Source organism: Sorghum bicolor, chromosome 4, assembly GCF_000003195.3.
Source record: "Sorghum bicolor cultivar BTx623 chromosome 4, Sorghum_bicolor_NCBIv3, whole genome shotgun sequence".
NCBI classification, from domain to species: domain Eukaryota; kingdom Viridiplantae; phylum Streptophyta; class Magnoliopsida; order Poales; family Poaceae; genus Sorghum; species Sorghum bicolor.
Genome location: NC_012873.2, coordinates 8586723 through 8656801, shown reverse-complemented (window position 1 = coordinate 8656801; position 70079 = coordinate 8586723). Strand labels below are relative to the sequence as shown.

Here is a 70079-nt window from a genome sequence, read left to right as displayed (position 1 = left end):
ATATTTGTGATATTGCCTAGCCTAGGTTTAAGATACCTCCAAATTGACTTAATTCCGATCTATGTTCAAATTGGTTGGTCCTCTGCATTGATAAGGGTCGAACAAGAGCTATGGCACATATGATTTTACCTGGTCAAGACATCAACATTATACTATTGGTAAACTATCTCTAAATTTAATTAATTAATTCTTTCCCTATACAAAGATATAGACCGTAGTCTACAACAGAAAAAATATATACCTAGGCTAATAGGAATATGTATATATTTACCTCCTTGCTTTACTGAACTCCATTGCAAAATCGTATTTACTGTTGTGCACCTGGTAAATGTAATTTGTAGGAATTATGTACTTTAACTCACAAAATGGATTGCTGCGCAGGATATAGGTTGTTTTCTTCTCAGCATGCACTGAATTTTTTATATCAGTCTATGTAGTAGCGATTCAACTATGTAATATTGTTTTATGAGCTCTTCTGTTCCTTCTATTTTCTTGCCCATCCATCTAAGGTCCGATGGAACATTTCAATCAACAAGGAACTTATTTAATTATGTACCAGTTAGCCTATAATGGAATGGATACATGGATTAGTGCTTCACCTGTGTCAATTGTTCTTATATGAGCTTCTATAGGTTTATTAATTAACTTGCCCAGACATCTACAGGTCTCATGATTGTTCTCCTGCAAATATTGGTGGTCGCATGCTAGCATGGTTATTTTATCATGAAACACTTTAGATCTCCTGGTTCCAGCTGATTTTATTGCAATACTTCGTATAGTTTCAATGATCTTCTCTATTCCTTTTATTTTCTTATCCATCCATCTAAGGTCTGATAAAGTGTTAGTCTGTAATAAAATAAACGCATGGAGTAGTGACTCAGCTATGTCAATTCTCCTTATATGAGCTTATAATCTTATATAAGTTTTTAAATTTACTTTCCCAAACATGTAAAGCTAACACCAACTTCTCTATTTCTTGACTTTTGGCTTATTTAAAGTAATCCAAGTATAGTAAAGTAATCCCACCTCAGCCACCTCAGGCCAGTAAATCTATATAAAAAAAGGATGGTCTCAAGAAGGTGGCCACCTCCGTGCTGGTGCTCAGCCAGTGCAGGCCATCTCCCTGTTGCTGGTTAAGTTGGTAAGACATTCAACACTATATCATGTTGTATATGCTGGTCCTTAAGAAATTAACATATCAACATTTTAGATATATGCTGGTCTCTAAGAACAGCTCTTTGTCATGCAGTGCCCTGAAAATTATATGGTGGTTGGTTTGCCATATAATTATTCATATTTATCATCTTTGAAATCTATGGTTTCTATCCGATGGCTGCACGAAAACACATACAGTTAAGTGTGGGTAGGTACATTCATTTTTTTTTAGAATTGGAGGCCTTTTATTTGCTTGCATACCTCATGATTTTTGTTTACTAACCAAAAATGATGAACATTTTCTTTTGTGAGCCAATTCATATTCTGCAGGCCTCTTTCCTTGTCTCAGGAATGCACTGATTCTGGTAAGTTCACATAGGTGCAGTACATGCATGAGTAGGTACATTCATTTTTTTAGAATTGGAGGCCTTTTATTTGCTTGCATACCTCATGATTTTTGTTTACTATCCAAAAATGATGAATAATCTCTTTTGTGAGCCAATTCACATTCTGCATGCCTCTTTCCTTGTCTCAAGAATGCATTGATACTGGTAAGTTCACATAGGTGCAGTACATGCATCGGGATTTTGGTTTTCAATCTTTGGAACTTAGCTTTTCAAAAACCTTTCCAGACCATAATTTGGTTTTGTCATCTGCCATTTTTATTCTTTTTCCACCCTCTTTCAGCCTATGATGAACATTTTACCCATTGCTAAACAATATGATCTGTTGTTTATTCGTGTATGAGGTACTGGGCTTATATCATACAATTTCTGAGTGTAACTCTGTTGCTGCCATGCCTAGAAGCTCAGAACTAATAAACAAATGATGGTTGGTATGCTTCTGAGGTTTAAAAAACCTATTTTCAATGAAATAATAATAATAACTTTTTTGGTAAGACGACAGATGTCATCTGCCATTTTTTTATTCTCCCTTCCCTTATTCAGCCTATGATGAAAATTTATAACCATTGCAAAAGGATATGGTCTGATGTCCATTCGCTTGTGAGGTACTGGGCATGTCTGTCACTTATTTACTCTTACAAACACAAGATGCTCCCATGTAGGGAAGGTATACACCCCATTGGTCCACCTCAGCACCACCTCGTCTCCTCCCCTCCCGTTGGTCCACCTCAACCACCTCAGGCCAGTAAATATATACTCAGCTTCAGCTTCTCATTAGTAAAAAAATTGTTTCCCATCTCTCTTCGCTTCCTCCCGACGCCAGGGGCAACGCAAGCGCAACGGCCATGACGCTGGCCATGAGCGGTGCAGTGTGGGCGCCCTTCTCCTCCTCCTCCTTCCTCTTAGGGCGGCAGTGTGGCGGGCGACAGCGACGTTTATCTCTACAAGCCCGAAGCTCACCGCCACAGGGGAAGCTATACACGTCACCCCAAAATCTCCCATTGGTCCACCTCAGTGCCGCCTCACCTCTCCTCCTCCCATTGGTCCACCTCAACCAGCATGCCTTTAAGCTCCAAGTTGGTAGACAAATGATGAGTGGTATATTTCTGAGGCTTCAAAATAAATCATATCTTCAATGAAAATATAAAAAGGATAGCTTTTTCATTACGGTACCAAAAAAAATTCTAATTCATCAGCTACAGTTTGGAGATCACTCCACGACTATACTTATTGTGTTCAATACACAATACTGCATTGATACTGCACTTATATGAACAAGTTTGTTGATTCTGTGCTATACACTTTCATTATTGTTTCCCTTCAAGTTCTCGAGCTTATTTCCATGTATATGTTACCAAATCTTGCTGGTTTCATGCCATCGAATGACATTTGCTCGATAGATTTGGGAAGGGAGACCTTATCAAGAACCCATATTTTCGATTTCATCGGTGTTTACTTTATTTCATTTTTGGTAGCTGCATCAGCACTTGATCTGGTAGTAGATTATTCTAATAAAGTAATAAAAGACCTAGTGAGTCAGCCGTTTGGTTCACAGTTGTTTATGTGTTGCTGAGTGATGCAAACTGTCATCTACCTCTTCCATCAAATTGCCCGTAGCCACATTGTACTGCAGCTATCTTTGTTTAGAAAATAACTGGACCAAAGTATGTGCTTGTGTTCTAAAATATAAGAGCAGATGTTGATTAGTCTAATTAATTTAACAGTCCCACTGAGGTCTTCTGCTTATTTTCCAAAATAGCACGCTGTCTGCATAGTGGATCCTTCAATGTTCGATATCCTATAGATTAGTTACTTTCATTTATTCATGCAGTATTGATTTTAATTCGTGTTGCTCAAGTCGTTGTTGATTTCTCCTTACTATGGTTATCTTTACCAATAGTTATAAAGAGACCAAGGGCAGCCAGTGCTTCTATGGAGATGGCAACCTTTAAAGACAATAATGAAAGATAGTGTCCTCTATGAAGCATTATAAGATCTGCATCAAGATGAAAGATCTGCAATGTTCATAGCAGCTAATTATAGTGGATAATACTTTGATGTTTACAAATTTTGGAGGACACACAACCACTGTATCTATAGTTTTGTAGGTGTTGTAAGATTGTGCTAGCAATGACAGATTATAGATAAAACATACTTAAAATGTTCAGACACCTACGATAAAGTATCAGAACATTCCATTCTACAAAGAAAAAAATATTCTGCCTCGGATCAACACGTCAGCACTTGCTATATCCTGACCACACTGACTATCTCATGCTAAGTACCACCATTGGTGCTTAACAAGAAAATTTATCACGCCACGCTTTAGTGTCTGTACTGGTACGATCACTGTCCCCCTAGAACAATAATTCTGCCCGTGTATTTTGCCAAATGGAGTACATGAGAGAAAAAGTTTTGGGAAATCGACCACACACAATGACTATATGACTGAAGCCATGTCATATTGTGTTAGTTATGTAGTTTGGTTAAATTTTGAAGGTTCAAGTAGATTATGATGCATGTCAATTACAAAATAGAAATATACTATATGCATACATTAGTGTCAATTCCTTTGCCACTTTATATTTATGGTTAATATGTGAGGTTAGTACTTTCTAGGTTTTTTCAGTGGATCAAACGATTTTGTATCAGTGTTCAGGCTATAAAAATTTCTTCATATTTGCGCTAATTTGCTAAGGTCATCAGATCCATACCTATGCTTTTAGTGTAGCATATGTGTGCTTTTATCTTACATATCTATCAGGTAAATTTCATCATTGTTTTGTTTCTAATGGTCCACCCAAAAGATTTATTTGTTTCTTATCAGAGCCGCGAGGCTCAGCGTTTGGTTACATGGTGTCGATCTGTTTTGCGGATTTGAGCCTCTAACTTCCTATTCTGAAAATGATGGGTTTCAAATCCCTTCAGGAAATACATTTTGTTTGTCCTCTCATGTTCTCATTTGTGTCATACCTATAGATGCAGTCTCCACATCGGATTGGCTCAGCAAGCTGTCCTTTATAATGTTATCTTTCGGTAAGTACATGCCTATGCCGCCCTCTTATTTTTCTTTGTACTGAATTTTAGCATACCTGTACCCAAATGGCCTTCCATACACACGACAGAAGAGGAACACCCCATGGATACTATATTTAACATGTATACTCCTTATCTGCCTCAAAATGTAATGTAATGTAATATAATATAATATAATATAATATAATACGATACGATACGATACGATACGATACGATACGATACGATATAATATAATATAATATAATATAATATAATATAATATACTATAGTATAATAATATAATGTAATGTAATGTAATTTCGTCACGTACATGACATATAGAAAAAAAGTTAAAAAAAAACAAGTAGTATTAGCGGCCTGCATATGCAAAGCTATATTCATGCTGCCTATGTCCCTGTGCTCCTTCTAGATCCGTGCCTTCGGATATGCTATTTTTCTATTAAATCCACTATTTCTGGCTCAATTTTTTTGTTTCCTTTTTCCCTTTCCCTTCAGAAACATGCGAAACTTTGGTGCTCTGCCTTTTTTCCTACATTAATTTGCTTTTACTCCTCATGACACAAATCTTTTTCTTCATACTGTAACACCTTAATCTGCTTTTACTCCCTATGACACAAACCCTTTTCTTCATAGTGTAACAGATTTGACATGTACCTTGCATGCTCTCTATGCTACTAACCATTTTCCTATGGAGCAGCAAGATCGGTCCTGCATTTGCAATATGAACAAGGCCATACTCGGTGCATAGAACAGCTCATGGTTCAACTTGATAGGTTCAACTGAACTAGACATGCCAGCCTGCTTATGAAATTTCAAAATGCTATTTTCCCAATGTATATTATTTGAAGCACCTATACTCAGCTATGTATAGGAACTGTTATAGGTCCGTCCACAGAGGTCTAAAATCATGGATGTCAACTTCTTTTGTAACCCGAGTTTATCCAGTATTACATAATACATTATTTACTATTTTGATTTCCAATCGGCGCGCAGGGCGCGCCATTCCTACTAGTACCAATTAAGGGTCTATTTGGGGCTCGGCTTCGGTAACAGCTTCTGCAAGGAACCGTACAAAACGCTCTACAAGGAGGATGAGTTATTTTTTGATAAGCAATGGAAGAGTCAGAGTCGTTTCTTGAGCGAAAACCAAAGTTGTAAACAATGACTCCTCTTGAGGAGGAGCACTTGAGGAGTCGTGTCAAACCAGCTCTAACTATTGAATGATTTTGTATGAAGCTGGCTTTTAATTCTTTTAATCCCCCTCCTCCCATATTCCTTTAGGTTCCTTACAACATCACCCTTGTATCATCAATCGATTTATATTACCTCTATTCTAAACTATAGATTATGTTGATATGTTGATAGTTGACTCTATAAATAATACCTCCGTCTACAAACAATACAATTCTAGGTGTTTTTTTAGTTAATATATGTTCAAAGTTAGACCAAATACATAGATAAAAATATTAATGTGATATTATAAAATATTGATATTTTAAGATACTTTAACTTGGTATTATGCTAGAATTACATTTTTCTATCCTAAATAGAGGAGTATATGCTTATGTATCTAAACATAACGAATATTAAAGGTGCATAACAAAAATTATATATACCTAAGCTAAAGCGAACTATTTGAGACAAAAGGGTACGAGTACCACTTCCTAGCTGTCTGTCAATAATAAAATGGGAAAAGGTTTGATTAAAGAAAAATATAGATAGATTTATCTTGCGGTTGAAGATGTTAGACTATCTCCAACAATCGTCACTCAAAATACAAAATTTATTCGTCCTTTGGATAGCGCTAAAAGCAAAAGGTTTAAAATATATTTTTAGTCTTCTCCAACAACAAAAGATAACACTTTCTGCAGATGGGTCTTGAGGAGAGAGAATACTAAAATTTAGGTTATACCTCTTCTGATATTCAGATTTAAGACCTGTTTTGGGTTTGGGTTTGAGTCTTGTGCCTTATGCAAAGTGAAATATCGAGCTACTACACATGGCAATGCAAAACTGAGGTTCTGGGATATGCAGAGCCCCGCGTGACGCGAATGATCACGCACTGCTGTAGTTAGTACATACCAGTACTGTACGTCTGTACTAAATTTTTTTTTTACCGTTCCTTCTCGGGTGAACAACTTACTCGAGTAGGCCTCGTTTAGTTGACCCTGAAAACCAAAAAGTTTTCAAGATTTTTCGTCACATCGAATCTTGTGGCACATGCATGAAATATTAAATATAGACGAAAACAAAAACTAATTACACAGTTTAGCTGTAAATCACGAGACGAATCTTTTGATCCTAGTTAGTCTATGATTGAATAATATTTGTCACAAACAAACGAAAGTGCTACAGTACCGAAAACTTTTCACTTTTCAGAACTAAACAAAGCCTAGGATTTTAACAAGCTTCAAGCGATGGTCACAGAAAGTTTTTGAGATGAACATCTAGTAACCACAATACAAAGGCAGTTGTGGTCAATATGTCAGGTATACAATTCTGAAGTCCACAGTATGCAAAGCTGAAACCTTTCTCTCTCTTTTTTTCAATCGTAAATGTAGTGGAGCAGAACACAACTTTCCTTACCCAAGTTAACTGTAAAATGTGAATGTGAATTCGATTTGGAAAGAATCCAGAGAACCAGTACAGGCTAGAGGCTACTTCCTGTAGATCATAGAGGTAAGGAATCTGAAATTTGCGAGAATCTGACCAAAATCCTAGATGCCGTGTTGTGCAACCCGCAAGAATCCAATAGTGTGGGGAATGCAAGGCATAGATTCTTTGTACTCATTGCAAAAGGGAGACGCATACATGTCGAAACCTGCAGGCTCCAACCTACTGTAAGAAGCTACCTATAGGAGATCCAAAGCATGAACACAAGCAATGTTCGCTCTGAATTCTGACTTTCTCCAAGAGCCTCTCTGTTTGACACAAACTATTCAGCTATATACAGAGTCTGCTGTACAGGGTGGAATTCCACAAAGAACTCGCTAATCCACCTGGAATTCTATTCCTCCTGTTAAATGCCGATGCTTTTCTTGGCATCAACGACTTGCTTATGGCACTTATTGATAATGGTCGAATTTATTTCCTCCAATGCATTGGAGAAGACTAGTAGCTATGGTGATGCAGCTCCAACAAAGAATGCTATGCTACACGCCTTATGAATGGTAAGGCAGAAAGGAGCATCGCATCACATCACCAAGAGAGTTAAGCCTCATTCTAACTGGAGGGGATAGGAGCTGTATTACTTCGTTCATCTGTCAAGACAGCAACAGCAGTATCCTCCCTTGATGGAACTTTTAGCCAGACCTTCATTGAGTCATAAACAGTAAATCCTATGGCTACTGATGGCACCACCTGCGAAAGCAAGTGTAAGATGTATATTTTGACAGTAAGCTCAGCATATTTGTCTTACTAACTTAAAAATGAGATATAAACATTATGTATGCAGTAATCATAAGTCATAAACTATATCATCATATACAGATCATGGGAGCACAGAAGAGAAAGGAAAACATGCAGATATGTCCAAATTAAAATAGCAGTACTAGTAAATAATGACACACACAAGCAGAACCACAGCCCTTGGTAAATAGAACATTCTAAAAACTCCATGGTTCAGCTAAATTAATTAATTGACATAAAAGGGAAAGTTCTTAAATGAAGAAAAGACTTTGGAGACTAATGACAATACACTTCTAACTTGTCCAAAGTCAAGTTCTAAAGTCAAGACAAATGGGAATTGCAGTGTTTTAACAGCTTCTGCTTACCTGCCACCAGTGGCGGAGCTAGACAAACAATGAGGGGGGTGCGGCAGTGTGGGCTTAGGCCTTGTTTACTTCCACCCAAAACCCAAATTTTTTCAAGATTCCCCGTCACATCGAATCTAGACGTATGCATAGAGTATTAAATATAGACAAAAATAAAAACTAATTGCACAGTTTGGTCAAAATTTACGAGACGAATCTTTTAAGCCTAGTTAGTCCATGGTTGGACAATAATTACCACAAACAAACGAAAGTGCTACAGTGTCACGAAATTTTTTCCTTCAACTAAACACGGCCTTATTTCACAGCAAATTACTTAGATGTATACATATATAATGCTTAGGCGATAGTGTAATTTAATAGCACTATGAGTAAGATTTTAGCATCAATAATTGAACAAAAACAATAACGATGAACATCTTTTTTTTTATTATTGAACATGAACACACATAGGAGAGTTGTGCATCTTTTGTATTAGAGCGAAAAAGAGGAGGAAAGAAACCCCATAGAAGACAACCTACTTTCTTTACTTGGAGATATAAAGAAGGTTGCACCTACCAATTAATAACAATGTGCATCAACAATGAAGTAGTGGTAACAGTGATTACCATTTACCAAAATATAGTTAGACGATGCTACAATTACAAACAAGAGATTGTCGAAATTGACAAAAAAGTGCAATCCTCAACCGATTTCTAAACTCATCTAAGCATTCTGATTGATACATTTTAGGATTACCTTTTTCCCTGTGTCGAGCAAAAACATTTCCATGTTTTTTTCTAGAATCCACAAGAATATTTAAATTCTAGTTATTTTCACTGGTCAATTTTCACAAAAAGCAGAGAAAGAATCAAACAGCCTAACCCTAGAATCCAAACAAATAATAAAGGTAAGAACCACAATACTTAGATTTATGGAAAATTGAAAGCACGGAAGGGGCAGGGCCGGGACGCAGGGCGTCACTCTTGTGTCCTCTCTCCTAGTGTTTAAGTGCTTCAGACATTAGCAAGTGGAAGCAGCTGGCCGCCCGGCCAGCATCCAGCAGCGTTGGCGTGCTGTGGGTGCAAACGTTTGGGCCGCGGGGGTGCTAATACGGTAGGAACTTGTATACTATAACATACGTCGCATTTGAGCCTGGGTGCGGCCGCACCCACGTGTGTCCCTATATAGATCCGCCCATGCCTGTCACATTTGTCTAGCAGCCAAAAAAAATCCATTTTAGAAAGAAAAAACAACTAAATGAACTTAAGGAAATATCTCACCTTTAAATAGTTGATAGATAATCCTGAGAATAGTTGTCGCCAACCTTGCTGTTTCGCTATCATAACCAGGCTTTCAAATGTTCCTCTACCTACGAGGCTGGATGATGAAAGGGCTTGAACCTGAAAATAATGTAGCACATATTATTTAGGACATATAAATGCTTTATGGCCACATGCTATGAGCAAAACAATACCTGCATTTGCCGCCTAACAACATCTAGGGGGTATGTTATTGTCTGACCTAGCAAACCTGCAACTGATCCACAACCAAGCTTTGCTATGATATCTTTTCTGTGCTCTTCAGGAACGTGGCTCTTCATCTTCTCGTAGAAGTAGAATTTAAGACCAGAGTAAGGGAAGATTCCATATAGTGAAGGAGCTGAAGAACAATAAATTTTAGTTAATAGCCGGGTGTATATCAGAAACCAGCCTTGAGAAAACAGTGAAATGCAATACATGCATACCCATGCCACGGTATATGCCTTTCAATCCATTTTGTCTGTATATTGTTTTGACACAATCCATGATCCCTTTATAAACCTGTTCAGAGGGCTTAGATTCTCTGAAACCCACATTCACTGCACCTTTTACCTGCAGAGAGGACAACTAATTAGAAAGGTATTGACAATCAAAAGAAATGGAACATATGTTCATAAGTAAATTATGCTAATCAGATCCTTGTTCAGATAATATGTTGACAAACAATACAGAAAATGTGACTTGAAATCCAACAGAAGTGTGGTTTTCCAGTTTGGGGAAGGATGCAAGAAGGATCCGAACCAACCTGATAAGCCAATTTTGTGCGGACTAGATCAAGAGGGTATGTGCATATGACAGCTGTTCCTCCAGCTATTGATCCGGCCACGAGATCAAGAACAGGCCCTTGCTCAACATTAGGAAAGCCAAGAATGATCCACCGGCGGTATTCTTCATAGGCCATATAATGCAAAGCTGCATAAGGAACAATTCGAGCAACACTAGCTCCATTTCCCCTAAGGAAAGACAATTCAGAAGTCAAGCTCAAGAGTGCAACATGTATTAGACTACCATTTATCATGCAAATTAGGAAGAGGCAAACCTGTAAAACCCTAAAAGACCTTCTGTCCGATAGATTGTTCGGAAGGATCCAATCAATCCAGAACCACGAAACTCTGCTCTTCTTGTCTGGAAGCTCCAAAATAGTTTTAAATATTAGAAGGCTACTTAATATTCATAGTGATATAGAGGAACAGGACTCTTTATAAGCGCAGGTTCAAAGCATGACAATAATTAAGTGACTTGGACTACGTCACACGTCCGATCCGGAACCCCCACGTCGAGCTGAACGGGCCAGGAGAGGCCCAGGACAGAGGCCGAGCCAGCCTGAGCCGTCTGGCGCACGACCAGGGGGATGGGCCGCCACCACCCCCTCAATCTCCCAATATCCGGGAGGATCCAGAATAAAAGGAAAGATTAGAATAAAAATAGGAAATAAATAGAAATTTGTTTAGAAAAATAGGAGATTATTTAGGAAATAGGATGGTTTTGCTTGGAAAGGAAGAGAGTCCAGATCTATGACTATGTTCGCTGGTCTGAAAAGTCATGGCTGAAATTACTGTTGGCTGATTTATTGTGCTGGCTGGCAGAAAAAGTACGACTGAAAAGAAAAGCGAACCTATTTCAATCTAAGCAAGAATAGAGCTTTACCCTTTAAAACCCTCTCTCTCTCTCTCTCATGCCGCCGCCGCCCAGCCCCTGTGCCCTCTGCCCTAGCTGCCACCCACGCCACCGCTCCCCACCACAGCCGGCCGCCAGCTAGTCACCACCCAAGCTAGCCGGACACCAGCCAGCCGCTGCCCACGCCACCGGCTCCCCACCACAGCCGGCTGCCAGCTAGCCACCTCCCAAGCTAGCCGGCCACCAGCTAGCCGCCGCACCCGCCCAGCCAGCCGCTGCAGCCGACCCCCCTGAGCAGGACCATGACAGACTATAATTCTTTCAAAGAGTGACAACAAGCAAAATTTCATGATGGCAATTTTTAGCTCCCACTGTTAGTTAAATGTGATGCACATACAAGACACTTCTGAAAGAAGAATTCCAACCATCAGCCAAACTAGCAGACAGTTATAAGTTGATATCAAGGATTCAAGGTTGCTGGAAATGTTTGCTAAGCTGTAAGACATAACTTCCTTCCCAAAAGGAGTTCTTTGCTGCAAGCCTGTAACATAATACTTCACCTGGTACTTCCAATCCCCTCCCCTGCTTTCTTCCCGTGTACATAATACTAGGGCCCTGTTTGGTTCCACCAACTAAATTTTGGCTAGCTAAAATTATTTTAGCTACTCTTAGGTGACTAATGAAACTAAACTATTTTAACTACTTTTAGTCAATGTGTTTGGAACTTTAGCTACTAAAGTGACTAAAGTTTAGCTAACTAAAATTTAGTTGGTGGAACCAAACAGGGCCTAGGTCTGGTTTTATCAATTTATTTAGTAACAAGGTAGCATGTGTATGGGAAATTCGGGATACAGGGAGTTCACCAAAGAGAGAGACAGTAGTCATCTAATATAGAATACCGAGTGGGGATCTCCTTTCATCCAAGCTCAGACTGCTACACATGATGAGCAGCACATCAATCAAGACGCTGCAAATCTTGTTCCAGTTCATATTTTATCAGAGGTTCCTGTTTAAGTTACCGATATGATGGAGCATGTTTCTACCGCATTCAATCTCAAGAACAAAGAAACCAACCACTTTCGTAAACCTGTCATGTCATATCGATCCTCCAAGTCACAATACTGCCCAAGAACAAAGATTGTGTTACGGGTTACAAAGAACCGATCCCCTCAACCTGACACCTCCATCAAACTGTACCTAGATTGTCGCATGACTGTTGAAGTTCACCTACCATTCAAGATTCCATGATCGCGCAACTTGCATCTATCTATAATTACGATAAATACTGCATCACTGTGCGCGAACGAACAAAGAATCCAGCGTCCAAGATCGGGCGAGAACAGCCGCCACACGAAAACGCATCTCAGCTCCCGGTGCCCCCAGAGAGGCAAATTATACCACGGCAACATTGAACCAAGATACATCGCTATCCGTTGCCAAAGACAAACTTGTCGGCCGCGCCAAGGAAGAGGATCGTGTGCGCAACGCACCTGGAACAGGATCTTGACGCGCTCGAGCGGCGCGACGGCGGTCTTGGCGACTCCTCCGGCGACCCCTCCGGCGAGGAGCTCCCGCACGGCGAGCGGCAGCCCGGGGCCGCTGGTCCCTTCCGCGGCCTCCCTGGCCCGCGCGTCCATGCCGCCGCCCCCCGCCCGCTTCCTCCCCCTCCCCTCCCCTCCTGTCGCGCGCGCGGCGGGAGGAGAGCGAGAGGCGGAGGCGGAGGCGACGCGAGTTTAGGTGGACGAAGAGAAGAGGAGAAGGGCGACCGCGGGGAGGAAGGCGGAAGGGAATCAGAAGAAGGCCATGAAGCGGCGCGGGGCCCCACGTGTAAGTGGGAGCGGTGCGGGGCCGCGTGGACGCGGACGCGGCGGCGGAAAGCGAAAGGGAGCCGCCGGTCAGCCGTGGCCGTGGCAGAATAGCATGCAGTTGGCTGGTGGTGGGTGGTGGGCGCGCGTAGCCGCCAAGATGGGAATGCTTTTTTATATATAAAGTGAAAATTAGACACGCATGGTTCATGCTGCCTCGATAGTTTTTGTTGTGCACGTGGTATCTCGTATGCCAACGAAAGATTCTTGTAAATAATAATGTCTAAAAGTAAATCCTAGGGTTGAAATGTTTTTAATCAATTTTAGATTTTTGAGACAAAGATGTCATTTTTAGAGTTTAGAGATAAAGATGGTGTATGTGTTCCTGCCCTTTTGCATCGATGCACATGGGCACGAATGTTTATTGCGAACTACTGTACATTTTACACCGGTGTTTGTAAATAGCGTCTGATTAAACTAGACACACTAATTAATGATGAAGAGCTCAGTGATCATCGCTGTGAATGGAAACGAGCGGGCTCGATCAAGACAAAATCAATATCATATTTTCACTTTTGCATTTTACTGCGAAGACCGTGGATGTGAATGAGAACAAGATTTATGGGATATTGAAAACAAATCAATTCTAACATGAATATGTCGATAACGGTCGAGAGACTTAGAAAGAGGAACACATAGAATCAAGAAATTGACATTAACATACGGGGATCTCTTCGAGGCGGACCCGAGTGCTTCCAATGTTGAAGTGTTGTGCACCTTTTTTTGAGATGTGCAAGAAGCAGTGTCAATGCGAAGGGCATTTCTTGAGTCGAAGTGTCACCTGTGCCTGTGCCTCTTGGTTGTGGCCTTACGCAGCTTCTAAACCTTCTAGGGCGCTTGTCTGACGCACGGTCGTTTGTATGTTTAGGCCTTGTTTAGATTTTGACGCTGTAGCACTTTTATTTTTATTTGATAAATATTATCTAATCATAAAGTGATTAGACTTAAAAAAATTCGTCTCACGATTTATAGTTAAATTGTACAATTAGTTTTTGTTTTCATTTATATTTAATGCTTCATGCATATGTCACACAAAATAATGTAACAGAGAATCTTGAAAAGTTTTTAATTTTTAAGGTGAACTAAATAAGGCCTTAAACTTTTCTAACTTAATTGAAAAAATATGTAATTTTTCCCGAGAATACGTTAACATAAATTCATGGTATATTCCCTTGCATATTCTGAGTAGATGACTTTGCGTTAGGTGCATGGTTGGCATTAGCAAAGTTGAGACAATGGACGTAGATACGTTTCGCATATCAATACGTTTCGCATAATTTCTTCGTTTCCATTGTTTTCCACGAGTCGTCGGATTTTGACCCAAGCCCATTTCTCTATTGCAACCACCGTAGGCCCAAAAAGAAAGACACAATCGACTCAATTAAAAAGGCCCAATGAAAGCTTCTCCAATGCTTGGACGTTGGGTCTATCCATGCCATTTTCAAGCCCACATTTGTAGCTCTTCCTACCATCACTTTTGTCTCGTTTTGCCCGCGTGTCTGATTTTGGTCGATTTTTAAGATGAAAGTTAATTAGGCCTTTTTTAGTTTTCTCAAATTTTTTAAAATTTTTTCGTCATATCAAATCTTTGGACGAATACATGGAACATTAAATATAGATAAAAAATAACTAATTATATAGTTTGTCTAGTCAGTTCATGATTGGACAATAATTTTCAAATACAAACGAATGCTACGCAAGGTTTTCCTTTTCGGTACGAAAAATTTTCAGCACATGCCGATAAATAAGAAATTTTAGAGATTTAGGAAATTTTAGACTAAATTTTAAAAATTCAAATTGAATTTTTTTAAAAAAATTAGTATCATCTTACTAGAAAAATTTCTAATCTATCACTCATCACGATTTATATAATATCAACGAAATAACACAATATATATCATTACGGTTGTATAGCGGGCTGACGCTAGACGAGCTGCATATGCTAGTGCTATGGAATATGTGAGTGAGAAAATTAAATAATTTTGAAAAAATTTAGGGCTTGATGAGACTAGGAAATATGGTGGGTCATTTATTGTGGTTTAGAGTAATTTTGAAGCGAAACATGAATTTAACCGAAAAATTTGACCGATATAAAAAAATTTTCGGACCTCAGCGAAAATGCGAAATTTCGAAAATTTTAGTGAAATACTTTTTAGTGAAATTTTGCCAAAAAAGAAAAGAGAGGCTACGGTAGCCAAACTTAGATTTTTTTCGCCAAGCCTTAGCCTGACGCAACGAATCACTCAGAATCGAGCAGCCCGTTTGCTTTTTTTTACCAGCCGTACGCCTGTACCTTTTCTGCCAGCAGTGTTTTTCTCTTATAATAAATTAGCCAATATTAATTTCAGCAATGACTTTTCATGGTTGGTTGGATAGTAGTACTAATATATACTTTATCATGATACATACTAGCACACTGAAGAAACCAGCAATTTAAGTGGCTTTCAGTTTCAGGCAGAGTTTCCAGCATGATGATCCAGTCGTCAGCACTCAGCACAAATCCATGGATCCTGGAGTAGTTATTACTAATACTTGTACTAATTTTGGCGCGCATTGTCCAAGCATCCACCTGTAACAGAACACGATCAGTTGGGCACGCGGACGGCCTGGGGCATGAGCGCCTCCTGACGCGGCGCGCGGCAGTCCGCCGGCACGACGACGACGGCGCCCACGCCCACACCCGCGCCAGCGCCAGCGTCTTCTTCTTCAGCGGCGGCGGCGGCGCGGGCGATCTCGCCGTCGACGATGCCGAGGAGCACCCTGGCGAGGTCCTCGAAGCCGGCCCACCCGCGGACGGCGGCGGCAGGCGGCGAGGCCGCGATGAGGTCGCACACGGGGTGCCCCGCCCGCGGCATCACGTAGTCACCCTCCCGTAGCTTCAGGGACGGGCAGTAGTCGCCCCGGCCGTCGCCCAGGTACACCACGGCCCTCCTCCTCCGCCGCCTCTTCTCGGTGCCGGCCGCCGCCGAGACGGCTTCTTCTTCTTCTTCTTCTTCTTCTTGGCGGAGGATCCTCTCCATCACCTTGCCCTAATTAAGTGACACGAAATCAATCGGCGGCGTCAAGAGCGAGCCCTGCCATGCCAGGTCCGGCAACTGATCGGAGATGCATGTTGCATGTCCCACCTTGCACATGTTGGGCGGGCAGGTCGGGAGGGTGCATCCGTGGCCGGCGGCGCCGAAGTCGTGGTAGGGGCGGATCCTGAGGCGGCCGGCGGCGTCGACGTGGGCAGGGTTGGTGTCGGTGCCGGAGAAGTAGGCGGCGAGGCCGTGGTGCGCGAGGATGGTGTCGATGAAGAAGGCGTTGGCGTCGCTGAGGACGCGGAGCTCGCACCCGAGGGCGTAGGCGGCTTTGATGGCGGCGGCGACGTGCGGCGACAGCGGCGCCGTTCTGAGGCTGCCCCTGATGTCCTCCGCCGTCTTGCCGTCCGAGTGCAGCTCGCCCATCATCGCATCCTGCATCCAGCCAGGGATGGAGATCCATCATCGATGGGTGAAATCTTGAGAGCATGCAGGAATGTGCAGCCACTGTAGCGGCATGCAGGCACTTACGATGGCGTGGTTCCAGGGGAGGTGGCGGAGGAGGTCGTCGAACCGGCGGGTGGCGCCGAGGGCGTCGACGACCCAGTTGTCGCTGTCGCAGTCGACGATGGTCTTGTCGAAATCGAACACCACAAGGGGGGCGCCGTTGCCGGTGCCGTTGCCGTTGGTCGCCGCCATTTGATTGTTGAGAGCGAGCAGAGGAGGAAAACGATGCAGAGCAGAGACTGAGACTGAGACTGAGACGAGAGGGAGCTTTGCTCTGAGCTAGGCTGAACGCGGATCCGTTGGACCGCCATTGGCGATGCATTTATAGGGAAGCTATGGCCACACCCATGGGCCATGGCAGGCAGAGGCAGCTCTCATGGCCAGGCCATGAACGACGAGACGACGAAGCGCGGCCGGAATTGGCGGATGCAATGCAACACGTATGCAGTACGTATTACGCAGGGGAGAGTGAGACGGCACTAATGCGCTCTGATGGCGTCTGCATTATTGCGTTGCGTCCACAAACTAATTCTGCTTTTTGGCCATGGGAATGATGGCCTGGGTGCACCAAAAATTCAGGTATCCATCGACTGCATTGCATTGTTCCTGTTCTTGGGAATATTCCGATCGAGAGCCATGAGCCCACGAGGCCTTTTGTTTAGTTTGTTTTCTTGCTCCATTGCTTCAGTGCAATTGCTTTTGATTTCTTGCTACGTTAACCTTTCCCGCCACCGCGCGCTCTGTTGCAGCAGGCGGTTACAACGGCCCGTGCGTACGTGTGCGTGGCAGACATGACTGGCCGGCAGTCCCAGCATTCAGGGGAAGGGGCTGTCGTGCCGTGGGGACCGGCGGAATCCAAGAATTTCCCAGGAAATTCGTTACGAAATTCCGGTCAATCAGATAAAATTGTATAATTTATGATGCTATATACGTACAATATTGCAAAAAAGTATATTTCTATATGGGACTTGCTAGCGCCCGGACATCCGATCCGGGACGCTAGCATCGGACACAGTACCCTGCTGAACCTGTCTCGGTCCACTTCGCTCCGACTCACACACATGCACGCACCCGCCCTCGATGCTGCACCCGCACTTCCTCGTGTCCGAACGCCCCCACCTCACACACGCACCTGGCCTGTCATTGCGCCCCGCTCCTTCCCCTGATCCACCTCTCTCTCTCTCTCTCTGAGTGGGCGAGACTCGGCAACCGCTCCCTAGCTTATTGTGTCCCCATCCGTCGACCCTGAGCTCGCCGTGCCCCATCCCCCGACGCTGGGCCGTGCGTTCACATCACTCAGCATACCCCATGAAATAATTGGATTCAAAATTCATCTCACGGACGAAACATTTAAAACACACTGTTGCAACATAGTGGAAAAACATTTGCAACATCCACATAAAACAATTACAACTTGCAACACGAAAGTACTTCTCGTAACATAAGACTGAAACAGTTGAAACATTTCGAACATACTCGTGCAATATATGTGTGAAACATATACAACATCCAGATTAAAACGCTTGCAACATACTCTAAACGGTTGAAATATTTTAAACAAACTTTTGCAAGCAACACGCCTCCAAAACACTTGCAAACATACTGATCTACTTTTACAACATACCTCTGAAAACATTTGAAACAGTCAAAATATACGATTGCAATGTATGTTTTTTGTCCTTCTTCCGTGCGATGCAGAGCAAGGTAGGAAACAATTGGGTCCGCCCAGCCGGTGGCAGAGGATTGTGGTGCACCCTGGTAGAGCCTAGCTGCGCCTATGCCTTCGCTTGGGTCCAGCGACGGCCCCTCTCAGCTCTCATGGCCGCTTGGCCTGGGCGTGGCGGAGGACAAGGCATGGCATGCATGGCGTGGTGCGGGGCGGAGGTGCCGGGGGGAGGGGGCGTCAGAGGGGATTGAGGTAGTGGCGCATTAGAATGGGGCGCGACGCTAGATGGAGGCGCTATTAGGGATGGCGGCGGCGGCGCAACGGAGTCGGGGTAGGCAGACGCAAGCCGCGACGGCATGCTCTAGTAAGCGAGTAGAGAGATGGGGGAAATCATATACGGGAGTAGGCCAGTTGCCTGTTGGGCCGGGCCGCTTCATGGGCTTCGGGATGTGGCATCTGGACAGTCGGACGCCCGTTCCTCAGAATTACCGTTTCTACATACATAAGTAGCTTATTTTCCCCACAAGTTCAAAGGTTTGACTCGTAATAATAAGAGGACATAGTTTTGCATCGGATCTTTAGGTTTTCTTTGGCAAACGGTTGTTCTTCAGCGCTACTTTAATATTATTTTTGTAGAATTTTTTTTATACAACAAATCAACATCGACGTCAGCGTAAGTCAAACTTAAGTGAAATGAACAGTAGTTGGAGGACCCGCTATCAGTGTAGCTAAAAGTGATATCTTGTCACAAAGTGTCTACAGTTTTTTTATACACATAATTTTGTTGGAAAATTGAACCTGGATGGCAATGCTACCATTACGAAACTGTGCCGGTAGTACTTTATTTTGGGCTATGAATTAACAACATAACGAGGTAGTGTTTTCATGGCCGAATGCTTAATTTGGTAAACTTTGGCTATGGAGCTAGCGTGATTTAATTTTGTACCCACACATCCAGACATCACCTTACGTAGCAAATTCAGTATAAAACATAGTTTGTGGCTGCTAATGGCTCAATCCTATATTCCTATATATACATACTCGATCGAGATGACCCAAATGGCATCCTCTCCTTGCTAGATCCGCCTCTCAAGTCTCAAGGAAAGGGGGAATATTGACAATTGGCATTGTCATTAGACACACTCACACACTCGAGACCAACTTTTCTATCCCATATAAATGGGGTGCTTAGAAAAGTATAACAGCCTAGCTTCTTCGCCTGCCTTAAGCACAGAAGCAAACTTGAGCACATCCTCTCCTCTCTCTAAAAAAAACTTGGCCTACGATGGTAAGACTAAGGGCCTGTTTGGTTCCTCTTGCTAAATTTTAGCTAGCTAAAATTATTTTAGCTACTTTTGGATGACTAATGAAACTAAACTATTTTAGCTTCTTTTAGTCAATGTGTTTGGAACTTTAGCTACTAAAGTGACTAAAGTTTAGCTAGCTAAAATTTAGTAGAGGAAACCAAACAACGCCTAAGAGGGGAGTCGAACTCATATCATAACTTGGGAAATGCTACTCAGACTACCTAACCAACTTAGCTAGAGGCTCTTTCACCCTCTCTCTCTCTCTCTCCACCAACATTATACAGCTTGGCAAAAGTAAACTAGTGTTTTAAAGTAAGTACCTCCCTAAGCAAAGTGAAAAAACAGTCGCAAGCACAACCTAAAGCTATTGACAGAGGCATCAACGATTTGATGGACAGTTTGGCTCATAAAGAACAATTTATGTTTGTAGTATTGTCACTACAATTTCTTTACATGCTAATCTTAGGGGAATACACATTGGCTACGGTGATATTTGGATGACTGCTACTACTAAAAAAAATATTTTGACAATAGCATTTTTTTCACCGTAGGTTTGTTAAAAACCATAGGGCCGTGAAGGAAGGGGAGGATGCCATCGTCAATCAATGAAGATGTAGGATTGGATGGGCTCGGATGGCTTCTTCAAAGGTCCTGGTGGGCTTCCTCTGGGGTTCACCGAGTTTTCAAAAACAATTATTACCACAAACTCATGATATTATTGGTGATGTAGCCGACTTTCACTGCTGGCTACAAATCACTTGCGCTAATGACTCTATAGTAGTGTGCAAGAAGCATTTCTCATATAGGTGTGTTGGTTTTTAGAGATAACAACAACTCTTTCCATATGAAAAGAATACAATTGTAGCATAGTATCAAGTTAAAGTATCTTGAGTTTAATTAATTATATAAAAAATATTATGATATTAAATAAATATAATTAGATTTGCCGTGGATATGTTTTTAAAGTATACCAACCGCGTGTGCTATTTTTAGTATAGAAAAAAGCTAGTCTAGGATAGCGGTTGCACGCGAAGATGGATTTGCATTGGCAGTTGCACATGCACATATAGGAATGGTGGTGGCCTGGTAGTAGCGTGGAGAGATAAAAATGATCAGAAATGGTCGATAGGAGGCCAAATTATTTTCATTTTTATATTTTTTTGGAAATGAAATCGATATGATATTGTCGGAAACGAATACAACGCTGATATTCTGATAATTTCAAAAAAGATAGTAGTCAATTGCAAAATGCATCAATAACAATCGGAATCCATAAGAACGATATCTAAAAAATAATAAACACTCCAACCGTAAAAAAAGAAGAGACATATAACTCGACCTATCTCATATGACAATAATAAATAAAACCATAGTTGACAAGACCACAAGTTAAAACCATAATTTACACCATCTTAGATCTGAAATAAGCTAAACTCCAGAGTGAGTTTATGTTCGTGGTTACTAGCTAGAGTCACGGATACAGTATGTGATTGGATGAATGCTTTCTTGTTCCTATGCGGATAAAATACTTGTCGTATAGTTTTTTTTCAAAAAGAAAAAACATTTGTCTTACGTGCTTGTGTGTGCAGATAGGATTTTTGCATTATATAGTCTCTAGGATTTAAGGTTTTTGAATTGGTAACTACCGACGGTACCGGCTAAATATGATAATGTTCGAAAACGGTCGGAACAGGACAAAAATATTTTCATTTTCGTTTCCAATATTTTTATCGTTATTGCTTTTGATTTTTCAGTACCACTACCATTTTCGTTTAGACCTAAAAATTTAAAAAAAAACTTAGAAATGATTTCCAAAAATTGAAAATCATTATTTTCATTTTCATCCCTAGTATGTGCTACCTAAGCTTTGACGTCTCCGACAACAAGGAGCTCTCCGGCGGGCACCTGCCGGCCGCGCGCCACGCTTGCGTCTGCAGTCATGCATGGCTTCGCCGATGTGTCGTCCTCCGGCGGCACGAGGCACAAGGCACGGATGCTCCTGCGCAGCAGAACCATCAAAACTCTGGAAACAACTGCATGCGACGACCATACAATCAGTACGTCTTTTGTCAGTCGTAATCAGCACGTCTGTGGGAAGCATAAATGCTAATGTTTGGATCGTCGTCTCAATGACTCAATCCCTTGTGTTGTAATGTCCTCGATTGCATGAGATGATTCATGAGGAACTGATGCCATTATACCGCGGAGCCGATCCATCGTCAGGTGGGTTTTCATCAGAGTTTCTGATTCGGTTCATCATTAACCAAATGTCAAAATTGAAGCTGTAGTGCCGTAGTGGAGTGGGATTACAGTACGTTTCAAGAGGATACAAGAGCCACGCCAGGCAACTAGTAGCTAGCCCCGTTATTTGAGTAGGAACAAAGGGATGTTGTGTGGCAATGTAATAACAACCCACAAGTAGAATAGTTGGAACAACAAAGGAAATATGGACAAATTCCCTATATATGTAGCCCTCTCGTATGCATAAAAAATGCTACCTGGTTTATTACACGAGAAAATCTATGACACCATTGATGTATACCATGCCTTGCATAAATTGTTGGACTACCCATGTAGGCATCTACTCCTTCCATTTAGAATTATAAGATGTTTTAGCATTTCTAGATTCATAACTTTTGTCATATATATATATATATATATATATATATATATATATATATATATATATATATATATATATATATATATATATATATATATATATATATATATATAGGCTTTGTTTGACAAAGCTCTGGTCCCTGATTCTTTAGCTTTGCTCCATGATTCTCCGAAAGAGTGGGTCCACTGGATTTCTAGGAGGGGAGTACGGTGGGGGGCTAGAGAGAATTGATCTCTGCTTATTCTCACTAGAATATAACAGGGAGCAGGGTGAAATAGTTTTTTAGCTCCCAGCTCCTAGTGTAAATGAAGAAGTGGTTCTCTCTTAACCTCACTTAAATATAATATCAGGGTTTGGGTGGTTGGGAGTTATTCTCTTCAGAGAAGTTGAAACTAGAGCTCTCGTAAACATCCTCTAAGAGCAATGTATCTAGAAAGCCACGTCTTATAATTTAGAACGGATAGTGTAGTTTATGCATTGTTTGGTTTGTGGATTATGGAGTTAGATATTTCTAGTTGTCATCTGTGGATGTGGAGCTATTGGTAACCTGGCCGAGTTATTTGAACTATTTCCTTTCTTGTGGACAAAAAAGTAGTCTAATAGTTCTTCTTAATTTTAACATACTAGCTCCAAATCAAAGGTGAAACTAGAGCTTGGGTTGTGTTAAACTGGACCTTATTACTTGTAGTGCATGTGTTTGATCATACACTTGGGCCAGCCGCCACTCCCGTTGAACATCTTTACAAGATCCATAAAATCCTCCCACACATTTGTAGGCTATCAATCAAGATCTAAAGGGGAGAAAAATGTTTGTTGGTATTGATATGCTAATTTAACATAATAATGCTCTTCCAGTGAGGTCCGACGCGCAAATAAAGCAAATCCTATTTTGCTTTTGGACCACTCTCTTGCAATTGGAAGATGTTTATTTCATTTTCCCCATCCATAAACTGACAATTAAATCAGGCTACCTTTGCATCCTCCGTTAGTGTCACTCTTTCCAGAGACAGTGACCATATGTATGTTGGGAGACGTTATTCACTTTATATGTCATTCTGATTTCATGACCTGACCTAGGGTATACAATAATAATAAGGGCATGATGTTGAGTGCATTAGGGGTGGTTACTATAGCATTCTTTTATAGGTTTCAATCAGCCACCACAAAGTTAATATAAATAAATAAATAAATAAATAAATAAATAATGAAACGAGGCCAAGATTAGTATTTTTAGACCATCAAAATCACTATTTTTGCATCATTTGATAAAGTATAATATTTATATCTGATAATTGGAGATCCTTTATGGAGTTCTGCCTTTCAAATTAATTAATACTAAAATAATATAATTTGTAGCTAATTTACATGTCATGTGGCAACTTGATCGATGATATCATGCATGCATCATACTGAGGGGGTGTTTGGGACTGCTCTGCTCTACGTTTTTCCAGCTCCACTCCATGTTTTTTAGCCAAACGGTTTCAGCTCCACGCACTCGGTTCGAGGAAAAAGGGTGGAGTTGTGAAAGCACCTAAAGAGGTACTCTACAAACTCCAGTTTTTTATGGAGCTGCTCTATAGTGTAGTTTGTGGAGCAGTCTCAAACACCCCCTGAGTGTGCATATATGTATTGTGAACGTATACGTTGTATTGTATAATTCTAAAAAAATATTATCATAATACAAATACCACAAAATGAATAGCTCATCCATTACATATATTATTATTACGTCTCACTTTGCTATCCTTGATATTTTAAACTCCCATCTTTGTTACATCTCATTCAAACAAACAGTTAACTAAAGATGTGAGCACCATGGATACAGGCCCATGTAGTGAAGCAATAGCAAGTGGAACAAAGATTTGGTGTTTCCTTTTCGCCCATGATCATGAAGAGGCAATCTATCGTTATGGACCTGCTTTATTTACAATCTTTTTAACAACGCCACGCACGGACGCACCATGCATGGTCATTCGCCTCGTTTATGACCTGGTCAATGTTCTCCTTTAATTTTCCGGTGTGACAATGCAATGGTGATGCTGGGGTGCTGCCGGTTACCAAACCAGTGAGGTGGTGACAATGCATTGCCTGAGTTGTTGGTGACGACGATGACAGGGGACGCCAAAGGTAATATATAGACTCATAGCAGTCGGAGCTAGAATCTTGACTCAAAGTGACGAGGAGATCTTTACATATTTTGATCTGCATGTACACTTGGAACACAACATCATCAACATATAATTAGCGAAAAAAGCTAGGGAATCAATTAAGTAAAGTTAGATATGGGCGATGTGTCGGTTGACAATGAGATGCTTCTAGTAATTTCATCAATCTAAAGATCTGTGGTCTCAACATGTGTGCATGTGTTTATGTATGTGAGCGCTGTGTTTATACTGTGATTTGCAAAAAAAAAAGTTAGGACAACCATAGGCAGTCCAAGAAAGGAAAAAGGTTCGTAGGTGCAAAATAATTACTAGTCCTACACACACACACACCATAAAAATAGACATAGTAAAAGTTCAACTCCAATGGAAACTTAAGAAACTCCAACCATAATTAAGGAAACATGTTTTGTTCGCCTCAAATTGGTATTTATTTGGGGGAGAATGCAGCATTGAGGTGTATTAGCTTGGTCGCTTAAGCTTATGTTTGGGGGGAATCTGTCAACCATTTAGCTATGTTTTTTTGTCACAACAAATCAGCGAACAGTACTTTCTGTCATCGCTTATCAGCCAAACGAACATGTCTAAGCTTTAATTTTCTCCATAAAAACTTAGACAAAATTAACATTAATATTTTTCCTAGTCATAGAAAAATGTTCATATTTGTTTTTTTCCACAAAAGTTCACCCCCAAATTAAACTTGCGAAACTCCAATCGTAATTTAGAAGCATGCTTTGTTCACCTAATTAATTTGGTATGTATTTGGGGAGAATACAACAATGGTTTATGGAGGGTGCATGCCATAGTTATATCTTCTCTTATTCTTCTCTACACTTGGATAAAAATGTTTGTGAAATGCTAACACACATGCACAATGGTGGTGGTCAGTTGGTGGTGTTAGCACATTTGCAAAGGATCCGGTGGAGTTCCTAGGGTAGAGAGGGGTTTGGGTTCCTCTCTCCCTCCCGCCGAGATTGCGAAGCGGGATTCGGCGCTTTTGAGATAAATAAAACGCATATTTTCTATTGCACCGGTGGAAAGCTTGGATAAGTCGTGAGAGTAGAACGCTATCCTCAGAGACATCAGACGCAACATCAGACGCTACACCGGACACGCTCTGTGAGTCCGGTGAGTGGCACTTACTAGGGTGTACACACCGGACCCGCGCACAGTAATGTGAGCAAGTCCGGTGATGTGCGTCTAATGGTTCACTGTAGAAGCGCTCGCGGCATCGGATGCAGGAGAGCGTCCTCCGGTGACCTCGCACGAAAAACATCCTCTTTGTGTACGGGTCTGGTGTGCACCGGATGCGTTCGGTGGGTACTTAACCGTGTCTGGTGGTTTGAAGTGACTGATAGAGATCGACGCACGAGTTTTAAAAGGGTGACATGTGGCTGTCATCTGTGCACTAGACACAGGGTTCCAACGTTCGATGGCTCTCTGCTGCGCGTCCGGTAGCCCCAATTTTTGCCTAGTGAAAGAGGCAACAACTCCTTTTGTTTGAGGGGCTTATAAATTGAAGGTGGCCGGCTTTGGGAGTCTCTCTCTTGCACATTTTGAACACTTGAGGCATGTTTGAGCTAGAGAACACTCTCTTTACTCATGTCCTTTCTTGATTGCCAATCCGAGTGAGATTGAGTGAGATTCAAGTGCATTGCTTAGTGAATTGCATCTAGTGGCACTTGATCTTTGAGTTTGCTGTGAATTTCTTATTACTCTTGGGTGTTTTCTGACGCTCTAGACGGCTTGGAGCAATGGAGGTGTTGAGCTCGTGATTGAAGATTGTTTCGAGCCTCACCAAGTGATTTATGAGGGGTTCTTGAACCTTCCCCGCGAGAGATCGCAATTGACTACTCTAGTGGATTGCTCGTGGCTTGGAGGATCCTTATCTTGTGAGTGGATGTGCGGCACTGTAACACCCAAAATTTGAATTTCAATTAGTAGGATTTAATCTGAATTATTTAAGGATTTTAGTGAGCATTTAATGTAGCAAATAAACAATTTTTGTGGAAATTAAAAATTATCATAAGCTTAGTAACATGATTTTGCATTCATGCCGAGAATAGCATTTATTTTGTGTTGTGTGCTTCTGTTTTTATCTTTTGTTTTTGCTCAAAATTTGCTTTGGAAAATGTTTTGGAAAATGAAAATAGATGAAAAAGAAAAAGGGGGAAACTCCTCTGGAAGGCCAGCCTAACCTCCCCCTCGGCCCCCTCCCACTCTCCCCGGCCTGCCTTGTTTGCTCTCTGCGCGCGGCCCAGGAACCCCCGAGGCCCAACCTCCCCGAAGCCCAGCTTAGGCCGCAGCGCGCCCTTCCTCTCTGCGCTCGGCCCGCACATCTCCCTCCCTGGCTGGCTGACGCGCGGGCCCCACAAGTCAGCAGTGTCCCCTTCTCCTTCCTGGAACCGGCGCCGAGCAGGACACCACCTACCAAACCGATTCCGTGATAACCGGGATTTCTTGGCAAATCGTGTGCACCAAGCCCCTATAAAGGGTGCTGGACTCGCCCCGCACCCCGTTTTCCCACCGTGTCGCGAGATCGAACTCTAGGTGCCCTACACAAGCTCGGGTTTGGATCTAGCCTAGGCCGAGCCGCTCCCACGCGCCGCGCGAGTTCTTCGCTCCCTCTCGGCCCGATAAAAGGCCCTAGTCGAGACCGCGGTGAGCTCCTCGGTCTCCTGGTATTTTTCTTTTGTATTTTGGTGCACGGAAAGGAGAAACCTGGTGGCGCCAGCGAAGAACACGGCGGCGGCCATGGCGCCACCGCACCGGCGCCTGTGTCCGGCCGGCCGCCGGCCACTTTGTTTTCCCCAGCGCGCCCGATGCCGCCCGTTTGAAGATCAACGGCCAGGAAACAAGGATACCCCTACGAGGGGATTCTTGCTAAAGAGACCCTGAGTTTGTTTAATATCTATCCCGCAATCCAAGGCGTAATCAATGGTTTCCGTTTTCCTTTTCTGAAGGCGCATTCCGATCGGTTTGAGCCAGATTACGTTTTCGGTTATTTACAGAATTGCCATTCACAGTATTTTGCTTATAAAATATTCATTTTAACTCCGTTTTTGTCCGTTCAAATTTCGTTGGATTCGTATTTACGAGCTCTACATGTTAGAAGTAATATTCCACTGTTTTGAAACTTTTTATTTCTGCAGTAGCATTTAATTAATTATTTACCTATAGGAAATCTTAGAAAATTCATATCTTACTCGTTTCAATTCCGATTTTCGTGAACTTTACATTTGTGTGATCGTAGCGCTGCGTAGAATATTATCATAAACTTTTATATTTGTTTTACCACTGTTTGGTGTATTGTTCTAATTATATCTTGTTTGCTTCGTGTATGATTGTCTACATTGGATTGCGTGTTGTTGATTGATGATTGGAATTAGACGGTGAGCTGTACGTTGGTGATCAAGACCAAGCTTTTGAAGACCAGCGGGCTCAGGAGAGCTTTGGTCAAGGCAAGTATAACTTGGGTTCATCCTTGTTACCTATTCACTATTAACTATACATATATATATATCATATGCATGCTATCACCTTGTCGACCTTAGCAAAATCATAGATGATTGTTACCTGTATTCCTTGCTACCTACTTGATATGCATTTGGTGTAGATGTGCTAGTGCTTGATATAATCCATGATCTTGTAAGATGATTAATAGTTATGCAATGAACATAAAAGAATGACAAATAACTGTATGAGATCTTGTCTGTACGTGATCACCCGGGATAACAGTGCAACCATGAGGGCTATTATGGCTCTGGCTTTAGCTCAGTATGAAGCCCTTTTCTAGCTTGTTAGCGGTTACCCGAAAGGGCGGAGGGGCTGAACCGTTTTGGGTATAGTGTGGCCTCTGTCTGTATGAGTATAGGCTGCGAGTCATTGTGCCATCGGAAGGGGGGCTCTATATCTGCGCGCAAAGGAAACCTTGCGGCCCTAACTTGTTAGACGAACTTTTGAAAGGCTTCATAGTGATCCCTGCTGACCTCCCTAGGAAGGGGGTTAAGAGATTAGCTACCTCGGGCGAAAGGGTAAATCATAACTCATGGGTAAAGATGTACAACCTCTGCAGAGTGTAAAACTGGTATACTAGCCGAGCTCACGGTCAGGAGCGGCCTTGGGGACATCTACATTAAGATGATGAGCTTGTTATGTTATTATGTTCATTTGATTATCGTTTATGCTATGAGTTAATTATGCTTACATTTGATCATGGGATTAATGGATTATTTAAGCTTCCTTGACAATTGCTATTTAATTATGAACATGCTATCCACTATTAAAAGCTAAATGCAGTCAAACCAGTGTCAGCTATTTGAGCCTCATGAACCCCTGGTTACACTTGTTGAGTACGATATGTGCTCACTCTTGCAATTTCCCAACACCTCAGGATATGATATTGAAGATGACTGGAATGAGGATTACCGTAACGAGTACTAGGTTTGGAGTCAACCAGTCAACAGTGTCCCTGTGTGGAGCTTCCGTCGAGAGCGTTGTTTACATCTTGCTATCATTTATGTATAAGACTATGTGATTTCTTATGTTTCGCAATGTAATAAACACTGCAATGGTACATTTGAGATTTGTCTACTTATTTGTGCGACTATTCCTGGGGCACATATGAGTCTTTTATGCATCCTATTTTGTTCTTAAAATATGGGTGTGACAAATTGGTATCAGAGCTTTGTTGACTGTAGGACGCAAACCTAGTTAGCAATGGTTGAAAATTTAGGCCCTTATTTTACTTACTTCATGCTTTCCACTACGGCCTTGCTATTTGCTAAAAGATTTATGCTTCTCTATCTTGCTCTGTTGTGAAATTATTGCATCCATCTGATCTATGTCTAAAAACTTTTTGTAGATGCCGCCCCGCACCCGTAGTGCTGCACGCATGGCTGCTGAGGAGTACCGTGCCATGTTCAACCTAGGAGGACAGCATGTGGATGGAGTTCCTGAGCTGGAAGATGAGGAATCAAGGGTGGAAGCTCAGGAGGAGGTGCCTGAAGATGAAGAGATGCAAGATCCATCTCCACCACAGTCTGCTAATGCAAGGATGGGGTGGACTACTGAGCTGTGGATTCCAGAAGCAGATCCCAAGGCCTTCTTCCATGAGAATTTGGTGTTAACATTGAAACACCATTACCCAGATTTGCAAGCCACACTGGAATATAACTGCACTGAGCACAAACACCCTCTGAGGAGATCACTTTGGATTGCAGAGCTGATAGTCAAGACACTGGATGCCACTAAGGGGATTCGAAAGGTGGAATCAAAACACATCGCTCGAATCAGCCGGGACACGATGAAGGAGAGCATGGCAGATGCAGCTTACCAGGCCTTGATCTTTTACCGTGGTAGACGCTTTGAGGATGTTCAGTACAATGCAACATACCACTATCCTCGCTTTGTACCAGAGAAGATGACTTGGGCCATAGAAGTTGCAGATGCTTCACAACCAAAGCTTCAAGCACAAGTGGAGTTGACTTATGAGCTGACCGTCAAGGTGATAGAGTTGGAGAATGAACTGCACCGTGAGAGGAAACTGCTGGAGAAAGAGCAAAGGGAAGCGGATGACCTTCGAGCGGAGTTAGGCCGCCCCAAACTTCATAAGAGGCTGCATGTTGAACCCATCTTGAAGGATGCTGCACCCGAGGAATAGAAAAAGAACCCATATGTAATAGTAACGTTAGTAGTTGCGAGTTAGTTCGAGTCTTTTGCTAGTGTGGTGTGAACTTGGTGTGCTTGCTGATTTGTTATTATGAATATGTGTGATTTGGATTTTTGTAATGAGTGCTGGGACTTTGTGGGCATGTCCACAAGTTCCCTAGTTAAGAACCTTAAGTAAGAACATGAATAAATAGTGGGTTGGGGTCATATCCTGTTTCTGTCTTTTGCTGTTTTCTGGAGCAGTCTGCCATGATTCTGGAATAAATCAAATTCTGTTCGTGCAATGTTCATCAAATTTTTCTGGGAATAAGTAGACTTTCATATCTTTCCAATGCCACAAGAATGATCATATCATCTATTATGAGCTGTGAGTTATGACTGTTTAAAGTTGGGGTTTCTGCGCAGTCTGGAATTCTGGAACAGTTTCGGTTGCACACAGTTTTTGATTAAACTAACGTTGGAATCTGGTAATATGATCTAAATGAAAGTTGTAGACAATTTCTTTATCTTTCCAACGGTGTACAGCATGTATCCTTTTGAATTCTGGAACTCGAGATATGACTGATGTTCCGACCTGCTGATGTTGGATGCTACCCAGAAAATTTCAGATTCCGTTAACTCTTGTAATTGTCATATTGGACGTTACTAAGATGTGTTTATGTACCTTGGAATGCAGATGGCAGCAAGGGGAAGAGGCAGAGGCAGGGGCCGTGGCAATGGCAATGACAATGGCAATGGTGGCAATGCCCCAATCACCGTGGAGGAACTCATGCAAACCCAAAATCAGATGATGCACGTTTTCATGCAGCACCTGCAGCAACAACCTCCACCAACACCACCACCTGTTCATGTGAGGGACAAGCGTGGAGAGTTTATGAAGGGAAGACCTCCGGTATTTACACACTCAGCTGATCCCATGGAGGCAGATGATTGGTTACGTGCTGTGGAGAGGCAACTGAACATAGCACAGTGCAATGATTTGGAGAAGGTGTTGTATGCTTCTGGACAGCTTCAGGGGGCAGCTCAAACATGGTGGGAGTCATATCAAGCTGCTCGTCCCAACAATGCTCCTCCTGTCACATGGCTGGAATTCTGTAGGGACTTCAGAGCTCGACATATAAATGAAGGAGTGATGGAGCTCAAACAAGAAGAATTCAGATCACTCAGGATGGGCTCCATGACTGTGGCAGAATATCATGACACCTTTGAACAGTTGGCTCGCTATGCTCCGAATGATGTCAGGGAAGATGCTGATAAGCAGCGTCTATTCATGAAGGGCTTGTACTATGAACTCAGGTTGCAGTTGGCAGGAAACACTTACCCTACCTTTCAAGCTCTTGTGAATCGTGCTATCGTGCTTGATAATATGCGGAAGGGCCAGGATAAGAAGAGAAGGATGCTGGCACAAGGATCTGGGAGCAACAACCGTCAGCGTTTCAGTTCTCACCAAGGCCATCCGCAGAGGTTCCAGGGACCAGTTAGTCAGTGGAACCGTAACCAGCAACCCCAGCGTTTCCAGAATCAGTCGCAGAGTGGGAACCCACGTCCTTCATTCCAGCAACGTAACCCTCGACAGCAGCAGTTTAGTCAGCAAACACCTCGCACCGGGAATTCAGGTGCTACCCCCATGAAAAGAAGTGCTTCCAACACTCCTACGAGGTGTTTCCAGTGCGGAAAGGAAGGGCATATGTCATACGATTGTCCTGAGAAGTTTAACAAGCAGAACAACCAGAAGTCTACTGCTTATGCAGTAACAGTGAACAATGTGGCTACGGAGACAGTTCAGGAGGGACCAGAGATTATGATGGGTACGTTCAGCATCAACTCTATCCCTGCTACCGTTTTATTTGATTCTGGAGCTTCACATACTTTTATATCACAAGCATTTGTTAGAGTTCATAGCCTTCCACTAGTTGCAATGAAAACACCTATGCTAGTTAATTCACCGGGTGGGACTATACCAGTTTCTTTACGTTGCCCCTCAGCAAGTCTTTCTTTAAGGGGGGTAGATTTTCCTATCAGTCCCATGGTTATGAGCACCTCAGGCATAGATGTGATCTTGGGTTTGGATTGGATGAAGCAACATGCGACAAATATTAATTGCAAAGAGAGAGTAGTGGCTCTGACAACACCAAAGGGAGAAAGAATCAGTGTTGATGTAACAATGCAAGCACCACTCACAGCTAAAGTGAACCAACTGACTGATGATGTTGATCCTCCGAATCTGGTAGTGGATGAGTTTCCGGATGTCTTTCCAGATGAATTGCCAGGTATGCCACCTGACCGAGACATTGAATTTATTATTGAATTACTACCTGGTACTGCACCCATAGCTAAAAGACCATATAGAATGGGGGTTAAAGAACTAGAAGAACTTAAGAAACAAATTAAGGAATTGCAAGATAAAGGGTTCATTCGTCCTAGTTCATCACCATGGGGTGCACCAGTTATCTTTGTTGATAAGAAGGATGGTAGTCAGAGGATGTGTGTTGATTATCGGTCACTTAATGAGGTCACTATCAAGAATAAATATCCATTGCCTAGGATTGATGACTTATTTGATCAGCTAAGAGGTGCTTGTGTGTTCTCTAAGATTGATCTGCGTTCTGGTTATCATCAATTGAAGATTCGGAATTCAGATATACCAAAGACAGCTTTCACAACAAGGTATGGGTTATATGAGTATACAGTTATGTCTTTTGGTTTGACCAATGCACCAGCTTACTTTATGTACATGATGAATAAAGTATTTATGGAGTATCTTGATAAGTTTGTGGTGGTCTTTATTGATGATATTCTGGTATTCTCTAAAACCAAGGAAGAACATGCTGAGCATCTGAGATTGGTCTTACAGAAACTTAAAGAACATAAGTTGTATGCTAAGCGTAGTAAATGTGAGTTTTGGTTGGAGGAAGTTTCTTTTCTTGGTCATGTTGTCTCTAATGGTGGTATTGCAGTGGATCCTAGTAAGGTGAAAGATGTGTTGAATTGGAAACCACCTACAGATGTAAGTGAAATTCGCAGTTTTCTTGGCTTAGCTGGTTACTATCGTAGATTCATTGAAGGGTTCTCAAAACTTGCAAAGCCTATGACTGCTCTATTGGAGAAGAATGCTAAGTTTGTGTGGTCTGATAAGTGTCAAGCTAGTTTTGAGGAGTTCAAGAAGAGATTGACTACTGCACCTGTGTTGGTTTTGCCAGATCTGAGTAAGAGTTTCTCTATCTATTGTGATGCTTCTCGTCTGGGTTTGGGTTGCGTCCTTATGCAAGAAGGTAGAGTTGTTGCTTATGCATCTAGACAGTTGAGGAAACATGAACTGAATTATCCTACTCATGATTTGGAGTTAGCAGCTGTGGTTCATGCATTGAAGATTTGGAGACACTATTTGATTGGGCATAAGAGTGACATATACACTGATCATAAGAGTCTGAAGTACATCTTCACCCAGACAGATCTGAATTTGAGGCAACGAAGATGGTTGGAACTGATAAAGGATTATGACTTGGAAGTGCATTACCATCCTGGAAAGGCGAACGTCGTAGCTGATGCACTTAGCAGAAAGAAATATGCTAATGAGCTTCAAGCGACACCTGAATCTGAGGAGTTGTGTGCTGAATTTGCATACCTGAACTTGGGAATTGTAGTAAATGCTATGGAAATTGAGGTCACTCCTACTCTAGAGGAAGAGATACTGAAAGGACAGTTAGAAGATGAGAAACTAAAGGAGATAGCACAGAATGTGGTACTAGGCAAAGCACCAGGCTTCAGAATAGATGACAATGGTGTATTGTGGTTTGGAAAAAGGATATGTGTTCCTGAAGTGAAGGCTATTCGTGATACGATTCTAAGAGAGGCTCATGAGTCAGCATATTCCATTCACCCTGGGAGCACTAAGATGTATCTAGATCTGAGACAGAAGTACTGGTGGTATGGTTTAAAGAGGGATGTAGCTGAGTATGTTGCTTTGTGTGATACTTGTCAGCGAGTGAAAGCTGAACATCAGAGGCCAGCTGGACTGTTGCAACCAATGAAGATTCCGGAATGGAAGTGGGAAGAAGTGGGTATGGATTTCATAGTGGGTTTACCACGAACACAGAGAGGGTATGACTCAATATGGGTGATAGTAGATCGTTTGACTAAAGTTGCTCACTTCATACCTGTTAAAACTAAGTACACTGGAGAACGCCTAGCTGAGCTGTATATGGAGAGAATTGTTTGTTTGCATGGGGTACCTAAGAAGATTGTGTCAGATAGGGGTACTCAATTCACATCTCACTTTTGGAAAGCAGTGCATGATTCGTTGGGAACCAAGTTGAATTTCAGCACAGCATATCATCCACAGACAGATGGACAGACTGAGAGGATCAATCAGATATTGGAGGATATGCTGAGAGCTTGTGCTTTGCAGTATGGGGCTAGTTGGGACAAGAGTTTGCCATATGCAGAATTCTCCTACCACAACAGCTATCAGCAAAGTCTTAAGATGGCACCGTTCGAGGCCCTATATGGTCGGAAGTGCAGGACACCTTTGTTTTGGAATCAGACGGGAGAGACTCAGGTGTTTGGGACAGATGTGCTTAGACATGCAGAACAACAAGTGCGGACTATTCGGGATAACTTGAGAGTTGCTCAATCTCGTCAGAAAAGCTATGCAGATACGCATAGGAGAGAGCTGGCTTTTGAAGTGGGTGATTATGTCTATCTGAAAGTGTCACCTATGCGGAGTGTGAAGAGGTTTAATATGAAGGGAAAGCTAGCTCCAAGGTATGTTGGTCCGTTTAAAGTATTAGAAAGGCGTGGAGAAGTAGCATATCGGTTAGAATTGCCGGAAAGTTTGTCTGGTGTGCACGATGTGTTCCATGTGTCTCAACTTAAGAAGTGTTTGCGTGTACCTGAGGAGCAACTACCATTGGAAGAACTTTCTGTTAAAGGTGATCTCACTTATGAGGAGTATCCGGTCAAAATATTGGAGACAGCTGAGAGAGTCACCAGAAGTCGGGTCATCAGAATGTGCAAAGTACAGTGGAATCGGCATTCGGACGCGGAGGCAACTTGGGAAAGAGAGGATGATCTGAGGAAGTCATACTCATATCTGTTCGAGTAAGCACCGTTCAATCTCGAGGACGAGATTCTTTTAAGGGGGGTAGAGTTTGTAACACCCAAAATTTGAATTTCAATTAGTAGGATTTAATCTGAATTATTTAAGGATTTTAGTGAGCATTTAATGTAGCAAATAAACAATTTTTGTGGAAATTAAAAATTATCATAAGCTTAGTAACATGATTTTGCATTCATGCCGAGAATAGCATTTATTTTGTGTTGTGTGCTTCTGTTTTTATCTTTTGTTTTTGCTCAAAATTTGCTTTGGAAAATGTTTTGGAAAATGAAAATAGATGAAAAAGAAAAAGGGGGAAACTCCTCTGGAAGGCCAGCCTAACCTCCCCCTCGGCCCCCTCCCACTCTCCCCGGCCTGCCTTGTTTGCTCTCTACGCGCGGCCCAGGAACCCCCGAGGCCCAACCTCCCCGAAGCCCAGCTTAGGCCGCAGCGCGCCCTTCCTCTCTGCGCTCGGCCCGCACATCTCCCTCCCTGGCTGGCTGACGCGCGGGCCCCACAAGTCAGCAGTGTCCCCTTCTCCTTCCTGGAACCGGCGCCGAGCAGGACACCACCTACCAAACCGATTCCGTGATAACCGGGATTTCTTGGCAAATCGTGTGCACCAAGCCCCTATAAAGGGTGCTGGACTCGCCCCGCACCCCGTTTTCCCACCGTGTCGCGAGATCGAACTCTAGGTGCCCTACACAAGCTCGGGTTTGGATCTAGCCTAGGCCGAGCCGCTCCCACGCGCCGCGCGAGTTCTTCGCTCCCTCTCGGCCCGATAAAAGGCCCTAGTCGAGACCGCGGTGAGCTCCTCGGTCTCCTGGTATTTTTCTTTTGTATTTTGGTGCACGGAAAGGAGAAACCTGGTGGCGCCAGCGAAGAACACGGCGGCGGCCATGGCGCCACCGCACCGGCGCCTGTGTCCGGCCGGCCGCCGGCCACTTTGTTTTCCCCAGCGCGCCCGATGCCGCCCGTTTGAAGATCAACGGCCAGGAAACAAGGATACCCCTACGAGGGGATTCTTGCTAAAGAGACCCTGAGTTTGTTTAATATCTATCCCGCAATCCAAGGCGTAATCAATGGTTTCCGTTTTCCTTTTCTGAAGGCGCATTCCGATCGGTTTGAGCCAGATTACGTTTTCGGTTATTTACAGAATTGCCATTCACAGTATTTTGCTTATAAAATATTCATTTTAACTCCGTTTTTGTCCGTTCAAATTTCGTTGGATTCGTATTTACGAGCTCTACATGTTAGAAGTAATATTCCACTGTTTTGAAACTTTTTATTTCTGCAGTAGCATTTAATTAATTATTTACCTATAGGAAATCTTAGAAAATTCATATCTTACTCGTTTCAATTCCGATTTTCGTGAACTTTACATTTGTGTGATCGTAGCGCTGCGTAGAATATTATCATAAACTTTTATATTTGTTTTACCACTGTTTGGTGTATTGTTCTAATTATATCTTGTTTGCTTCGTGTATGATTGTCTACATTGGATTGCGTGTTGTTGATTGATGATTGGAATTAGACGGTGAGCTGTACGTTGGTGATCAAGACCAAGCTTTTGAAGACCAGCGGGCTCAGGAGAGCTTTGGTCAAGGCAAGTATAACTTGGGTTCATCCTTGTTACCTATTCACTATTAACTATACATATATATATATCATATGCATGCTATCACCTTGTCGACCTTAGCAAAATCATAGATGATTGTTACCTGTATTCCTTGCTACCTACTTGATATGCATTTGGTGTAGATGTGCTAGTGCTTGATATAATCCATGATCTTGTAAGATGATTAATAGTTATGCAATGAACATAAAAGAATGACAAATAACTGTATGAGATCTTGTCTGTACGTGATCACCCGGGATAACAGTGCAACCATGAGGGCTATTATGGCTCTGGCTTTAGCTCAGTATGAAGCCCTTTTCTAGCTTGTTAGCGGTTACCCGAAAGGGCGGAGGGGCTGAACCGTTTTGGGTATAGTGTGGCCTCTGTCTGTATGAGTATAGGCTGCGAGTCATTGTGCCATCGGAAGGGGGGCTCTATATCTGCGCGCAAAGGAAACCTTGCGGCCCTAACTTGTTAGACGAACTTTTGAAAGGCTTCATAGTGATCCCTGCTGACCTCCCTAGGAAGGGGGTTAAGAGATTAGCTACCTCGGGCGAAAGGGTAAATCATAACTCATGGGTAAAGATGTACAACCTCTGCAGAGTGTAAAACTGGTATACTAGCCGAGCTCACGGTCAGGAGCGGCCTTGGGGACATCTACATTAAGATGATGAGCTTGTTATGTTATTATGTTCATTTGATTATCGTTTATGCTATGAGTTAATTATGCTTACATTTGATCATGGGATTAATGGATTATTTAAGCTTCCTTGACAATTGCTATTTAATTATGAACATGCTATCCACTATTAAAAGCTAAATGCAGTCAAACCAGTGTCAGCTATTTGAGCCTCATGAACCCCTGGTTACACTTGTTGAGTACGATATGTGCTCACTCTTGCAATTTCCCAATACCTCAGGATATGATATTGAAGATGACTGGAATGAGGATTACCGTAACGAGTACTAGGTTTGGAGTCAACCAGTCAACAGTGTCCCTGTGTGGAGCTTCCGTCGAGAGCGTTGTTTACATCTTGCTATCATTTATGTATAAGACTATGTGATTTCTTATGTTTCGCTATGTAATAAACACTGCAATGGTACATTTGAGATTTGTCTACTTATTTGTGCGACTATTCCTGGGGCACATATGAGTCTTTTATGCATCCTATTTTGTTCTTAAAATATGGGTGTGACAGGCACCCGCTGAGGATTTGACTTTGATTCACTAATTAACTCGTGATTCATCAAGTGGGTGTATCGCCACAACGAGGACTATCTTACCGGGAAGCAAGTGAACCTTGGTAAAAATCGAGTGTCATCTCGTGCTGAGGATTCTCTATTGTGTTTGTGATTGATTAGACATATCTCTTCTCTACAACGTTGGTATAACAATCACTATCCACTCCTTTACTTACTTGCTCATCTTGCTAGTTGTTTAGCTTGTATAGCCTTCTCTTATTGATGTGGTTTAGTGTTTAGCCTTGTACTAAATTGTTTAGGTGGCTTGCATAGCTTAGTTGAGCTAGTGCTAGAATTGCTTCGCCATTTGTTTTACTAACTCAGTTGCTTAGTAAAGTTTGTAGAAAATTTAAATAGGCTATTCACCCCCCTCTAACTATTTGGACCTTTCAATCTCTAGGAGTTAGGTAAAACAACTCCCAATCTTAATATTTTAGCAAAAAGAGAAAAAACTTTCTTCAACAGTTTGGTAAAAAATAGCTCCTTAAAAATAGAAAGTTATCAAATATCCTCCTTAACTCATAAATTTCCAAAGTTGAGAGAACTCTCTATCTCTCCTCCTTGGACCTGTTTTCATGCCATTTCTCGTATAGTCCTCTGGTCCGACCGCCGTCGGTATGTACCGGCCTCTATTGTCACCGTCCTATAGGTCAACGCTATCTTTCCGTACTTGCCTCCACGATGTTATTGATTTGGTTCGAAAGCATGACCGCCTTCACATGTGCATAGCCTGCTATCTTTATATATGCTCATCGCTTGCATTGGCCGGAAGGCATGGATGCTAGGCATGCCTTGCTAGCCGTAAAGAACTAGTGCTCGCGTCAGTGCGGTACCAATAAAAGATGCAATTCTCTTTTTATTTTTTTATGAATAATATAATAAACTAAAAATCATTAAATGTGGGCTCTATTATAACTTTTAGAAAGTTATTATAGAAATATGTTGGAGAAGAACAAAAATTAAGATTGCTATTTCTTTTGTTAACTTCCTAAATTGATTAGTTTAGTAAGTAAATTATACCAAACTCCTAGAGATACTCTAAAAAACTAAAATTCAAACACATGAGTTTTAGCAAATCTTTTTTTTTTGCGGGAAGACGAAATTAATAAGCTTTCTAAACTCCACACTATTTTGTATGGAATAATAAAAGGAAAAAGTGCACTTTAGGTACCTCAACTTTCGAGAAAGTCTCCTTTTCATCCCTAAACTTTAAAACCGGATAAAATATATCCCTCAACTTTTAAAACCGCACATATTACATACCTGACATGGTTATAAGCGGTTTTGAAGGTAGTTTTTTTTTGTATTTTTTATTTTTATTTATTTCAGCTGAATATTTGTAAAATTATAGTAAATCACATAAAATTCATAAAAATAGTAAATCTAATTTTGTTGGACTCCAGATAAGTAGATCTATATAGTAAATATATAATATGGTATGCTTTAGTACAAAGCTTTTGTTGTAGCTTTAGATCTGTGTTTTTCTATAATTAATTAAAATAATTCATAGCTATAATTTGTATGGTCCAATTTTGGTGAATTTTTTATGTTGGGCTAATTATTATATGTTTAAATTGTGGTAAAAGTTTCATACTTATTAGATCATGTATAACTTAGTTATAGATTTATTAAGATTTAACAAGCATAAACCTAAATAAATATATAACTAAGTAATACACGATCCAATGAGTATGATATTTTTACTACAATTCAAGCATAGAATAGTTAGCCTACCATATAAATTTCATCACAATTGGACCATAGAAACTGTAGCTATAATTAGTCTAATTAATTACAGAAAAGCATAGATCTCAAGCTGTATCAAAAAAATTGTACTAAAACATACTATATTATATATTCAATATGTAGATCTACTCATTTGAAGTCCAATAAAATTTAGTTTTCTATTTTATGTTTTTTATGTGATTTACTGTGATTTTTCAAAAAATTCAGCTGAAATAAATAAACCGCTTTCAAAACCAAATAAAAAATGTAATGTGCACCATTTTAAAAGTTGAAGGATGTATGTATTTTATTCAGTTTCAAAGATCAAAAATAAAAAATCACATATTCGTGAAAGTTGAGAGACCTAAATTACCCAAGCCCAATTATTAGTTCTCAAAGAAGGGAGCCCAACGTCTACACTGAACCATCGAAACCCGGTCCATACAAGCGCATCGGTTGGGCCTAATAAAAAGCAGCAACTACTACCTGTCATCAGGTTGTTACAGGAGGGGCCTAATAAAAGCGGCAACTTCCTCGGGCCCACACGTCAGCCACCACGTGCATCGTCCGGCCGGCGAGGTACCACCGCGGCAGCTATCCTCCGGCGCCCACGATTCCCACGCGATTGGATCCTCTCGCCGACCCAAGCATCGTAGAATCCCCTCACCAAGAAAAATCAAGCGGGCATACAAAGAGCGCGTGCGCAGTGCTAGGAGTAGTAGGTGGGCAGATTGGTCGAACTTCGAAGGGGTTGGAGGCCTTCAGGCTTCAGCTATGGCATCAGTGGGAGGTGCAGGACGAGGAGAAGGGAAACGAGATGGAGGGAAGGGAGAAGAGGGGTCGCTGGCTCGCAGGGCGTGGAGGCAGTACCTGCTCCAGCTCCAGCAACATCCGCTCCGCACAAAGGTCTTCGCTTTCGTTCATGTTCTTGGATTTTGTTCGTTCTTTCGGATGCAGGGAGGGTTCTTGAAGTGGGTTGGTTTGGTTGCTTGGCGCAGATGATCACGGCGGGGTGCCTCGCCGGCGTCAGTGACACCGTCGCGCAGAAGCTCTCCGGGTACCAGAAGATTGAGAAGCGCAGACTCCTGCTCAAGATGGTAAGGACGCTGCCTTGCATTTAGTTTTCTTGTACATACAGATGTAGTCACGGGGGAAACTGGATCTTTCCTTGTTCATTCATTGGGGGAATAGAGCGTTTAGTAATATTAGATTAGGACCAGTTGATGGTGATATACTGATTTGTAATGTATTGGCAATTACCTAAAATCAGTTCAACTGTAGTTTCGTTGTTGTAGGAGTTCGTAGTTCTATCAAACTGATTCTGGGGGGGAATTCTTGGGAGGACGTGGAGGTGCAGTTGAAAGATGGATTGCTTGAATTCTGGCATTTAGTAACTAATTTCAGACTTTTTCAGTTCATCTGTTGAATTGCAACAATGTGGATGTCATATTCTTGGGCTTGGTATTATTGCGTGATTTATGTTGCCATAAGTTGAAATTACAGTTCATCTTTTTTTTTGAAAAAAATTGCAGTTCATTTCATTTAGTTATATCAGATTACGATCGGTCTATGGTGATATACTGATTTATAATATATTGGGCATTCCATAGATCAACTAACTGTAATTTCTGATATACTGATATGTAATGTACTGGCAATTCTCTAAATCAGCTCAACTAAAATCTTGCTGTTCTAGGAGTGAGCAGTTCTATCAAACCGATTCTGGGGAAATTTTCTTGGGAGGACATGGAGGTGCATTTGAAAGATGTTTTGCTAGATTTCTAGTCATTTAGCAACTAGTTTCAGTTCAGCTGTTGAATTGCAGCGATGTGGATGTCATCTGCTTGGTATTATTGTGTTATTTTTTGATAAAGGAAGATTTTATTAAATTTTCAAGCGCATTACACCGAGTTGATACAAAGCCTTGAAAATAATTGTTCCGGCCTCTGCCTAACAATAAGCACACAACCAATTAAAAGAGGGGACCACACAGACTCTAGTGACTATCAATCTACGGACTAGAACGCCACACATATGCCTGGGAGAAGATAACCGTGGCCGCCTGTGCCAAATTATTGTGTGATTTATGTTGTCGTATGTTATGACCGGCATCCAATATGCCAGGAGGCGGGCCAGTAGTGGCTAGGATTAGGCGCAGGGATAGGGGCTGATAGCCCATATTTATTCTTAAAAGTTATTTCCTTAATTGGTGGATCAAATAGTTATATATAGGAGTTGTAATCGTATTGGACAGATTAAGCAAGAGTATTATTATTCTCGGCTTCCTTTAGGGAGCCGGGAGTTTCCCAGCAAACCCTAGCCGTCGCCCCCTCCCCTCTTCCTCTCTCCCACGCGACCACGGCACCTCGCCGCCGCGTGACGTTCAAGCCTCGCCCACCGATCTCCCACCACTACAACCTCCGTTCGACAAGGCACAGAGGGCTGCTGCCTACCAATTTGGTATCAGAGATCTCTGGTTCGATGTCGCTTCCTCCGTCTTCTTCGTCAGCAAGTGCCCCGCCCACCTCGGCTCCGCCACCGTCCACATCAGCGCCGCTGCCGTCTTCCTCCTCTTCGGCCATGATTCCTTCGACGCAGCTGCTGCAGGGCTTCAGCGAAGGGGCCCTCGCTGCGGGCGCAGCGCCGTCGCGACCAGGGGTCATCCTCACGCCGGAGGAGGTCACGCAGGCGATCTTCGAACTGGGCCGCGAGATGGCCGAGCTGCGCGCCTTCCTAGGCGCATCCACCTATGTTCAGCCGGCGCCACCCCCCCAGCAGCACCACCTTCCGCCGCCGCCGCCGCCGTCCTCTACACTCGGGTCATCCACGGGGGCGCCCCAGTTCGGTATGCCGCCGGATTCATCCGTACAACGGTCGTCGGGCGGGGTGCCGATCACCCAGATTCAATTCCCGCCCTCTCCGTCCGAGCTTCCACCGTGGCTGTCCCAGTCGCAGCCGATCTACACGTCCTCTCCGACGCAGCCTTGGCTGCCCCCCCCCCCCCCCCCCGCCCTCGGCGAGCTTGGGGCCCGGCCATGGGGGTGTCACCGCGCCGAGGGTGCTCTACGGTGGTGCCAGCGGGCCGCTGTTCCACGGCTCCCAGCTCCAGTCGCCCCTCCCCTACTCAGCCGCTGCCGCCGGGGATGGGTGCAGAGGGGGTCCGTTCTACAGCGGCGCTCCCAACTATGGCGGCACGTACGGAGGCCACGGCGGTCCGCCACCGTTCGGCACGTCCGACAGCCAGGGCGGCCAACCGCCCTTTGGCTATGATCCCCAGGTCAAGTTCTACAAGTTGGAATTCCCAACGTACGATGGCACCGTCGACCCACTGAACTGGCTCAATCAGTGCGACCAGTTCTTCTGCGGACAGCGCACGCCGGCGTCCAACCGTACCTGGCTGGTGTCCTACCATCTTCGAGGGGGCGCGCAGACCTGGTACTATGCCTTGGAGCAAGACGAGGGCATGCCGCCGTGGGAGCGCTTCCGCGATTTATGTCGCCTTCGCTTTGGTCCGCCGCTGCATGGCAGTCGGCTGGCTGAGCTCGGGCGGCTGCCTTTCGCCACTTCTGTCCAGGAGTTCGCCGATCGGTTTCAGGCTCTCGCCTGCCATGCACCGGACGTCTCGACACGTCAGCGGGCTGAGCTCTTTGTCGGCGGCCTTCCGGAGTATATCCGGGTGGATGTTGAGATGCACCACCCGCAGGACCTGCAAGTAGCCATATACTACGCACGTGCCTTCGAGCGACGGGCAGCTGCGACCCCTCCGGTGCCCCCTGCCCGCCCGACCAGACCAGCGCAGCGGCCGGGCCTTCCAGCAGCACGTGCGCCAGGCGCAGGGCCGGCTGCCGTTCCCCCAGCAGCAGGTGCTGGCGCCCCAGGCGGGCGCGCGTTCCGACGCCTAACACCGGCAGAGCAGCAAGAGCGTCGCCGCCAGGGGCTCTGCTACAACTGCGATGAACTCTACACCCCGGGCCATATGTGCCAGCGCCTTCTCTATCTGGCAGCCGACGACTACATTGAGGAAGCTGTGCAGCCACAAGGAGATGCGGCCGCGCCAGCTCTGCAGGAGGCCGCCGCCCCGGAAGAAGAGGTTGCTAACGTCCTGGCAGTTTCCCTCCATGCTTTTGCAGGTATTCGGACGACGAACACCATGTTGCTGCCAGTGCTAATCAAAGGGGAGTGCGTGCTGGCGTTGCTCGACACGGGCTCCACCCACAACTTCCTCAGTGGAGCGATTATGGAGCGCCTTGGCTTGGTTCCGGATGGCGGGGACCAACTGCGCGTCACGGTGGCCAATGGGGACAAACTACGCTGCGCCGGCATCGCCCGGAACGTCCCCATCTCCATCGAGGGCGAGACTTTCGCCATCACGTGCGCCGGCATCGACTTGGGCTGTTTCGACTTCATCCTCGGCTACGACTTCCTGCGCACGCTCGGCCCCATCACGTGGGACTTGGAGGCCAAGACCATGGCGTTCTGGCGTGGCGGACGCGGGATCCAGTGGCAGGGCGTGGGCGGGGCTGACACCCCTGCGCCCCCCAGCAGGCCACGGCGGCTGCTCTAGCCGCCCAGCAGCCCCTGCTGGACACCCTCCTCGAGCAGCATGCAGCCATCTTCGAGGAGCCGCGCGGTCTTCCCCCGGCGAGGCCGTACGACCACCGCATCCACCTGCTGCCGGACACGCCGCCGGTCGCCGTTCGACCATATCGATACCCCCAGCTGCAGAAGGACGAGCTGGAGCGCCAGTGCGAGGCCATGCTCGCCCAGGGCATCATCCGGCCAAGCACTTCACCGTTCTCCGCACCGGTGTTGTTGGTCCGGAAGGCGGACGCGTCGTGGCGGTTCTGCATCGACTATCGTGCCCTCAACGCCAAGACGTCCAAGGACAAATTCCCGATCCCGGTGGTGGACGAGCTCCTCGACGAGCTCCATGGGGCGCGTTTCTTCACTAAGCTCGACTTGCGGTCGGGCTACCACCAGGTGCGGATGCACCCCGATGACGTCGCCAAGACGGCCTTCCGCACGCACCATGGCCACTACGAGTTCCTGGTCATGCCGTTCGGGCTCTCCAACGCGCCGGCAACGTTTCAGGCGCTGATGAACGACGTGTTGCGCTCCTACTTGTGGAGGTTCGTGCTGGTTTTCTTTGACGACATTCTCATCTACAGCTCGTCATGGGCGGAGCACCTGCAGCACATCGCCATCGTCCTCAACGAGCTTCGGGCGCACCACCTCCACCTTAAGCGCTCGAAGTGCTCGTTCGGGGCGACGTCGGTGGTCTACTTGGGCCACGTCATCTCCGCTGGTGGCGTCGCCATGGACGCCGACAAGGTGGCTGCGGTCGCGGCATGGCCATCCCCACGATCGGCCAGGGGGCTGCGTGGCTTCCTGGGCTTGGCAGGCTACTACCGGAAGTTTATCCGGGAGTTCGGGCTCATTGCGGCCCCCCTAACGCGTCTCTTGCGGCGAGACGCGTTTGACTGGGACACAGAAGCTGAGGAGGCCTTCCAGGCACTGAAGCGCGCCCTCACCACCGGGCCTGTGCTCCAGATGCCTGACTTCGACAAGCTGTTCATGGTGGACTGCGACGCGTCGGGTGTTGGGTTCGGTGCAGTCCTTCACCAAGGCGCCGGACCTCTCGCTTTCTTCAGCCGCCCGTTCGCAGCTCGCCATCTCAAGCTCGCAGCTTACGAGCGCGAGCTCATCGGTCTGGTGCAGGTTGTGCGCCATTGGCGGCCGTACCTTTGGGGACGGCACTTTCTTATTCGCACTGACCATTACAGTTTGAAGTTTCTCTTGGATCAGCGCTTGTCCACGGTGCCTCAGCATCAGTGGATTAGCAAGCTCTTCGGCTTCGACTTCACGGTGGAATACCGTCCGGGCCGCCTCAACACGGTGGCCGACGCCTTGTCTCGCCGCGACACCGAGCAGGAGGCTCCAAGTCAGGACGGTGCGGCCGTGTGTGCTCTCTCGGGCCCTTCGTTCGCCTTCCTCGACGACGTGCGCAGAGCCACCAGGGAGGCCGCGGACGCCCAGCGCCTGCTCCAGCAGCTGGCCGAAGGGGCGCTGGCTGCTCCCTGGCGTCTTGACAGTGGCCTGCTGCTACATGGCAGCAGGATCTTCGTCCCGGACCACGCTGATCTGCGCCACCAGGCGTTGCTGCTGGCCCATTCGGCCGGCCATGAAGGCGTGCAAAAGACGCTCCACCGCCTGCGTACTGATTTCTACATCCCGGGCGACCGTGCGCTGGTCCAGGATTGGGTGCGCCGCTGCAGCACCTGTCAGCGCAACAAGACGGAGACGTTGCAGCCCGCTGGCCTCCTGCAGCCGCTGGAGGTGCCCTCGCAGGTATGGGCGGACATCTCGATGGACTTCGTCGAGGGGCTGCCCAAGGTGGGCGGCAAGTCCGTCATTCTCACGGTCGTTGACCGCTTCTCCAAGTACGCGCACTTCATCGCGCTCGGCCACCCCTACACCGCCGCATCCGTCGCCCGCGCCTTCTTCGACGGCATTGTTCGGTTACACGGGTTCCCCTCCTCCATCGTCAGTGACAGGGACCCGGTGTTTACCGGGCATGTTTGGCGCGACCTCTTCCGATGCGCAGGCATCAAGCTGCGCATGAGCACGGCGTTTCACCCGCAGACGGACGGCCAGTCCGAGGTGGTTAACAAGGTGATTGCCATGTACCTTCGTTGTGTCACAGGTGACCGGCCGCGCGCATGGGTGGATTGGCTGCCGTGGGCTGAGTATTGCTACAACACTTCGTTCCACACGGCGTTGCGCGCTACACCATTCGAGGTGGTCTACGGCAGGCCCCCACCGCCTATCCTGCCATACCAGCCCGGATCCGCTTGCTCCGAGGCTGCCGCAGCGCTTCTTCGGGACCGGGATCTGATCTTGGCTGAGGTGCGCCAGCGCCTTCTCCAAGCTCAGGCCCTGTCCAAACGGTACTACGACGCGGGGCATCGCGACGTGGAATTTGCAGTCGGGGATTGGGTCTATCTACGCCTGCTCCATCGCACGGCTCAGTCCCTTGACCCTCGGGCGCGGCGCAAGCTCGGTCCCAAGTTCGCCGGTCCGTTCCGTGTTCTGGAACGCATCGGTGCGGTGGCCTACCGTCTACAGCTTCCGGAGGGCGCATGACTTCATGACGTCTTCCACGTGGGGCTGCTCAAGCCCCACCGCGGAGACCCCCCTGCAGCAGCCGGCGTGCTGCCCCCTGTCCTGGATGGCAGGCATCTGTCCACTCCCGAGCGCATCCTGCAAGCTCAGCAGCGGCGCGGCGAGTGGCATCTGCTGGTCAAATGGCACGGCCTTACCGACGACGAAGCTACTTGGGAGTCCCTTCCGGAGTTCCGCGAGCAGTTCCCCGACTTCCAGCTCGAGGACGAGCTGTTTGCGCAGGCGGGGAGAGATGTTATGACCGGCATCCAATATGCCAGGAGGCGGGCCAGTAGTGGCTAGGATTAGGCGCAGGGATAGGGGCTGATAGCCCATATTTATTCTTAAAAGTTATTTCCTTAATTGGTGGATCAAATAGTTATATATAGGAGTTGTAATCGTATTGGACAGATTAAGCAAGAGTATTATTATTCTCGGCTTCCTTTAGGGAGCCGGGAGTTTCCCAGCAAACCCTAGCCGTCGCCCCCTCCCCTCTTCCTCTCTCCCACGCGACCACGGCACCTCGCCGCCGCGTGACGTTCAAGCCTCGCCCACCGATCTCCCACCACTACAACCTCCGTTCGACAAGGCACAGAGGGCTGCTGCCTACCATCGTAAGTAATTGGAGATAATTTGTTGGAGGACGACCAAACTTTTATGGCTTCTTAATGCTGAGTGAAATCATGAATCACTAGCTACTTATTCAGAATCATGTATGATATCTGGCCATTTTTCAAAATAAAAATCCACATCACAATTTTGCTTTTGGGTTGTGTGCTAGTTTCCTCTGTCAAATTCTGTAAAAATGATCTGCACCCCAATTATGTAGGATCTCTTCTAGTAGGATGAGGCTCTTTTCTTTGGGAAGAGAGTTTCTCACTGTTTTCTATTTCTCCACAATCTTGTGGTCTCAGATCTTAATTATCATAGCTGTTTTCTGGTGTAGCATTTGCAGCCTTCATAAAGATTTTATGAGGATATTGAGTCGTTGAATCCAAATGAAACTAAGGCAGTTTGGAGTCAAATCCTAGCTTGGGAACATTTTGACGTCCTCCTGGGACCGCAACAGAACGACCCCCCAAATATTTGTCACTGGCGGGAGAACACTGCAAGCAAAGTGCCTAGTCCGGAGCGAAGTCGCTTCAACGGCATGGTCATCTATATCTTCTGGAACCTCTGGAAAGAGAGGAACAGACGAATATTCAACAATGCCTATGAAACGGTGATGCAGGTGGCCACGAGAATTAAAGACGACATAGAACAAAGAACAAAGAACAAGAGCAATTCGATAGGGGGCTTTTCTTTTCTTGCTGCTGTACCAACTGGACTGTTTTTGGCCCTATTTGTACATAAAACACTTTTTCTACTCCCGTTCTTAATTGAAGGGCAGAGCTCCTGCTATTTTTTTTTTCAAAAAAAGTTAACTTAAGCTGTGGTCTGTACTACTTTGCTCCATAAATTTCTGAGAAACAAATGGCACTCCACATACTCCGATCCAATCCATTATATCTGATGTGCTTGAGCTAAAATAGTTTATTTGCATATGGGCATCTTCTTTGTATCCCTCTCTTCTTTTCTTTATTATCCTTGCTTGCATGTGCCTATCTATTCTAATCTGACACCATGTGCTGATGATATGTTCCAGCTCTTTGGTTTTGCATATGGTGGCCCATTTGGACATTTCTTACACAAAATTTTGGATTATATTTTCCAAGGGAAGAAGGATACCAAAACCATAGCAAAGAAGGTATGTCTTTCATCATTTTCAATTTTGACCATAGCTTTCACTTCTCTCCATGCATTATGCATAAATGCATAAATTGTTTAATGGTTCTCCTGAAAACTATAAAATCCAGAATGTCAAATGAAACGTCGCGTAAATATTTTGACTTAAGTAACCAACTAATGATTGGGAAGAAACAGATACTAGTGTTTAAACTGCAGTGAACTCTTGGCCAGAGTAGCATTCTTTTTGCTGGTTGTAGTAAAAGTCCCGAACTTCATTGTGACATTTTAACCAGCACGCGACAACCTCATGTCCTGATGAATTCCTGGCAATGTTTTTTTCCTTCAAAATTCATATAGATAGCCTGCCTGTGAAATTTATACAGCGCTAGCTTCTTCAAATTAGTAGCCAACTATCCCTTCCCTGTGACTTACTGATGGGATTTGGAGCCCTTTTTTTATAAGGGGGCCTGGGTTGAAGTCAAGTTATACTTGCCAAAGACCTTGTCTGCTTGTCATGCATTTTTCATGTATCTTTTCAGGTGTTGCTGGAGCAAGTGACATCTTCTCCATGGAATAACATATTGTTCTTGTTCTATTATGGATATGTTGTTGAGAGTAAGTGTGTAACTTAATTAGTTCTGTGCTCTATACTGAATTTGTTGCAACCTCGAAATTCCCTCCCCACCACCCCTCACCTTATTTCCCATTTGTATTTATAGCTTTGATCACATTGTGACTCTCCTGAGACATGACAATATGATAAGCATATGTTCTTTGATTATGCAGAAATATGAGGGAGCAATGCATTTTGTTTGATATGCCCATCTATCAAAATATAGCATCACTGTTGATTCTTTATATCTTACCATACGTTTCCAGTTGATCCCTAATTATCCCATCTTTCAATGTAGGGAGGCCTTTGAAGGAGGTGACGACCAGGGTCAAGAAACAATATCCTTCTGTGCAATTGAGCGCTTGGATGGTATGTGTTTTTGTTTCAGCATTTGTATTGTCTTTTGAGTTTCTGTCTCTGCGAACCCTTCCTAATTCTGCTTGATATATGCAGTTTTGGCCGATAGTTGGTTGGATAAACCATCAGTACATGCCTTTACAGTTCCGTGTGATCTTCCACAGCGTTGTCGCATGCTGTTGGTAATGTTCTTCTTGCCTGAACATTGTACAAGAACTTTTTTCCCCCCTGATGTACCACTTGCCATACATATCTCCCTTGTTATCTGAATATCTGGCCATGTATCTCTCTTTTCTGCCTGCGCAGGGGGATATTTCTGAACCTTCGTGCAAGGGCCATGTCTCTGAAGCAGGCGTAGATGGTTTAGAAGGAAGAAATAGCAGCATAGCTCCAACCCGGTACCAGATGAAATGATTATCAAGGAAGCTGGATGCTGTTATCCTGTAGTGTTCTGCACCCAAATCGTTGCTGAATCCATTCAAGTAGTTGGGTTTTTTTTTACTATTAATTATCTGGTACTGGTAGTAGATTTATTTGATTGTCAACGCGTGCAAAGACAGATGACCCTTACGTGGATTGTGAATTGTGATGGAAGCAAAGTATGGCGAATTCGGCAACCTCTGAGAACCAGTGTTCAATTTTCAGCTATAAATAGTCATTGACTCATGAGATTGTTCCAGCATCCACCGTTCTTGCTGGTAAATCAAACCTGTTTGCCTGACTAGATGATGCTCTTCGCGGCTCCATTCAGACGCTAGACCAAGAGTATTCAGACTTTCACACTTTGGCGCTTGGCAGCCCAATGTCATTGGTTATCGCAAGCCATTGCAGTTCCGAATCCGAGCTGGGTCGCCATTCGCCGTGCAGGACCGCGGGCCGCCTGAGATCCAAAACAGGTTTTGTCCCATAAACACAACAGAGAAAACTAAGCCGAGTTTTGTCAGAACACGCGCCGGGCAGCCATCGACAGTCGACACCGAGACTGAAACCGCATCGTCCTGTGTGTGTTTGGTCGTGTTGAAACCGTTAGCTTGAATTGACCGTGCCGCCGTTTCTGAACTTGAAGCCTGAAGAACAAGTCGTTGCCGCTACATGGCTGATCGTAATTGGCAACCGTAGGCCCCGCTTGACAGATGACAGGTCTATTACACTAGCATCGCAAATGATCATTGACAAGTAAGTAGTATTCAGGATCTTACAAGTTGGTGTTTGTAATGTCGGACTGAATCAGCTGAAGGATCAAAGGATTGGAGCAGGGGCAGAAGCAGGCCAGGGTCCGCCGCCGATCCCAACAAAATCATGTAGTAATTCCTTAATAAAAAATCTTGGCATCTCTGGATGAACTCTTATCATTTTAGTGAAGCTGACCCGGATGCTCCTTCCAAGGAAGAACACAAGAACGCACACAGCACCCAGCCATCTTGGTGGAATGGTGGTGGTGCCAAACTGCCAATCATCAAGGGCGGTAGTATAAGACAATGACCTCACTTAAATCTATTCTAAGCTAAGCTAAAGGATACGAATGGGGATGCACACAGGCTACAGATATGCTAATTTTAATTTAATTTCGAAGCCCAGCCCACCCAAATGCAGAAAAGACAAATCCGTGTTCATCATGGGCTCCAGAAAGGCATGCCACTGATTGCCACTCTATTATATATACGGAGGTGGTTATTTGGTGAACATCAACATTATGGATAACATCATCGTCGTCGCATCAGGCCACTTGTAGTGGGGAGTTTTTATACTCGTTTGTTACAGTGCCATGTCCGTCAGTGTTTTTTTTTTTGTTGATGTGGTTACAAACTAACGAAGAGAGAGAGAAAATAAGTTTCATATCCTTTGTTTTTTTCATGACCACGCAAAAAGTAGTTTGATACAACACGCCTTAGCGACATCCTACGTGGTCAGAAGAATTTTACATGGCACATATCCTCTATGAACACCAAAAGAAAAAAAAAAATCAACAAACTTGGTCCACCCATCAATAAATTAAAAAAACAAGTTAAACACGACGGCCGCAGTTGACAATTGTCGTGCAGTATAGTAGTACTCGACTGAACGCCGAGCGGCGACCATCAGGTTGAATTGACGACCACACTAACCGTTATTCGCTCCGGACGAACATTTCCATGCACCACAAAAAGCGCGCGTGCACGATCGAGCTGCCGGTCAAAAAAAGGCCAAAAAAATGAACGCCCGTTTTTTTTTTTTTTTTGTCTCGTCGGCTCGCACCACGGACAGAATTGGAACTAAACACAAGTGTGAAACGGTGGCCATGGCCCTGACCCGGCCGCGTCGGTCGGTCGGTCGGTGGCGCGCGCCGCGACACAACTCGCGCCGGTGCCCGGTGCCTTCGTCTGCCGGCGCCCGCGGCCGGCCGGGCGGCCGGTTTTGTGTACCGCGCGCGCACCGGTCGTCCGTGTGGACCATGTTCCGAGGCATGGCACTGCTGACAGAGATGACCCACATCACACTACCGTTGCAAACAATACTCCCCTCCTATGCATATGAAAACTCAGCTTGTTGATTTAGAATCGGAACAACGGTCACTCTATTCTAAATTATAAGTCATTCCAAGAATTTTAGAGGGTCGAACCATCTCAAATTTAATCAAATATATGATAACATAATAATATTTATGATACCGACTAAGTATATTACGTTATTAGTTATATTTTTATAGTAATATCTTTTTGACGTTAAATTTTTTTCTGTAACGTTGGTCAAACTTATAAATTGGAATGAAGAGAGTACGTGTCAAATTTAATTGGGAATCAATTAACCACGAGATGCATGGATGGATATATATAATCTCAAATCAAAGAATTGCCATTTCACAGTTGGAATGAATGCGATTTGCATGTTACTTACAAAAAGAATCAATGGAATTCCTCTTCCTATCTAGTAGAGTACTAGTAGTATGTACGAACACTAATTTGTGTTATGAACTAATGAATAACCCGAGTTTCCGATAGTGTATATGCACATTCTTCCGACGATCATCAGAAGAGCTTCCCGGCGTAGTCCTTGATATCCTCGTCCTTCACCGACGCGGACGCCATCCTCCTGAACTGCCGGAGCTCCGCCGCGTCGCGGCCGAGCAGCAGGGCCACCTTGGTCCGGAACACCTCCCCGTTCTCCCTCCGCTCGACGTCGGCCTCCCCGAGCACCGCCTCGATGTCCTCCTGCACCTTCCGGTAGAACCCGGCGCAGTTCCGGAGCAGCTCGAACAGCATCCCCAGCTGGCCCCCGTGCTCCACCGTGTTCACGCACGCCGCCAGCGCGCCGCACGCCACGGCGGCGCCGGACGCCCACGCAGACGTCGAAGCAGCTCCGTCTCCACCGGTCCCGATGAAGGCCGCCGCCACCGCCGCCGTGCCCGCCAGCGCCGGCCCCGCCACGGCGAGCCCGCGGTTGACGGCCAGGACCAGCTTCCCCACTTTCAGGTACTGGTGCTCGTCCTTGGCCCGGAGCACGCGCAGCAGGCCGCGCAGCTCCTCCTCCAGCTCCTGGCTCCACCCGTTGCCGTTGCCGGTGCTGGTGCTGACGCCGCGGCGGCTGCCGAAGCTCCTGGACCGGGTGGTGCTCTTAGCCGGCTGCTGCTGCTGCGGGCGGCGGCGCGGCCACCACCGCGCGGGCTCGACGGCCTTGGGGAACTTCTCCAGCATTCCCGGGAGCAGCGGCAGCGGGTACGCGGCGTCCAGCGCCAGCACCCTGTCCATGGCGTCCTGCGCGTCGGCGGCGTCGTCCCGCCGCAGCTCGAGCGTGGCGCGGACGTCGCGCTCCAGCTGCCTCCAGAGGCGCGTGGCGTTGCGCTGCTCCTCGGCGAGCTGCGACGGCTGGATCCTGTTGACGGCGGCCATGGTGACGGCGGCCGTGGCGAGGAGGACACCCGCGGAGGCGGCCACGGCCCCCGTGCCCGGCGCGGCGGGCGCGAGCGCGGCCATGACGGAGGCGGCGAGCGTGAGGGAGTTGGTGGAGTGGAGCAGCAGGTGGTTCCAGTTGTCCCGCTGCCGCCCGATGATGTCGTGCATCTCGGCCCGGTCCGCCGCGGCCTCCGCCACCGCGCGGAGCTTGTCGATCACCGCCGTGGTGCTGCGGTCGGCGGCGGCGCGGGGGGAGCCGGCGCTGGTGGTGGTGCTGGTGGTGACGTCGATCCAGTCGAGCTTGATGCCGCCGTCCGCTGGGATGGACGACGCGGTCGTTGTCTGGACGCCGGACGGGCCGGCGCGGCAGGGGGCGGCCGTGGTCCGGGTCCGGCGCGGCGGCCGCGTCGTGAGTGACGAGGAGGTGGTGGAGGGCGTGAGGAAGAGGCGCTGTGCCTGAAGAGCCGCCGCCGCCATGGCCGATTTGGATCAGCAAGTGTCGGTTTGCGTTTTTCGAAGATTGCAGGGATTGGTCGCTGCGGCCGGATTGCTGTTGGGCGATGACTGAGAATGTGAGAGCTGCTGCTGGTGGGGGGTTGATGGGAGATGGGAGATGGGAGCGAGGGTATTTATAGGAGACGGCGCGGGACGGGGACACGGGGGTGGACGAATGGAAACGTACGTTTGACCGGGTGGGCTGGGCCGGGTCAATTTTTTCCCGATCCATCCGCGACGTGCTCCTGTGTGGTCTCAAGAGGGAAAGCGCGCGCTTTGCCCCAAGCTTGGAGTTGGAGTTGGAGGAGGAGACCGTTTCTGGCAGGTGACCCGGCCAGCTGGTCCGGTCCGTAGTCGTCCGTACGTACACCCTGGTCCGCGGCTCCGCGTTGTCTGACTCCCTCCCTCCCTCCCTCCCTCCCGCCCTCCCGCCTCGTATCGTATGCTAGCTAGCTGTGGCTCCCTGGTTTTCCGTTTTCATTCCACACCGTTTAGTGATACATGCATAATACCTAAGGATTCTGTTGGAATTTTAGTTAAAGTCTAAAAAAACCTGCACGGTACTTAATTTCTTTTTTAATGTAAATTTAGAGGGTCATGCATCTTGGGTTCTTTATTTACATTAATTATACATATAATGCCATAAATATTTGAGCACTTTAGTTGAATATGTACTCCCTCCGTTACTCAAAAAAAAATGACGTTTAGGACATCATTTAGGATACCAAGAAGTGGTTAATTAGAGTAGACTTTTCCTTGGTGGTTGCAATTTTCACATGGCCTGCATGGGGCTTTTTTTTTTTTGCATTTTTGCATGGCACTGTTTGCCTGAAGCTTGTTTGGCTGTTTTAGCGAATTTTTCGGCCAGGCGCGTGTGGGAGGCGCATGGCGCCATGCTGTAAAGCTGAAGCAAAAAATTTTTTGCGGTAAACTCATGAGGGTGCGTTGTTTTCGCTGCTAGCTATTTTCGGTTGAAGAAGACCGACGTTTGGGTTGCCTTGTTCTCTATTTTCGGTTAAAAAACTCGCGAGGGCACCACCTCGATGGAGTCCGGCACCATCTCCGACTCCGGCGCCACTTCGGTGGAGTCTGGCACTATCTTTGAGTCCGGCGAATTGAAGGCGAGCGGCGAGCACGAGCGGTGGCGAGCGCGACCGGCGATCACGAGCAGTGACGAGCGGCGGCGAGCAGGAACGGCGTCCATGGCGAGCGACCACGGCTGAGCAGCGGCGATGGCTAATAAAGACGCGAGTGGAGAATTGATGTGGTAGGCGAGCGGTGCGGCGCATGCAAGAATATGAGGCGACCGATTACTGCACCGTGCGGCAATCGAAACAGCAAAGGCAAACACGTCCATATTCACGGCTGCCAGCTAAGAACGACATTTTTAGGGAAAACACGGTTAGGGGCTAGAACGACGTTTTTTTTAAGTAACGGAGGGAGTATAAAGCAATCGTTAGCCACATTATATCATAAACAATTATATAAGAAATTCTCACATGCATGATATATTGTGATAAAGATAAAGTAAAAAAAATGGCTCAATTTAACCCATGATTATGTCCTACATTTATGTGTCTTAACAGTGCTAGCCAATGTAGGAGATAGCATGTATGGATTGGTGGGTGGACTAGTATTGCATGCTTTGGTCTGAGATCAGCCGTCTCCCCTACCCCCTTGTCAAAGTTGAGCGGCCGGCTCCACCGTGCCTGCCTTAAATTAGATCCACAGGCCCAGCACACACACCGCCCATGCAAGCATAGAAACCGAGTAATCCTTGATGTGTGTACTTTGAAAGGTCATCGCAAAAGTTGTGAATGTCGTACGGCAGGTGACCTTTTGTGCAAACCATGCAAACTGTCAACTTTTACTATATATATATATATGTCGTCTCAAAAGTGTCGACCTGATCCTCCTCTTTGGCAAATGCATGTGGAGATCGGACCTTTCATTTCTTTAATTATAACGCCGGTCCATGCATCATATATCTTTTAGCAAAAGAACAAACTTTTAGCATTGGCAAACCGGCATATATGCATGCGTGAGGCGTGACGTAGTACGTGATGAGAATGTGAAGGCGAGAAGTGTATAGCCGTAGCAGCTAGCAGCACCGGCAGCGGCAGCTTGAGCTTCGCTGGCTGCCCCCAGATCGATGTGCATGCATGCATTGCGCGCGCGCGCAGATGGACACGGTTGTTGGTGGTGCAGTGCAGACCGACAGATAGACGTGAGATGCCGCGCGCGTACGTGTCCCACTGTCCACCAGCGTGGCCGCGCGCTGGCTGTCAGGCCCGGAGATCGAGCCCTGAAGACGCTCACTGTATGAACACTGCACCGCTCAAAATACTAAACCAAGTCTCTATTCTAATTCTAAATCTAGGGAAAAATCACCTTCTACTTGGGTTCCAATTTTTCATTCTCTCTCAAATTATAGTTTCGGCCCCTCACATCTAAAACCCCATATCCTGTAGGTCCCACTCACTTTTTCTCTTCCCACTCATAAATCAAGACAAGAATTACAAACGGTGGAGTTGATGTAGAATTTGTCTGTGACATGTGGGTCCCATGTAAGACAAGAACTTGGTCTAGTTTTTTCATTAGAGTTGGATCTTAATTTGAGCCCCTACTTTTTTTTTATCATAGTCTCTAAATAAAAAATCTAAAGGCTTAATTTAAGAATCTGAGCTGGAGTTGCTCTAATTTGTTAGGAGAGAAAAACGTTACTCAATAAATGACGGATCAATAAATGACTGAACAGATTCGATACGCCACGTACCGCGTAGCAGGGAGTATATAAGTATATGTATGTACAGGCAGGCAGTAGCAGCAGCTGTGTACTGTGTGTGCGCGCCCTAGCTACCTAGCCTGGCTCGTCAGCTTCCCGGAGCTTTCTCTGGCCAGCTGATCTGAAGCACCACCACCGTTCGCCGTTGTTGGGGTTGGCTTGGGTTTGCCGGTGCTAGCTCACGCGCGCTGTACGTTAAATGAAACACACGCATATTATTAATGCTGCTCGAATGATATTGACACAAGAAAAATAGAGTTATAGCTCAATTTTTTTTAATTCCCAGTGTGGTTGCAGATAGAGATATATGGCACGGGCGAAAATCAAAGAAGAAAGCTATAGCTAGAATATGGCTCATATGTCTCTTTGTTCTGTAGTGATAAGGAGTCGGTTCAGCATTTGTTTTTTTTTAATTAGTGCGCGGTTGCCAAGCACTTGTTTTTTTTTTACAAGTGAACCATAGATATATTAACACCAAGAAGCTGTTACAACCGTTACAGCGTTAATGGTTACAACATTGATTGCCCAAAGAACAGGGCAATCATTTTCATGACTAAAATTAGTACAGACTCCTGAATAATCAAGCTGATTGGTTTGCAAAGCACAAAGTGCCTATTTTGCTAGGGAGTCAGCCATCTGATTTTGGGTCCTTTTGATCCTGCGCATCACTGAGTTTGTTGCTGATAACAGAGCATCAGTGATCTGGATATATGGCTTAGTTCTCCAGTCCGGAGGATTAGAGAGATTGGGGCTATTAAGAAAGTGGACCACCTGTTGGTTGTCCGAGAATAGTGTCGCCTGATGGGATTGGAGTTGATTGAGCAGAGTTGCTGCGCAAGCCATAGCTGCAGATTTCGCCATGAGCACCGATGGAGATTCCTACATAGTAGCTTTGATAAAGATGCTCAGTGGTGTGGTTGCACATCAGTGTTGATGATGAAAATGCCGAGACCCGCATGTCTAGGAGCAGATGCAGCAAGGTCTGGCATCGTTGAGGCGTCGGTGTAGCAACAGGTTCCTCTGATTGAAGTTGGAAAGGGAACCAGCAGGCTATCAATCACCAAAGTGGCTTGATGGCTACCTTGACATGTTCCTGCATATGCATTATGTATACCTTGGGTGTAGTTTGTGGCATTAGGAACCGCATTGGTTGTTGCTGCTCTTCGTGGGCTAGTCGGCTGTAGAGTTGTTTGATCGCCACCTATAGGAAGAAGAGCAGTACCTGACTGATAAAGCTCCTGTTCTTTTAGTGCATCAAGGTGTGTGTTCATGTGGGCACTTACTGCTTGTTAGATCTGGAGAGATGTCCATGTTCTCCTCTAGAACCTATATATTATCATTGCGAGCCTTCCAAATGTACCAGAGAAGGAAAAAAATTTACATAAGATTTCATCTGTTATATTGTGGGTAAAAAGAAGAGGTAGGGACATTTGAACACCATCTTCTTCTGCATGAATGTTATTAGTAATGAGTGGAGGGTTAGCTGCTGCAAACCAGATTTCAATTGGTAGATTGCATTTAAAAACAGATGTTGGTCAGTTTCAATGTCCCCACAATAATCACAATGGTTGTCTATATGGACAGAATACCTACCAACTCTTTCATCAGTAGCTCCAAGCAAAGGTTTTAAGAATAGGTGGGATTGACTTACTCTTCCAAACCTTGTGCAGGATTTTGCTTGCATCATCAGTTAAGCTTCGGGCTCCTTGACTAGGCAGTTGGTGAACCTGCTGGTGGGAGTAAATAGATTTAGTTATGCAGAGACCATTTTTGGCAGGAGTCCATCTGAGAATATCATCGTAGTTGGAGGCGACAATTGGAGTTGTTTCAATAGCTTGGACAGCCTAATCATTGAAGGTGTTGGAGAGAAGCTGATGGTTCAAAATCTGGGTTTGGAAATCTAGAGATCCGAGACATTAGCAGGTAAAGGTGAGTTGACAATAGGCAAAATAAGATGCTTATGAACAAATAGGTCCAAATAGCTATTATAGCAAAAAAAAAAAAAGAATGAAACGTATAAGCATATCAACTTTGCATGACACGAAATTTAAATTGTCATGACATGATATAGACATGCTTGATGTCATCCCTACAAAACGTTTTATGTCTTCTAGACATACTTGACTCGTCATCTCTAGAAAGCGTCCATGCTTGCTACACATGTTTAATAAAACATGTCTATAGATCCTTGCACGGCACGTGTAAAGACGCTTTAGTATAGAATGCGTCTACACATAGAGACAAAATGATACGAGGGGGGTGGGGTGGAGGTCTTGTAGAGTGTGTGGACCACTTCATCACCGCCACATCGTATATATGGTACCGATCGATATTTCAAACCGACAGCGATAACCACTCATTTTCACAAATACAAGCAAAAATTAATAACAGGCGGTAGGTTCCCATACTACGCAGTAAAACAAAACACATTGCCGTGCATAATGGCATAATCTTCTACACGCCCGCCCTGCATGACGACGATGCATGTGTCCATGAACGAATAATCGGTAATATTATTAGTATTAGCTCTGATGAACGCATTTGCTCATCGCATTATTGCAACGACGATGCGCTGTTTTCGTTGACTTTCCTGATCGATATCGAGCACGCCATGCGTGACGACGATAACATTTGACAATGCCAGCCCGCGCGCCTCTGCATGCAGTGCTGTCCTGCTGCATGCATGCAATTTCCCATCCGTTGACTTAATTAAATTAATTACATTACATATATTTGAGCCAGGAGCTAGATGGTGGAACAATTAAGAAGCTGACTCTTGTGCTCGGTCGAAGGGAGATCGATCGATCTCAGAAATGGACCGATCGAGCCAACCATTGTGTGCTACTACATGCATGCGACACAGATGAGTGTACATGTCAACACGGTCGGTCATTTGTGCTTACTCTCCCACACCACTTTGCATAAAATATATGAACTTAACCGGTACGGTACGTTAAGGCTCCAGGTCATCTATACAGCCCACTGGTGCAGATCAATCACCGAAACACGCAGCAGTAAGTAGATATTAGGCGTAAAGCCGCCGTCAGTGGATGTGTATATAGGCACTTTTTACTGGTACAACTTCAGTATTGAAATCAAAGTCAACTAGTACTTGTAGCTACTACTAGTAAAAATAATAGGCAATTTATTAGTTTATTTGTGCCTAATAAATCTACTAAAAAGAAACTTAAGATCCATCCATGATCGATCTAAGTCATGTAGTATATCTATAGTTCGTTCAGTCCTCAATAGAAAAGGGAAAAGGTGATGTAGTGTCAAGTGAGAGACTAGCAATTAAGTAAATCGTGGGTGTGCTTTTTTGGACCTCTATTGCTAAGTGTTATTAGGTCGTACCTCAAATATACACTCACATTTAGTCTTTACATTACAATAGGGTGTGTTTGGTTGCCAGACCGAAGTTGCATCGTATATCCTACATGAGTGGACCAACACTGCTGCAGGATTAGACATTAGCACCGGTCAGGAACGGTCTGTTGCCCCGGTTCCCGAGCCGGTGCTGCCCTTCCGGGACTAAAGGCCCACCCTTTAGGCATTAGCACTGGTCGGGAACGGTCTGCTGCAGTATTGAGTACTATCCATACTCAATTTTTAAACAATTATAAATTCCACATTTACTAGTAAACATGTATGATACAATGGACATTATGTAGTAATAAAAATAAATCAAGTGATATTAACAAACCAATTAATTTGAACTATCCTACTTTCTAAGATCATAAAAAGATACTATAATTCATTCTTGCAAACTACATTAATACTAGGTCAACCATGAAATATGATATATATATATATATATATATATATATATATATATATATATATGGATACTAATTCATGTGAATGATTCAAAATAACAAAGTGGATTTGAGCTGGAACATCACAAGCCAAAAACAACATGAAAAAGACAAGAAAGGCTGAAGTTAGTCACCTCCAAACACGAAGAGACGATGACGGAGTCGAAGAAGATCAACGATGGGCGTTGGAGATGAAGAACAAATGAAGAACAAGCAAGAAGAAGCTCCAAGAACAACAATGGTGCTCTCGGTTTCAAATGGACAGAGGGGAGGAGGGAGCCGGCCTATAAACCGGACCTATAATTAGCACCGGTTCAGGGCAAAAACCGGTGCTAAAGGTTCACCCTTTAGCACCGGTTTGTGTGGTGCTAAAGGCTTTGCCTCGGCCCGTGGCACTGGCCGGTGCTAAAGGGGACCCTCTAGCACCGGTTCGTGCCCCGACAGCACCTGTCAATAGCCGTTGGGCAGGACCCTTTAGCACCGGTTCGCGTTACGAATCGGTGTTAAAGGGGTCTTTAACCCCGGGCCGCAAAAAGGCCAAGGTTTTTGGCCATTTTGGACATCGACCAATGCCTCATTCTGTAGTAGTGCAAGCTAGGTCTAATAAACCGTATTTCAGACTGAAGTTGCCAGACTCCCAGGTCTGGCCGTCTGGGAGATGGGAGTGAAGCTCAATTGGGTACGTGTATCTCGCTAGCCTATACATCCACCAATACAATTGCATCCGCTCGTGCAAGTTGGATAGCGCAAAGCGATCCAAAATGTTCCCTGTGGTTCAGGGACACTTTGTGCGTCAGAAAATTTGGTGCCACGAACTTTGCATTGCCTAGTTCATCAGTTCCGTGTGGCCAAGGGATCGGAGGTTGATCACGTCTTCGATCAGCAGCGACCTCCCAAGGAAGGCAGTGAGCGAGCGAGCTAGGAGCGCGCGGTACGTGGCCGGTGGGTGTTGGTCGACACTGATCAGAGAGTACCATCAACTTGGCAAGTGGCATACATGAGAAAACGGCACATGCATGCATGAATTTATATTCATAAACTTGCATTGATCTGGTCCAAGAATTTGACTAATAATGCATGCATTTGCATCACAAACTGGTCCAGCTAACTAAGGACGACGTCTACAATTTCAATTTACAAATATATAGCTAGTTAGATGAGCCATATAAATAATAAAAAAATAAACACTATAGTGAAGAGTTATGTGGGATATGAGAGAGGTGTTTCTGGAAGATTATACTAGACTAACTATCTGGAAGTCGCTAGCTATTTAATTTCTCTCTTTGATAACCAAAGAAATTCCTATTTGAAAACTATTGGGGACGCCATATATTCTCCTCTCGGGATTCCTTAGGATTAATTGATTGCATGCTAGTGGTGCGGCGCAAGCGCAACTTGATGCTGCCACTAGTCTATGGAGTAGTATACAGGGATATATATATAAACACTCTGAGTCAGTCCAATAACATGGTGTTTTCACTTAAAATAACTTTCAAAATTTATATTTTATTGGAAACAAAGATCAGGCCAGAAATGGGTTCTGGAAGGGGATGGTCTGGGGTTTCCTCCAGGAAATCTTTAAGTAGAATAATTACCCGACTTCTCTTAAAGATTTTTCTGAATCTTGGACTCAAGACAAAGGGCCTTTACCTACTAGGTTAATTTTGTTTGTTTTTGCAGGTTTCGCTTGGGCCATCTGGACTAACAGAAACAGGATGGCTATTCAGCATGAGTTTCCAAAGTATCCCTCTGACATCATATACTCTGCTGTAACATTTATGCAGAAATGGAGTATTCTGCTTAAGGAAGATGATTGGGTTCGTGTCAAGCAAGTGAAAGACAACATCATGCTTTGGATTGGAGATTTCAAGCCCACGGTGTTCAGCTCTAGTGATGTAGTTGAAATCTAGTGGCTGGTTTAGCTTTTGTTTTCCTCTATGCGCGTCTGAGTAACTGGTGTTCCCAGTGGATCTTTTGTTTTGGGTGGTTGTTCAAACTCTGTTTCTTAAAAGCAGAGGTTTTCTCCTCAAAAAAATTATATTTTATCAAATCAATTTAACATTATACATAGATATATTTGTGGTACAAGCCACCTTGTTCTGATACGGCCCTATATGTCCACTACCAAAATGGTGGAGTTCTCCTAGTGTTTTTAGTTAGTAATAAAACACTACCACTAGTCAAAACACTAGGGAATCCTCACTAGGAGGTATTTACTAGGAAAAGTTTATACTAAATTTTGAATGCTAAAACACTAGGAAAACCCCACACTAATAGGAGAAATTGAAAAATCTGGTTGTGGATCTGATGTGTCCAATAATATCTTATATAGGGTTATTATTTTTTTCTGCACAAGATTTGCGCGTTTTTGTATTATAAACGAGAAAATTTTGTTTACATTGTAGGGTTGGGCATTATAGATGTTCAATGAGCGTAAGCGCATTTATATAGGGTCTTTATAGTGTTCATGACTATGTATTTGGCACGCTGTATATGACACTGTTTGCGAATATGGACCCAATTACACCAAATTTGTGCCGTATATTCTACATTTTTTTTAAAAAAAAAGGTATGAGTGAAACATAACAAAGTTTGATCTTGGGTTGTGCGTACGTATACCTCGGAAAAAATGGGAAGGGCGTGTAAAAGTGCTAGTGATGTATATATTTGTGACCAGGTTAGGTGTTATACTTCATGTTATACGCTTATTAGCTTATATCATATCGCTGAACTTTCCAACAAAATACATCAATCGGCACTACTGGGACTAGTAGTTTACGGAGACAGTCATTCTTATACCTGAAAAAAAAAACAGGTATTGCTGTGGCTCGCGATGATTAGAACGAGACATTTTATTCATGAATCCATTCCACGCTTAGCTAAAAAGTTATGGCTGAAAGAACTATTCGCTGATTTGTTGTAAGAGAGAAACACTGCTGAATGCATGGTTAACAGATAAGCTCAAATGAACGGTGGTGAGTCATATGACTTGCAGGTATGCAAACAGTCCGTCTTGCAATTTCCAAATGCTCAAGAAATATGACTTGCAGGTTTGCAAACAATCCGTCTTGCTGAAGAGGTTGGCTGGTTGTGCATCAGTCAGTCACCAGTGCGCGAGGTCTAGCTCGTCAACATCAGCTGATTCAGTCTTGACTGCTTCGTTCATCGTCGACCTCGACTTGGATCCGCCCCAAACGGCACACTGCAGTAGTGCAGTACCACCCGTTCTGTTCTGCTGCAGATTGCAGACCCAGCCCTCCCCTCCTCCACGCCTATTTATGCCGACAAGAACCAGCAGGAACACACAGCAGCTCATATGCATCGTCAGTGATCAATTCAACACCAGCCTGTATCTGTATCTGTATCTGTATCTGTATCTGTATCTGTATCTGTATCTGTATGTATGTAAGATCGAAGCAAGAAACTACAAGTGTGCCTTTCCTGCCTGCAGGAGGCTAATAATCCTGAATTCAACAGCGTGCACACTCGACACTACAAATGGCCGTCACGGAGGCACTTCTCCTCCAGTCGCAAGGCGTCGTCGCTGCCGCACTGCTCCCGGCCTCGCGCCCGCGCCGCCTTTCCGGGCTCCTCCGGCTGCGCACGCGGGTCCATCAGGCTAACCTCCGGCAGCTGGTCAGCATCGACGACCTGCGGCAGGTCGCCCGGGACGACGACCACGCCGTCGTGAACGGCCGCGCGCCAGCTGGTACGCCGACGACGCCGGAGGGCAGCGGAGGCACCGGCACCGCGGCGCAGAGGCTCCGCGCGATCGCCGAGGCGGCCGCGGACCGCGCGGACATGCACGACATCATCGGGCGGCAGCGGGACAACTGGAACCACCTGCTGCTCCACTCCACCAACTCCCTCACGCTCGCCGCCTCCGTCATGGCCGCGCTGGCGCCCGCCGCGCCGGCCATGGCCGCGCTCAAGGCCTCGGCGGGTCTGCTCCTGGCCACGGCCGCGGTCACCATGGCCGCTGTCAACAGGATCCAGCCGTCGCAGCTCGCCGAGGAGCAGCGCAACGCCACGCGCCTCTGGAGGCAGCTCGAGCGCGACGTCGTCCGCGCCGCGCTCGACGACGACCACGGGGGCAACGTCCAGGTCCAGGAGGCCATGGACAGGGTGCTCGCCCTCGACGCGGCGTACCCGCTGCCGCTGTTCCCCGGCATGCTCGACAAGTTCCCCAGCACCGTCGAGCCCACCCGGTGGTGGCCCAGGCGGCGGCAGCCGCCGGCTCAGTCGTCGTCGTCCTCGTCGTCGGCCAAGACCGTCAACGGCGGCGCCCCCCGGCGAGGCGCCACGTCGTCGGGGAACGGCTGGACGCGGGAGCTGGAGGACGAGATGCGCGGCGTCGCGCGGGTGCTCGGGGCCAAGGACGAGCAGGAGCACGTGTCCAACGCCAAGCTGGCGCTGCGGCTCAACCGCGGCCTCGCCGTCGCAGGACCGGCGCTCGCGGGCACGGCCGCGCTGGCCACGGCCTTCGTCGGCGAGGCCGCCGCGGGCTCCTGGGCCTCCGGCGCCGCCGTCCTGTGCGGCGCGCTGGCGGCGGCGGCCAACACGGTGGAGCACGGCTGGCAGGTGGGTATGCTGTTCGACATGTTCCGCAACGTCGCCGGGTTCTACCGCAAGGTCCAGGAGGACATCGAGGCGTGCCTCGACGAGGCTGACGTCGAGAGGAGGGAGAACGGCGAGGTGTTCCGGACCAAGGTGGCGCTGATGCTCGGCCGGAGCACGGCGGACCTTAGGCAGTTCAGGGAGATGGCGTCGCCGTCGTTCAAGGACGACGACATCAACGACTTCGCCGGGAAACTGTTTTAGACTCGCCATCGTCCTAGACACATATATAAAAATGTTAAATATAATGCTAAGTAGGATAGGAAATGACTCCCTGTTTATATATGGTTTAGCTAAATACATCTTCATCATGTACTCGTAGCTAGTATAATGGCGATCATAAACTTCGGCTTTAACCAATCACGTCTTTGTTCAGTATAGTGTATGGTGCATCTAATCTAATGATGTTAATTAATTTAGTATCATATAAGTCTTTGTGCTCTTTTCTGTAAATTAGATTGAACTTTTAAATGTTTAACCGAAGGCCACTCCAAGAATTAATTATTTAGGGAGGGGGGAGTACCTAATTCCCATTTCTAAATTCTAATGCATTTGGAGCCACAAAAGCACAAACACACTTCCAGATACGAGGGTTAGAAGATAAAAATTATAGTTTTCAATGGTCCTAACAACGTTGTTATTTTTTTTTTCTAAATGAATTCCATCAAATTTTAGACAGAGGAGACACCCTGCCAAATCGGTGGCCACCAAACACATAACAAAGACGGGGGTTGGCGTTGGTCCCTCAAACCACAGCCGGTTCTATTTCTAGTTTTAGATCCTCTTCGCTTGAGTTTTTCTGCCGAGCCGAATTTATCAGGCATTCAGCAGTGGGAATCCGCTGTTACTGGGACATAGTACTATAATCATTCACTTTTTTAACGAAACCGGGTCATGACAATACAATTACTGTAAATCTTTTAATTTCCCAAAGGAATTAGCATATCACAAATTCACACACACCAACAGAGAGAGAGAGTAGCGAAAAACGTGTGGCACCCGGCACATGAAGGAGTAGCCCAGCTTATACTGTACTTATTTGATGGGCTTGCACTGGGGCCCTGGGGTTAGCCGACCTCGATCCATGGGCTCATTTTGTCAGGCCAGATCGTGTATTAGTGTTTGTTTGAGTATACTGTACTTATTAGTGCCGTACTGATTTTCTAACCGCATAGAGGCCTGCTCAAATAACGAGACCATAGTCCATCGACCAGAGTTGGGAGGAAGGGTCAATAATGGGCTTGAGCCATGACCCGGCCTTCCCCATGGAGCTTTGGCCGCGACGGAGCAAAAAAACGGCGCGCGGCAACCAACCGCCAGCCTCTGTGTTGCTCATTCCTGCCTTGCTCGCTCGTGGTGGAGCGTTGAGCTCGCCCTGCCCCTTCTTCCCAACTCTTCTTTTTTTTTCGACAGATAGCTCTATATTCTGCACCTGCCCGTACCAGTTTTTTAATATAGAAAAGTGGGTCTAGTTATAATTTAGTGCATAGACACAACTTTGCTAACGTAATACAAGTATGTACATATACATATATATATATGGCACGTGAATACATGACATACATGTATACTAGAAGATAATATAATCAACATGCATGGAGAGATATGATATACTCAACGACCAGCTAGTGCAACCTATAGCGACCGTCTATATTTACATGTATGTACACAAAAATACTATTGATTTAAAAATAAATGTAAACCATAAATATAAGTTAACATGATCAACATAAATAACAATCATTTTCGTATGGGCCTCGATATGTTATTTGTACGGTAATGATTCTATTAAGACAATCGTCATCAACTCACGTGCCCCTCCGCTTGCACTCTCCTCGTGCCCGTGACCCCTCTGCTCTACCGCGCCCACTCCGCCCACACTCTCCCCCACCCCTCCGCACCGCAATGCCATTCTCCGGGCCTCTACTTGCGCCCTCGGGACGGACGCCACACCCGCGCGTTAGCTCGTTGTTGTCCCGTCCGGCTACGCTCCCTCCCTCCTTCCCTTCACAGAGACGAGGATGACCTTGATGGCTCTGACGAGGCATGTCGGTCCTTCTCTGATTTTGAGCCATCTCCTACTCCTTCTCTGAATCTGAGCGTTCCTCCTTTTTTTCCTCTAGATCTAAAGGATACGGTGGTGGCTAGAGTTCTAGTGAGCTCTATGGTCCTATTCCCTCCTTCCTGCAGCGAGCTCAAAGGTGATGAGCTTGGGGCTGTTTGTATGTTTTTTTGTTGCTCGTGTTGCAATGGGTTTTTTAGAATATTGCAATAGATGATTTTGGAATGTTGCAATGGGAGTTCGGGGTCATTGCAACAGATATTTGTACAATATTGCAGTACTACTATTTGAGATGTTGGAGTATATATTTGTTTATGTTGCAGTACATATTTTTCCAATGTTGTAGTATATGTTTTTTCGATGTTGCACTACACATTTTTGTGATGTTGCAGTACATAATTTTTGATATTACAATAAAAAAATTTTGTTGTTGCAGTACATGTTTTTCGATGTTCTACTATATATTTTTGTGATGTTGCAGTACATAATTTTTGATATTGCAGTATAAAAATGTTATTGTTGCAGTATATGTTTTTCGATGTTCTAGTATATATTTTTGTGATGTTGCAGTATATAATTTTTGATGTTGCAGTACATAATTTTCGTTGTTGTAGTACATGTTTTTTTATGTTGCACTATATATTTTTGCGGTGTTGTAGTATTTATATTCCGATGTTGCACTAAATAGTTTTTCCATATGTTTGTAATATTCTAAGTGTTTCATCTGGTTTAGACGTATGTTTCAGCAAATACTTCATATTACAAGTGTGAGTAGTAGTACAAAGTGGGCATAGGTCCCTGCAGGCATAGAGGCGTAGGAAGTGGAGTGGACACGCGCGGTAACAGGAGCATGCATATTTTAGCAGCTAGCGAGACCGGCCCGTGGGCACGGCAACAACAGGAGCAGCAATGCACGGGCAAGTGTGGCAGCAACAGCGTGCGAGCAGATGCGGTAGCAACTCGGCTAGGCACAGCAACGCGTGACCAGGCGGGCAGAAGCTGTATACAACCGTGATCAGATGCGGGCAGAGTCTGGCAGTCCACTGCCCACGAACATAATGTAAAAAAACCAATAACAGAAGTTATAGGAAACCAGCTACTAACAAATTTAGTAATCAGATGCGGGCAGACAATAGGCGCCGGCGTCCGGACGCGTCTCACGCGCCGGATGTCCGGCGCGAGCAAAGCCGTTTTTTTTTGTTCTCATCACAACTCATTGTGCGTGGCAGTTTTAGTAGGGCTATATATATTTTGCCATGACCCTATACTACTATACTAATCGGTTATCGCTCAGTTTTTTTTCCAAGGTTCAAATACTAGTTGTGAGTTGTGACACTGAAGATTGATTTTAAATGGCTTGACCATCATGAAAATTGATCATATCACTACCATAAAACACAACAACGATAAAGCCAGCACATTCGTTTCTATGAACACACAAATCTTATCTCTATGAGTATCATTAGCACTATCACTACGCACGTCTTGTTATCGACACATCGTTTTGCCAAGAAATTGGAATTCGGGTGAGTAGGTTCCACCACAATGAACCTAACTAACTAAGTTAGGTTCAATTCGCTTCTACTTCTAAGTTCTAATAACTAATGCAGTCAAATTAATGTTTGCAGGAGATTGAAGAGTGTTCTGGTGTATTACTTCCATGGACACATCTGCAATCAGGTGACCGCTACTCTCTGATTGATTAGTCTAATAGAAATTTGACTTCATAGAAAGGACACAAGCTATGAGATACCTATAACATTGTTGTCATGTGTCTAATACTAAGATAATCTCGTTTAATAAGATTGAATAGGAAATATATTTCTAGTAGAAAGGTCTGATATTGTTTAATTAAAGGATAAATACAGTGACAGCTTTTGCAAATAAATAATGCCGATTAAGGTGTGTTTCATGATCTCCTGGGTAGTCAACCAACTAACCAACATTATTGGCTCAGGTAACTTGTGCAGGCACCAGACGCTTGATTTCACTGGCCTGGCAAAGGATCCACTTGCCTGGCACAGGCAGCTAACCAGAGGACATGAACCAAAGATGGCGCATCTAGGATACAGGCAGCAGAGAGGCTCGGCAAAATTGCTTCAGGCTCCCAACCAAACAAGTTCTACATGCAAGGGGCTGTGCAATTTGGTTTTGATTTAGAATGACCATGCTTATTAACATATTCCTCAAGCATCTATGTATATGTCCCAACTCATGAACACATCAACACAAGGAGTTCAATGGCCATGTGAGAAAAGCCTTAATTTTCTGACAGTAAGTTTTGTATTGATTGAGATTTTGTGTTCAAAACCTATGTATGTTATAACCATTTTTTTATATAATGTGCCCACACTCCTGGACGCTATTGCATGGACGACAATCCTTTAGCTGTGTGCTTTTATGCGTGCTTGAGCTATGATATGTGAAGGGACCGTGACGTCTAAGGGCAGAGTAAATTAGGCAACTTAAAACCAGTGGTCTCTAACCTACTTATCAAAACATATGCAAGATATTATCTAAATGTGCACTAAGGTCTTGTTGAGTGTTAGCTATCTTTAATGTAGAGTCAAATGGCGTTGACGTGCCTCCAGTTCTGAAATCCACGTAGATGTTGTCAGAAAACTTGCAGACTCAATGGCGACATTTGCTCTGCCCTCGGCATTTGATAATTAGAAGAACTCCTTCGAGCTATACATAAATGGTTAAAAATTGTATTTTGTTTAAAAAAAATCAAGAGGAGGTTAAAAACCAAGTGAGCCTTCAGACTTCAGGGCAGTGCAATGTAGTGCTA

General features: G+C 45.0%; 5 protein-coding genes and 3 long non-coding RNA genes across 23 annotated transcripts in view; 5 read left to right on the top strand and 3 right to left on the bottom strand.

Moving 5' to 3' along the window:
* LOC110434680 overlaps nucleotides 1-5952 on the top strand; it is a 7532-nt gene extending 1580 nt beyond the window's left edge. For 2 of the 13 annotated variants that reach the window (XR_002452310.1, XR_002452304.1), the window contains 2 exons: nucleotides 999-1141; nucleotides 1250-5952. This is a non-coding gene — a long non-coding RNA (uncharacterized LOC110434680). Of the gene's footprint in view, nucleotides 1142-1249 lie in introns of all 13 variants that reach the window. The other 11 variants (XR_002452303.1, XR_002452298.1, XR_002452309.1 and 8 more) reach the window with 10 other exon arrangements.
* On the bottom strand, nucleotides 7190-13219 carry LOC8073790 (mitochondrial substrate carrier family protein B). Of its 3 annotated transcripts, XR_002452297.1 has the most exons (8): nucleotides 12777-13218; nucleotides 10709-10794; nucleotides 10415-10622; nucleotides 10095-10221; nucleotides 9825-10009; nucleotides 9631-9750; nucleotides 8372-8487; nucleotides 7190-7958 (listed from the first exon to the last, which is right to left on the bottom strand). XR_002452297.1 is itself a non-coding variant. In XM_002451762.2 (7 exons), the coding sequence occupies exons 1-7, from the start codon at nucleotides 12921-12923 to the stop codon at nucleotides 7821-7823; spliced, it is 1011 nt and encodes a 336-aa protein (XP_002451807.2). In that variant the 5' UTR covers nucleotides 12924-13215; the 3' UTR covers nucleotides 7190-7820. The 3 variants fall into 3 exon arrangements, 2 of the variants coding, with proteins under 2 accessions (XP_002451807.2, XP_021314949.1); XM_002451762.2 differs by lacking the exon at nucleotides 8372-8487 and having other exon boundaries at nucleotides 12777-13215; XM_021459274.1 differs by lacking the exons at nucleotides 7190-7958; nucleotides 8372-8487 and adding an exon at nucleotides 9061-9563 and having other exon boundaries at nucleotides 12777-13219.
* Nucleotides 15493-16900, bottom strand: LOC8085542 (inorganic pyrophosphatase 2). The gene is made up of 3 exons (XM_002451761.2): nucleotides 16703-16900; nucleotides 16277-16606; nucleotides 15493-16180 (listed from the first exon to the last, which is right to left on the bottom strand). Exons 1-3 carry the CDS (start codon nucleotides 16868-16870, stop codon nucleotides 15737-15739), a joined length of 942 nt encoding a protein of 313 aa, XP_002451806.1. The 5' UTR covers nucleotides 16871-16900; the 3' UTR covers nucleotides 15493-15736.
* On the top strand, nucleotides 15984-20452 carry LOC110434559. The gene is made up of 2 exons (XR_002452074.1): nucleotides 15984-16066; nucleotides 20203-20452. It is a non-coding gene; the product is annotated as an uncharacterized LOC110434559 (long non-coding RNA).
* LOC110434558 lies at nucleotides 17165-17638 on the top strand. Of its 2 annotated transcripts, none has more exons than XR_002452073.1 (2): nucleotides 17165-17257; nucleotides 17431-17638. It is a non-coding gene; the product is annotated as an uncharacterized LOC110434558 (long non-coding RNA). The 2 variants fall into 2 exon arrangements; XR_002452072.1 differs by having other exon boundaries at nucleotides 17166-17257; nucleotides 17428-17638.
* Nucleotides 40253-50324, top strand: LOC8073789 (peroxisomal membrane protein PMP22). The gene is made up of 7 exons (XM_002453510.2): nucleotides 40253-40692; nucleotides 40785-40883; nucleotides 48593-48694; nucleotides 49215-49290; nucleotides 49587-49657; nucleotides 49742-49827; nucleotides 49952-50324. Exons 1-7 carry the CDS (start codon nucleotides 40561-40563, stop codon nucleotides 50001-50003), a joined length of 618 nt encoding a protein of 205 aa, XP_002453555.1. The 5' UTR covers nucleotides 40253-40560; the 3' UTR covers nucleotides 50004-50324.
* On the bottom strand, nucleotides 52453-54105 carry LOC8073788 (probable F-box protein At4g22030). Its single transcript, XM_002451760.2, has one exon. The coding sequence runs from the start codon at nucleotides 53989-53991 to the stop codon at nucleotides 52651-52653; it is 1341 nt and encodes a 446-aa protein (XP_002451805.1). The 5' UTR covers nucleotides 53992-54105; the 3' UTR covers nucleotides 52453-52650.
* On the top strand, nucleotides 63807-65632 carry LOC8073787 (probable F-box protein At4g22030). The gene is made up of 2 exons (XM_002453509.2): nucleotides 63807-63932; nucleotides 64061-65632. Exon 2 carries the CDS (start codon nucleotides 64108-64110, stop codon nucleotides 65428-65430), a length of 1323 nt encoding a protein of 440 aa, XP_002453554.1. The 5' UTR covers nucleotides 63807-63932; nucleotides 64061-64107; the 3' UTR covers nucleotides 65431-65632.

What these genes read in the sequence shown, in the direction of transcription:
- LOC8073790 (XM_002451762.2), bottom strand. Translation starts at nt 12,923, where the DNA reads ATGGACGCGCGGGCCAGGGAGGCCGCGGAAGGGACCAGCGGCCCCGGG. An exon ending in GCACAAAATTGGCTTATCAG is followed by an intron (nt 10,222 to 10,414) that starts GTTGGTTCGGAT and finishes TCCTCTCTGCAG; the next exon opens with GTAAAAGGTGCAGTGAATGT. An exon ending in TTGTTAGGCGGCAAATGCAG is followed by an intron (nt 9,751 to 9,824) that starts GTATTGTTTTGC and finishes CATTATTTTCAG; the next exon opens with GTTCAAGCCCTTTCATCATC.
- LOC8085542 (XM_002451761.2), bottom strand. Translation starts at nt 16,870, where the DNA reads ATGGCGGCGACCAACGGCAACGGCACCGGCAACGGCGCCCCCCTTGTG. An exon ending in TCCCCTGGAACCACGCCATC is followed by an intron (nt 16,607 to 16,702) that starts GTAAGTGCCTGC and finishes GGCTGGATGCAG; the next exon opens with GATGCGATGATGGGCGAGCT. An exon ending in GCCCGCCCAACATGTGCAAG is followed by an intron (nt 16,181 to 16,276) that starts GTGGGACATGCA and finishes TCACTTAATTAG; the next exon opens with GGCAAGGTGATGGAGAGGAT.
- LOC8073789 (XM_002453510.2), top strand. Translation starts at nt 40,561, where the DNA reads ATGGCATCAGTGGGAGGTGCAGGACGAGGAGAAGGGAAACGAGATGGA. An exon ending in TGCAATTGAGCGCTTGGATG is followed by an intron (nt 49,658 to 49,741) that starts GTATGTGTTTTT and finishes TGATATATGCAG; the next exon opens with TTTTGGCCGATAGTTGGTTG. An exon ending in AGCGTTGTCGCATGCTGTTG is followed by an intron (nt 49,828 to 49,951) that starts GTAATGTTCTTC and finishes CTGCCTGCGCAG; the next exon opens with GGGGATATTTCTGAACCTTC.
- LOC8073788 (XM_002451760.2), bottom strand. Translation starts at nt 53,991, where the DNA reads ATGGCGGCGGCGGCTCTTCAGGCACAGCGCCTCTTCCTCACGCCCTCC.
- LOC8073787 (XM_002453509.2), top strand. Translation starts at nt 64,108, where the DNA reads ATGGCCGTCACGGAGGCACTTCTCCTCCAGTCGCAAGGCGTCGTCGCT.